Genomic DNA, 60948 nt, shown 5'->3' on the forward strand with positions numbered 1-60948 from the left:
GATAGGAAGTTAGATTTCAATGTTAGAAAAATAACAATAGTTTCATTTGTTAGGCTTGTTAGAAATTAAACTAGGTTAGTTAGGAAATTGAAATTTTTGTATCAGTTTCAAATTCTTTTTTTGTATATAAATTTTTATGTTAATATTATTTTTAAATTAGTTTTTGATATTATGATTTGTCATTATTAAAGAGACGTAAAAGGAGAAATTTCAAAAAATCTAATTTAAAAAAAATTAAAGTAATATACGGGAGCGCTCATTTGAAAAGCGCTCCTGTAAAGTAACATACAGGAGCGCTCTTCCAGAGAGCGCTCCCGTATGTAGCTCCCTTACAGGAGCGCTTTTCGAAAAGCGCTCCCGTATAGCGTATATACAGGAGCGCTTTTTTAAGCGCTCCTATACATTTCGGAGCGCTTGATACGAGAGCGCTTCAAAAGCGCTCCCTAAAGTAAAAAAAAAGCGCTCCTGTAAACTTATTTTGTAGTAGTGCAACTTTCCTCAGTTACGTTTCACTAAATTACATGTGCTTTCTTTTTCATTTTCAAAATTGATATGCACTTTTGTTGAATTTTGTTAAACTTGTGTTGCTATATGGATATAGGCATAAGTCTAGAACATCCATTTGAAAGTTGTGTTTATCTTGACACTTTTTTGAAGTTGATCTAGCTCAAATTGCCCCATAAACTCTTTCAAGGATTTTCCTTAAAATCACTTGAAAGAGTCTCACAAGTGCTCGATTTGAATTAGTCCAAGTCTCATTAAATTTCTTTAGCTTGAGTCAAGCAAGCCCAGGATATCAAAAGCAACATGAAAAGAAAAAAAAAATTGTCCATGCTTTTGATAGGAATTTTACTTTAAACACATACTATTATCTCAAATGGGGTTTAAAATTATGTTTAACTTTTCCTCATGTAAAAATGTTGAATTGCAGTCATATTTGTTGTAATATTCCCAAAAGAACACAGTTCTTCAATTCAATCCTTCAATTTGGGGAAAATGTGGATGATGTCGAAAGCTTTATATAGTCTGATTGGGGCTTGCCTTTTAATTAAATTACATATAAAAAATAAATTAAGTTAATTTGACAAAGCAGATTTGCCTGGAACTCATATACATTGATTTATCTTCTAATTACTAGACGTGGAACTTAAACATATTCTAATAATGAAAGTATAAGTAAATGAGGAGACTTACGATGCAGTGTAGGCCAGATACTTCAAAAAGGGAAAGAGAGAGAAGAGCTTCTTTTGGAAGAACTCAAAGTTGCAGTGACCCAAGTTGTTCATGAAATCGATATAAAACAAGTAACCATAAACAGACGCAACGGAAGCAGTCTGTGTGAACAACGTTACAAATTGTGGCATTGCGAATAGAGTCAACTCTGCTAAGACCTCAGCAAATGGGTGAGCAACAGCTGTAAAATAAAAACAGTAATAATATCAATATACAAAATGATAAATACGAAAAGGGGAAAGTGATACTTATATCCAAAAAAAAATTAATTTAATCATGGTTTAGTCATCATAAGTAGTATTTATTGAAAGAAAAATTGTAAATATTGATTTATATAATTGTGAATAAAAGAGTCTCGATTGCAAATAATTGAGAGTGATTTATAAAATTTAAACATCCCATTTGCAAACGAGACATCTACATATTTGTATGTATCCAACTATTTAGATATTATCTTTCAACAATAGGTTTTTGGGATTTGACTTACCTTTGAATTAAGCTGTTGGGCTTATCTATCTTTAGTGGATCACGCCCAAATCTAAGCTTCCCTTGTGGAATGGGGGTTTATCTGAACATTCACAATGCTCAGGTCCTTATGTGTAATATTTCTCTTTATTGTTTTTTGGCAAGTATAAATAATAGGCTCTGCTGACAATACAAAAGTCATTTATTTTTAAATTATTCGAGCGGAGTCATTTTCACAAGGAGGGCGTGTGTGTGGAAGTTATATGCAAGAGGGAGGCTGTAGTGAAAACACTCATTAACTTTGAATTCATAAGGACAAAATTTCTTTTTCTCTTCCATTCCATTTTGTCTATTTGCTGTGAACTAGAAACTGAATTCAAGTGACTCTGTTTCTCTAAATAAAAATTTCTATGGTCTTTTGAAACTGCAAGTGTCATTTCCCTGATCAAAAAGAAAGAAAGAAAGTTGTGATGATGATCAATGATAATTAGACACCTGAAGCAAGGCATGTGTAAGGACATGTATAAGAGGCCTCTTGATGAGCTCATCAATATAATCAAGTACAAACGTTTAGAGCTAAGAAATGGGTCAGCCTTTCCCTTATAAGCTTAACTCATTAGAAATTGGAAGCCTAAAAGTCTTATTTCTTTTAAATATATCATTTTGTCAAAACCCAGCCCAAATTACTAAGGCTCAAGGCTTCGCCATGAAACTTGTATTTTTTTTTATTTTTTTTTTACAAAATTCAATTTAATTATGAAATATTCAACAAATTAAATTTTGAGTACAATTTTACATTTAAAGTACAAATAAAAATAAAAGGTTATCATCACCACCACCACCACCATTTATAAATAACATATTTGACTGTTTGACTAGTTTTATGATAATTCAATGCATTAGTAGTTATTGTTTGATTGTTTGAGGCTAAAATTGAGTAAAGAAATTTTAGATGATAAAAAAAGAAAGTAAGGGTTTTTTTTTTAAAAAAAAGATTTTTGGGCTAGCTTGAATTCAGCTTTTTTTTGAAGGCTTTTAGGTGTGAGCCAAAAAAACCCTCTTACTCATTTTTCTAGCAAATTCTCAAGCCCAACCCTCTACAAAAATATGAGAAAATACAAGCTAATCCAAATTCCTAGCTCTAAATTTGCCCCAACAACAAAGCAAATGAGGGGAAGAAAAGAAAATCATAAATGAATGAACAGTATCCTACCAATAATAGGTTGGGTGACAATGGAAGAATGATGGTGAGAATAGATGAAGTGATGTTGAAGAGCTCAGTGAAGTCAATAATAAGGAAACTCAACAAGACCAGCATGCTATAAAGTCGTGAGAATCACACTATCTGTTCTTTATAAGGGTAAGTGATAAGAAATCTCAAGAGGTATTATGTACATTGTGTCCATTATATGTCTGGTCAGCAAAATATTGTCATCCCTACAAACCATATGCATTCCAAATTAAGACTAAATCAGATCAAGTTTTAACTCCATTATTGTTTCAGAGAGTGGATTGAAAAAACAAAAAAAATATGAATATATATATACACTACTACAATCTTTTTACATTGATTCTAGAATTGATGTAGCGTGGTAAGTAAACTTTCTATACCAGTTGCAACTAGAACATGAATGGATAAGATTTAAATAGATGAATGGAGAGGTTTAAAATGGTCCCAATTTCTTTTACCAAACAAACAAAAAATGGTCTCAATTTCGAGTTTGCACTGCATGGAAAAAAAAAAACTATTTTGGAAGAGTTTCACCTTGCTGAAATAGTTGGTAGTATACAATGCTAGATGATTTATCAACAATACAGAGGAAAAAGGTAGTAACTAGTAGATTTTGGATCTAATAATAAGGCAATAAATGAATTAGGTTTGACATACGGTATTATAATTTAGTCATAGATTTGAATCTCATCTCCAATGGAATAATATGTTAAAAGATAAAAGAAAAATATAGTTGTTGGTCTCTATATTTTTAATATATTTTGATATTAGTCCTTATATATATATATATTTTTTTTATTGCTCTTATAGACCATTATGTTTTATTTGCCTGCAACGTTAGTCCTTATATCATCATTGATATAGTTAAATATATGCTAATGTGTACATAACTCTATTACTGTTGCTAAGTTGGTAAAATTATGATGAGTTAGATATTATATGAGTTATAAAATGTTCAATAAAATGTTCATTATCCTTTTGCCTCTTTGCCCTAGTTGGTTTCTTTTTGCTTTCTACTCATTTTTTTATATAACTCGCTCATCATAATATAACAAATTGAGAAGTAATAAAGTTTAACTGCATGTTAGCCACCGTGTTAAGTCTTTATAGTCAAATTTAAAAATAAAAAGACTAATGTCGCAAATGAATAAAACTTAAGAAGCTATGACCAACATAAAAGGAATATAAAGATTAATACCAAAATGTGCTAAAAGTTTAGGGATCAACAATTGTAATTTTTCAAAACTAAAAATCCGTAAATGAGGATGCATGGTATACCGTGGCGGAGCCACATCTATTTCATGGGGGCATATGCACCCCCCTTAATTTAGAAAAATTATTAATAAGTAGTATATATTTTGCTATTTTAATATATGTTAAATTAATTACGAATTCAAAATCATATTTTTTTAAAAATATTCAAACATGCACCTTTGGATATATTTTCACAAAATCATAGTTTTATTTTATCTTCAATTATTGTTAAACCATTCTTATTAATCAATTTTATAAGTAAATTATACCACATAACATAATTAATTATATTTAAAATAAATTATAATAATTAATGTTATATACAATTATTATGAATTTTATTGCTTCTATAATTTAATTTTTTCAATATTTTTTAAAATAATTATTATTCCTCTTGGCTCCTCCAATATAATTTTCTCTGCCGAGGAAAAGGCATACGTGTTGGCATGCAAAAAAATCATAATATATATATATATATATATATATTCCAAAATTTTTTGCATAAAAATAGATATTAAATGATTTAATGGAAATAAAAAATAATCAATTTTTTAGTACTCCCTCTATTAAAAAATTTAAGATATTTTTATTTTTTAAATGTATAATTAATATAGTTTTTTTTAAAATGCCTTTAACACATAAACCACCTAAACTTTCATCTTTAATAAAGTGAGACATCTTATTAAATAAAGACAGACATGAAAAGATGATATTAATTTAAAGATAATCAACTAACTTATTGGAGAGTATAGTTTAATTAAAAATATCTTATATTTTTTAACAGAGGTAATAATTGTTTTAAATTTCCTATTGCTATATTTGTAATAAAAATATTTAATAATTAAAATGGCTAATGTTATAGTCTTTTATGTATGTTTTTTTTTGGGCTAAAAACAATTGCAAGCTGAATCAAGAGTGATTGAAGTTTCCTATAAGTAATATAATTTTTTTATAATAAATTATACTTGAATTTTACGAGATAAAGAAAATAACTTTTAGTTATTGTTCTTCTTAAATTGGCAACCGATAACAACCAGGTGAAAGTTAATGGGTAATATAACGGAAAGTCCTTGTCTCAGCTAAATTTTTAACGCGTTTGGTTTTCTGCCATATTCATTATTTTATCGAGGAATGTATAAGTATTTTGGTACGGAAATCTTTAAGCTGTTTTAAACAAAATTCTCTAGTTCCTCAACTTGGGATACGATGCATTTGACTTAAGAAATTCAAGAGGATCATAAATTCATGATAGAAAGCATATTCGACATGTCCTAGCCCTAATGATATATAACTAAGTATGAACTATAAATGTCTCTGCAATATTACCCAAAAAATTACTATAATATAATTGCTGGAAACTGCTGAAGGAAAATGATCAAAAGTAAGCTGATTTGCAAAATTAAGGAGAGAAGCCTCTTCAAAACTCCTAATATCAAAAACACAGATAAAGAGTTGAAGTTCAAATGTTCAATATGCGATACATGGAGAAAAGATAGGTTAATTGTGCTCAAAGAAAAATGTGTTTGTGTTCTTAAGAGCTTAATTTCAAATGTTCAAAAGCATATCTAGAGATGTCTTTTTCAGTATTGGGATTGTTCTCTTTCTAGGCTGTGAGCTTGGGTACTTAGTTTTAGGTAGCTGCATAAAAACAATGCAAAATCTACATAATTGTATATGAGGGGAGCTCAAGAAACATAAAAAAAAATTTTTTTTTTTGGTAAGCATAAGGAGAGTGTAGGCACTCCATCAATAGTAGATATTATCTCTCTCAAAATACTGAGATCAAATAATAGACCTCTCTCAATTAAATTATTGCATACACAAGAGCTGGTGAACCCCTAATTAAAATAATTAATTGTTTGATGTTAACTTAAAACTTGATCTATGGCTTTAGTTTGGTATTTACTTTTCAACTTATAATCATACTCGTGTTGCTAGCTAATTGGAGAGAGGGCTAGCTCCCATGAGAAATCAATTGCATGTGCACTATTATCCTGATGATGAGCTAGTTGCCATGCCCTATCATTTAGTGAGAGAGAGAGAGAGAGAGAAAGAGAGATCTTCGTTTTGTTTTTAAAAGTGTTGGGTTATTCACCCTTAATAGATCAAAGCCCAATATATATGACCCATAAGATGGGGGCTTTATAATAATATTGGAGAGATCTAGGCCCTTGTGCATAATAATAACGAGGCTTAAATTTTAATATTTCTCATTTTTCAATTTGAGAATTGGTGGGAATAGTTTTTGGTAACTTCCACATCCTACATTACATGTGTGCCTTACTCTAGTATATGAGAGTGCTATAAATGGAAAACTCTCAATGATTCTCACTCCCTACTTTCTTCTACAAAGAGTGAATTTGCCGTGAGCATTACGATCCAAGTCTGACCTTGTGGCTTTGTTCTCATACAAGAACGAATTTATGTTGAAGGGAATTGCAGGCAACTGCCCCCACTAACATCATTAGCACCTCTTAATTATAGGGTGGGGAAATTATCACTTTCCCCCTTCAAAAATTACCACCTGCGCTCTTAAAGTATTACTCAAGCATCATTTAAGTTTTTTTTTAATTCAATCTTTACTCCTAAACATTTTCCTAGTCATTTAATCAATGAAATTAATGTTATTTGTATTGTTAACTTTTAGTTGGTAGATTGATTCATATAAGAAATTGTCTTGTTCATATTATTTATATAGATATATAAGATTAGGCTAAAATCTATAAAATCTTCTGAGTTTTAATGTAGTTATATCTAACTCTTCCCTTGTTTAAACTTTTAATATTAACCTCTTTGATTTTTTTTTCAAAGCCCCATATTATTAATAATTTTATTATCTTATTAACAAAATTTGACACATCAAATTAACGAGATATACATATTGCACCTAACATTGAAAAAATATTTAATTATTTTTAATACAACTCAAGAAAGAATCATGTCAATAAAAATTTATCCTTCCGTTAAAATAAGACAGGTATGCACCCATAATAATAGAAAAATATAGATAAAATTTTATAAAGTTATTATTAGCTTATAGAGGATGTCACATAAGGTGCTATACATCTTTTCTCAATATGAATGACAACTTTTGTTGATAAAATAGTTAGGAAATATTAGTAGGGAGTTTGTGATTAAAAAAATAAAAGGTTATGGTAGTTAATTTTTAAATTTTAAGGGTGAATTCTACTATCTCAAATTTAGGAAAATTTTATATATTTTAACCAAAAAAAAATATTTTTTCAACTTCTTTTTATTTTTAAATAATAATAATGTCAGGTTCTTTTATTATTTATATTGAAAATATTTATTTCAAGTGAGTATGATTATTTCATCAAAAAAGAGTGTTAGCAAATGATATTAATATTTACTACTTATTCTATTATTTTTAACACAAATTTTGTTTATATTAAGATAATTTTATTTTTTAAGTTAGTATAATTTTATAGTTTTTTATTTTTTCTTATGTATTTAATTTTGATTAATTTATTTTTATTATTTAAATAAATATTTATAATTATATTTAAAAAATATTAATATTTGTTTATATACGTTTTGCTCCCAACAAAAAAATTTTCTAGATCCCTCGCTGTTCCCACATACATATCTAGCCGTGCAACACAACCACTACACTACATTTATGCATTCCTTCTCCAAATTATAATAAAAAGTTATTTTGTAATATACTTTTGGAATTGTTTTTCTTAACTGTGTTAATTTAAAAACAGTTTTATAATTAAAAAATTGGCCAATAGTGTTTAATAATAAAGTGTAATATGCTTTGGAGTTTAGGAAAGTGTAACGTGTTTTGAAAATAAGAAAAATAAAAAAAAATAGCTTTAATATGTTCTCATTTTTTTAAAATAAAAAAAGAACAGATTTAGAAATAAGTAAATCCAAAATACTCTCCCAGATCCAAAATATAAGCATTTTTTTAATTAATCTTGGTTTAAATATAAGCAACCTTGTACATATGAAAATTTTCCTCCTCATTTTACCTTTCGTATTTATTAACCTAGATTATTGTGTAAATTTATCCCTTACTCATCATGAAATATATTGATAATTGAAATTAAGGATAAAAAAGAAAAAGAATATATATTTTATGAGAATGAAAACTTTATTGATACAAGAACTTTTCTTAAAAATTACTTATATTTTGAACTTAAGGTAGTAATGATTAAGTTCTCTCCCCCTTTTCTTGTATTTTAAATTGTGCTTTGTAATGCAGGTTTTAGACTTGTTTTTCAAAATAAATGAAAAGGAAGAATATCATGTAGCAAAAAAAAAAAAGGGAGAATATCAATTACGACCCTTCCAAAGTGATTAATCATTTGCAAGGTCCAATAATTTTTGAAACTCTTATACAGATCCAAGGGTCTCAAATTCAATTATATTTTTTTTGTCAATTACTACAATATCCTTAGTCTATATAAAATACAAAAATCCCCACCATCGTCGGTGGACATACCACTACCAAGCCGAAGGCCGAACCTCCATCGCTAGCTGCTGGAGCTCTGCTGCTGACAAGCAGTTAGTGGTTGGTTAATTCAATAAAGGGTCTATTGGGGTTTAAAGTCTTAACCTCTTGATTTTTCAAGAAGTATTGAATCAAGTTTCGTGCATCTACAGTAGGCCCATATATGTGTAAAAAAAATAAATTTGCAAACCTCCTAACAATCTAGCCGAAGCAACTTATAATTTTAATACATCTAGATATCTATAAAATCAGAAAAAAGAATAATTAATATGAAAAATGTAATTAAACATGACGTTCACATCCTTAAAATTAGGAAGCAAATTAAAGAGGACCAACAATGATATATATATATATATATATATATAGACATACAGATAGATACTATAACCAAGTGGCCTTATTCAAACGAGATAGAGGAAGTTGTGGCCCCTATACATATACATGATATCAACCCACAGCAAAAAACCTAAACGAGAAACAGAGATCAAATTAAATAAACAAAAACAGACACACGGATTTATTCGTGCATATTTAAACTAACATGATTTGATCAAAAGGGAATATCCAAAGGTTGGAAACCATGACGAATGCTTGCATGCCATATTTGATTGATGTTGAAAATGGTAGAGCCACACTCGTGAACATTCCATTCTTCTAAGGCATGTACTATTCCTGCTATTCGCCAAGCACTCATTGCTCTCCTTGGTAACCAATTCTGTCATCCCAAAGTGAAAAAGGGAAAAATTTCACATTAAATGAAGGCTTCCGAAGGTAAAATACATTAGACTCCCTTAAATGTTTCTAATAGTTTAGAGACCTTTTATCTGTTTTTAAATTGCATATTTTATTCATATTTGGAACTGGTGAATATAAGTTCACTTACTCAATCAGTGTTTCACTTGGTAAGATAGCAACTGTTCAATTTAAACGAGTAGTTATAAGAGATTTTATTATATAATACTCAAAAAACACTAAATTTTAAATTTTTAGAGAAGACAACATATGAAAGAAGTGCTTTGATCATGAGAATTGTTTTAATTTTTGTAGAAAAATGAAAATAGATAATTTTTGGAGAATAATGACCATTTTATGTGGCATGATAACGACTATTCGATTTAATGAAGTGGTTGTAAGAAATTTTGTTTTACAATACTAAAAAAGCACTAAATCTAAACTTTTTAAGAGGACAACATATAAAAGGAGCGTTTTGATCATGAGGATTGCTTTAATTTTTGGAGAAAAATGTAATTAGATAATTTTTGGAGAACAATGAGTATTTCATGTGGCACGATAATGACCGTTTGATTTAATCAAGTAGTTGTAAGAGATTTTGTTATATAATACTCAAAAGTACATACTAAATCTCAAATTTTTAGAGAAGACAACATATAAAACAACAGTGCTTTGATTAAAAGGAATGTTTTAAATTTTTGGAGAAAAATGTAATTAGATAATTTTCAAATATTGATTAAATCCCATGGCTATAATTAAGAAACTCGTTGAGTGAGTGTGCTTAAAAATAAAAATCTATTTTATTCTAATTTTTAACATTGTTCAAATGATTCTAAATTTTTTTTGTTAATTGAAATTTATGTTAAAAATTAAAATTATTGATCTTCTCCCCATAATCTTTTTGTTTATTGCTTACTCTCTTTAGAAAAAAATAAATTTTTTTAATAATTAATTATAGTAATATTTAACTAAATTTTTATAAAATATTAAATTAAAAAATAATAAAATTTATAATAAAATAAAAATATACCAAATTGAAAATAAAAATGTCAAGAAAATGTGATTACTCATAATTAAATAGGATATCTTTGGTAAAAAGGGTAAAATTTAGTTAATTAGAGATCGACTTATTAGAGGCTGACTGTAGAAAAATAGAACCTTAAAATAAAAAAGAAGTTTATATAGTGTAAATTGTAATTTTAGGAGAGATTTGTGTAAGTTTCCTAATTAAAGTGGAGCCCGTTTAATTTTTTTTTTAAACAAAAACGTAGCTAACTTTTAACTATTACAAAAGACCATTGGAATTATATCCTAATTAAAAATATCAAACTATAGTGGTAACTATATATTCTAACCTCACAAGCATGTGCATTGGTGAATGAGAGAGGAGCCATCATGGCAGGAGTACAGTGGTAGAAGCAATCCTTTCTCATTTTCTTTGGAGGAAATTGAGAATATGGTATGAATAATGTTCCTTTTGATGCTTTCATCTGTTCATCTTCATCCCATCCATCTCCCACCAACCATATCTACAAAAGGCAAAAGTGTATCTTTAATATTTTAATTTTATATTAGGTTTTAGTTTGATCTATTAATTTTATTACATCAAAAGACCTATGGCTACAAAGTCATGCTAAATTAAAGTTCAAATTAGCATATAAGTTTCTGTCAAGTTTAAAACTTTCTCAAATTTTAAAATGGATATAGAGATAGGATGTATGTTTGAAAACACATGAAAAAGCATGAAAACTAGGTTGTTTTTTTTTTTAATAGTTGTGCACATGCATCTTCTTATTAAAGGCAATCCTATTTGATGGAGAGTACTCTATAGCCAACCGTTTGTCCCCTTGTGAGAGACCCCATGGCGAAGGGATTAGTCACTGCTACCGACAGTGGATACTTTGGGCAACCAAAAAAAGGCAATCCTATTTAAGACTTGATCGAATATAAAATGCAAGCACTTCTTTTAATAGAAATTAAAATTTCAGTTCATCAAAATATGAAGAACTATCTCTTTTCACTAAACTCAACAATTACTAGTTCAAAATGAGGTTTTTTTTTGTTGGTGAAGTGGAAAGTGATTTTAAACATGTTTATAGGTTCATTTAATATAAGTGAATACAAGCCGTTATGCTGTGAGCCATATGTTAGGAAGCCTTTCAAATGAAATGATGTTTATAAGCATGAGAGGCTCTCCTCCTAATATGATAACTTTTTGAGGTGAGCTCTTTTTTTAAACTTGTGCTCATGAGAATTGGTATGGTTTATAATGAGTTCTACATTTTGAAGTCTCACCAACAATTTAGGGTTTATAAATTTAAAAGACTCTCCTATTGAATGAGCTTATCTTTTAATATGGGCTTTCCTTTGAGGCTTTAGCCATGACTCATTAACCTATAAGAATATAGATATGGATACGTAAAACAATCATTCATTCTCAACAATAACCATATTTACCTTGGCATCATAGTTTGTCGTGAGAGTAAGGCTTACTTTGGACGTGAGTACTCTTGAATGAAGCTTCGTCAACTTATCCTCGTATAGTATAGCCACCTGCTTGCATGATATCATACGACTTGAAAAAAAGTAAACAAAAACAAAATTTTTTGAAAATTAAGAGAATTGTTAACTTTTACATTATTTTACACACTCTTTATTTAAAGAAATCTTTCCAAAGTTTAACAGGTTGAACAATTTAATTAGGGACAGATTTAAAAAATTATTGCAATTTGGGAAATATTTAAGAAGTTAAACTACTTTTAATTAACAACTTTTTTAACTTTACTAAGGAAGTTAGTTGTGAATTATATTTAAAATAGGAAACAGTAATATTTTATCTCCCTGAAGTTTTCATTATAATATATCACAGACTCAAAATTTGAGTCACAATCCAAAATTTGGTATTATATATACTTTGAAAATATTTAAAAGCCTAAAAGTAGGTATTTAGGTATAAAATATTTAATGATCCATATATCCTTTATAATATGACTTATATTTTAATGCATCATAAGAACTCTCATCTGCGGCAGAATAGGATAGAGGGGGGCCAAATTTAAATAAAAGATTTTACATACTATTGATAAATTTTTAAATATTTAAAATAAAATTTTATTAAATACTTAAATTATATGGAAAATATGATAATAATAATTTGAAATTATTTAATATTTTAATAAATTAAAAATATAGTTAAATGAAATATTTTTTATACATATGATATAAAATATAATAAACTATATACTTGACCTGCTAAGACTAGGATTAACCAATATTATTTACAAATTAAATAGTAAACATATATTATTTAAATTCTTATTCAATTTAATAGGGTAATACTTAGATACTTAACCTTGTATACTTAATATAATTTTATCCAATCAAATTAAAACAATTAAATTTCAATGTGTTAATATAATATTAACAATAAAAATTTGTTAAAGAATAAATAATCCATAAATGATACATATGTTTTGATTTAATTGAAAACAAGTCCCTTAAGTATAAAAGGCTAAGCATAATTTATTCAAAATTTTTTTGAAACAATCTACTAAATTCCACTCTTTTTAATATTCATCATGCATTGATGATATTTTTATTTTTTTGAAAAAAAATGGAAATTATAAAAATATTTTTATAAACCAATATTGTATAATCATGTAATTTATTTCTATTTGTAAAGAGATTGCTCTCAAAATTCTTCAGACCCTTCGCCCCTCTTGCTTGGCAATCTATATAACCCACTTCCTTGTATTGAATCCATATCTCTAAGCCTACTAGATTTTGGCCCAAGAGTTGCTGACTCAAAACCCATTTCATTTCTTTATTAGCCCCATTTGTGACAGGGTACGGCCCTGACTCTCATTAAAGTAACTTACATTGATTTTAATATATATTATGCATTAAAATAATATCTATTGGTTTTTAATTTTGTGTGTGTATCTATCATAAAATCTATTATTGTAGCATTTTTTTTTTCAAGTATGCAATAACATCTGCTACAACAAGATTATCTTTAATTTATTATAAAAATGTAGTTTTACAACAAACGTGGGTCCGTCCCCAAATATGTGTGTATAAATAAGCAAACTGTACTTTTAGTTTTTTAATTTTATATAAAATTTTAATTTAATTTTTTAATTTTAAAAAATATCTTTTCAATCTTTTAACTCTAATATTATTAATTTCAAATTATTATTTTTTATGTTGATCATTGTTATTATTTTTTAAAAAAATTAAACTTGACATATTAACATTTAAAAATGTTTTGTCAATATTAAAAAAGTATAATTTATACATTTTTTTATGATGAAATTAATGGTATTCAGGTTAAAGGATTGAAAAAATCCTTTATAAATTAAGGAATTAAAATAAAATTTTGTATAAAGTTAAAAAAATATTATATACTTTAGCATAGTTGTCTATAAAACTTACCTGAACATTTCTTTTGCTTAGAGCATTGGATATATAGCAAGAGAAACCTTATTAAAGTTGCCTCGCAGAAACACTTGACTTGTGCTTTTGGGAATGCTGTTCACAACAATTGCTGCAGCTAAACTACTTCCATCCACAACTTTCATCTTCAACTCTGGAAACTTGTGGATATAAAGTTGCCCATATTCATTCAGCTCTTCTTCCTGCCAATTTGTGTTGTATTTTTTTTTTGGCCAAACAATTCGTGTTATATATATATATATATATATATATATAAATTACCTGTGCCTTTAGAAAATTATTTTGAAGTCCCATGTGCTTTTACTGACGTTATCACTTATTGCTAACACCTATTGTTAACTGAACAATTTAGTGCTGTTTAGTTGTTAGCTGAACAATTCTACTAACACCTATCTAGCAATAATTGATAATTTCAGTAAAAGAGATGGGGATTCAGAATAATTTTGTAATTTCATGTATCTATATATATATATCTATATTGTAATTAGATTGCTTGAATGGGACCTGATCGTGATTTTTCCTCTTCCTTTTTTCGATGTTTTGCATATAAAAACTCATGAAGGTTTGTGTTGTTGTTGTTGTTTTTTTTTTTAATTTCTAATTACCTGATTAAGAAGCCCAAGACTCAATACTTTAGCTCCAGATGATTCAGCCTCTAATATTGCCTCTTCAATTAATTTGTTCAGTGATGTGCTCTTTCCCTTCAAATACTGCATAATGCACAAGAAAAGTTTCAATTTTGTCTTGTTAAGATCCTAGTCATCCTTTTCATGAAAGTGTAATTGCCTCATTCTTTTAGAGACTATGGACTTTCTTGAACAAGAAAATTTAAAAACCCCTTATCAGAGCTAAATTTATAATTCTTTTAAAACAGAAATACGTTTCTAATTTCGAACCATTTCCAAAATTGAGCTATATTAATGAAGCAAACGGCAAGATAGGAAATTATTCTTACATGTTTTGTGAATCGTGGTATGACCCATGACTGCAAATTGAGTTTTTTGAAAGTGTTCCTTTCTGAAACAAATGTACGACCAAAGATCCAAGCCAATGGAATAAAACCAAAAGTGAAAGGCCACATGAAATGAAGATACCATTTTGATGTTTGAGGTTTGGAGGCCAAGGAAGCAAACCCTAATGGAAGATGATAGATGGAATCCAACGTTGTTAGATGAGTCAAGTGAACCACATTTGGTGAGTCATTTGGTCTCTTCAAAAATGTTTCATAAGTTTCATCTGTGGATTCATCCACAGTACCATAAATGTAATCATAGATTGGCATGAAAAGGCAATAGTTTGTCCTGAATCTGGTGTGATGCAGTGAGTGAAACCTGCATGTGGTTCATAAATCAAGCTTGATTTTTGTTAGTCATGATTTACTATTCAATTATTGATTCACTATATAACAATTTCCTAGCCATCAGACATACCAGCTTTCCTCAATTTTAAATTATACATATACTTTCTTTTTCATTTAATTTTCAAAATCGATATCCACTTTTCTTGAATTTTACTAACTTGTCTTGCTACATAAATGGACACAAGTCTGGAAAATCCATTGGAAAGTTGGGCTTGTCTTAACTATTTTCTTAAAATTGCCCCATACAAATACTTGAAAGGGGTAGTTGTCCTTAAAATTACTTGAAAGAATCCAACAAGTACTGGATTTGGATTAGTTTAAATTTTATTAAGTGCCCATTTAAATTTTAATTTATATTTGACAAAAGTATATTTAAGAGATTTAACTATTTGTTAAATTTGGTAAAAGCACATCTAAAATGTGATTTAGATATACTATTATTGAGGGTTACAAGCCTTAATAAGTCTCTGTAGCTCGAGTCAAACAGGCGTACAGTACTGATGCAATATGCAAAAAAAATATTTCTATACGGACTATTGTCTTAATTTGGTGTTTAAAATTATGTTTAACTTTTCCTCAAATACAAGTGTTGAATTGCATTCCGTATTTGTTGTAATATTCCCAAAAGAGTAGTCCTTCAATCCTTCAAAACGGGGAAATTGTAGTGGACGTTGAAAAGTTTGAAGTCTAATTGAGGCTTGCCTTTAACATCTAACAAATAAATTAAGGTATCGTTTAGATTAATGAATTTGAATTTAAATTTTAAATATAAAATTTTATATTTAAAATTTATGTATTTGGAATCCTTTATTTAGATAGTGCAAAAAATTTTAGAAGACAAAAAAAAAAAAGATGAGTCCAAATTTGAAACAGAAACAAAATATTTAAAGTGACAGACTTATCACTATTGTTTAATACAAGAATGAGATATATATGAAAGTATGTAGTGGAAATAATAATAGAAGCATTGATAGGTGAAAACGTGGAGGAAAAAAAAAAGAGAGGATTGAAGTGGTTGAGATGTCAAATAAATAGGATTTAAAGAGAATTTGAAATTACAAAAAATTATAATACCCAAATCTAAAGTCTTTTATGTATTTATACATATAATTTTGTTCAAATTTAAATCCTTATGCATCGAAACTTACTTACTCTAAATTAATTGGACAAATTCACCTCGGACTTATATACCTTAATTTATTTTTTAATTATCAGGTGTGGAACTTAAGTATAGTCTAATAATGAACGCACACAACTGTAAAGGAGGAGACTTACGATGGAGTGTAGGTGAGATACTTCAAAAAGGGAAAGAGAGAGAACAGCTTCTTTGGGAAGAACTCAAAGTTGCAGTGACCCAAGTTGTTCATGAAATCGATATAAAACAAGTAACCATAAACAGAAGCACCGGAAGCAGTCTTTGTGAACAACGTTACAAATAGTGGTATTGCGAATAGAGTAATATATGCTAAGACCTCAGCAAATGGATGAGCAACAGCTGTAAAACAAAAACAGTAATAATATCAATATACAAAATGACAAATACGAAAAAGGAAAAATGATACTTATATCCCAAAAAAATTAATTTAATCATGGTTTAGGTCATCATAAGTAATATTTATTGAAAGATAAATTGCAAATATTGATTTATATAACTGTAAATAAAAGAGTCTCAATTGCAAATAATTGGGAGTGCTTTATATATTTTTGTGTATCCAACTATTTAGATATCTTTCAACAACATTTTTTAGGGATTTGACTTATCTCTAAATTAATCTGTTGGCCTTATTAATCTTTAGTGGATCAAGCCCAAACCTAAGCTTCCTTTGTGGAATGGGAGCTTATCTAAATATTCATAATGCTCGGGTTCTTACGTGTAATATTTATCTTTTTTTTTGGCAAGTATAAATAATAGGCTTTGCCAACAACACAGAACCCATCTATTTTAAAATTATTGGAGGGGAGACGTTTTCACAAGGAGGGTGTGTGTGGAAGTTATATGCAAGAGGGAGGCTATAGTGAAAACACTCATTAACTTTGAATCCAGAAGGACAAAATTTCATTCTTTTTCTCTTCCAATGTATTTTGTCTATTTTTTGTAAACTAGAAACTGAATTCAAGTGACTCTGTTTGTCTATGTAAAAATTTCTATGGTCTTTTGAAACCGCAAGCGTCATTCCCCTAATCAGAAAGAAAGAAAGAAAGTTGTGATGATGATCAATGATAATTAGATACTTTGAGCAAGGCATGTGTAAGGATATATATAAGAGGCTAGCTACTTGATGAGCTCATCAATGTAATCAAATACAAATGTCTAAAGCTAGGAAATGGACAGGCTTTTACCTTATAGGCTTAGCTCATTTGGACATTTGAGCACAAAAGTGATTTTGTCAAAACCTGGCCCAAATTACTAAGCCTCAAGGCTTGGCCATAAAGCCTGTATTTTTTATTTTTTGTTTTTTCAAAATTAAATTTAATTATGAAATATTAAACAAATCAAATTTTGAGTACAATTTTACATTTAAAGTACAAATAAAAAAAAGGTTATCACTACCACCACCACCACCATTTATAAATAAAATATTTGACTATTTGACTAGTTTTATGATAATTCAATACATTAGTAGTTATTGTTTGATTGTTTGAGGCTAAAATTAAGTAAAGAATTTTTTAGATGATAAAAATAGAGTAAGGTTTTTAAAAAAAAAATTAAAAAAGGCTAGTCTGAACCCAACCTTTTTTCACAAAGCTTTTAGACGTGAACCAGAAAACCTTCTTACCCATTTTTCTAGCAAATTCTCAAGCCCAACCCTCTACAAAAATATGGGAAAACACAAGCTGGCCCAATTTCCTAACTCTAACTTCGCCCCAACAACCAAGCCAATGGGTGAAAAAAGAAAATCATAAATGAATGAAGAGTATCATACCAGTAATAGGCTGGGTGACAATGGAAGAATGATGGTGAGAATGGTAGCGAGAATAAAGGAAGTGATGGTGAAGAGCTTTGTGAAGCCAATAATAAAGAAACTCGACAGGACCAGCATGCAATAAAACCGTGAGAATCACACCTTCTGTTCTCCATAAGGGTAAGTGATGAAAAATCTCAGGAAGTATTATGTACGCTATGTACATTATATGTCCGGTCAGCAAAATATTGTCATCCCTGCAAACCATATGAATTCCAAATCAAGACTAAATTAGATCAAGTTTTAACTTCATTATTGCTTCAAAGAATGGATTTAGAAAACAAAAAATATGAATATATATACACTACTACAATCCTTTTACACTGATTCTAGAATTGATGAGGAAACAAGCAGCGTACACTGATTTTTGAACTAGTTAGTAAGTAAACTTTCTACACCAGTTGCAACTAGAACATGAATGGATAAGATTAAAATACATGAATGGACAAGGTTTAAAATGGTCCCAATTTCTTTCCAAAAAACAAAAAATGGTCCCAATTTCAAGTTTGTACTGCATGAAAAAAGCCATTTTGGAAGAGTTTCACCTTGTTGAAATAGTTGGTAATATACAATGCTAGATGATTTGTCAACAATAAAGAGGAAAAAGGTGGTAGCTAGTCGCTTACTAGCTACTTACTAACAACTTCAGCTTTTTGGATCTAATAATAAGGCAATGAATAAATTAGGTTTGACATCAGATATCAGAATTTGGTCATATATTTGAATCTAATCTCTAATGGAATAATCGGTTAAAAGATCAAAGAAAAATGTAATTGTTGGTCTCTATATTTTTAATATGTTTTAATATCATTCCCTATACATTTTTTTTTATTTCTCTTATAGTCTATTACATTTTATCTGCCCGCAACATTAGTTCTTATATCGTCATTGACAGAGTTAAATATATGCTAATGTGTACAAAACTCTGTTACTGTTGTTAAGTTGGTAAAATTATGATGAGTTAGATATTGTATGAGTTATAAAATGGTTATCAATCCTTATGCTTTTTTGCCCTAGCTAGTTTCTTCTTGCTTTCCACTTATTTCTTTTTTATAGAAGTCGTTCATCATAATATAACAAGTTAGCTATGAGAAGTAATAGAGTTTAACTGCATGTTAGCCACCATGTTAAGTCTTTATGGTCAAATTTAAAATAAAGAGATTAACGTTGCAAATAGATGAAACTTATAAAGCTATGACCAACATAAAAGGAGTATAAGGATTGATACCAAAACGTGCTAAAAGTTACGGATCAACAATTGTATTTTTTCGAAAATAAAAATCCTTAAATGAGGATGAGAAGTAATATAACAAGTTAGCATGAGAAGTAATAGAGTTTAACTGCATGTTAGCCACCATGTTAAGTCTTTATGGTCAAATTTAAAAATAAAGAGATTAACGTTGCAAATAGATGAAACTTATAAAGCTATGACCAACATAAAGGAGTATAAGGATTGATACCAAAACGTGCTAAAAGTTATGGATCAACAATTGTATTTTTCAAAAATAAAAATCCTTAAATGAGGATGCATGATATCCAGTGGTAGAGTCACATATATTTGGAGGGGGCATATGCACCCCCTCAATTTAGAAAAAAAAGTACAAATAAGTAGTATAGATTTTGCTATTTTATCCTCTCTAGCCATAAAATTTTGCACCCTTTGAAATCTAGATCCTTTTTTTTGTAAATGTTTTAACTTAAGCTCAGTTTTGAATCCACTAAATCCCAAACTCTAATTTGATTTTTAGAAAAGAATATACTTATTTATTTAATTTTTTAAGTTTCTGTTTAATTATTATATATTTATAGATTTTTTATGTATAAATAATATCATAAATTAGTGACTTATATGGAAGGAAATATTTTTAATAACTTTTGATAATAAGTATAGGGGACAGTTATAAAATATATGATTTTTTTTAAAAAAATTATTAAATAGTTATTTTGAATCATTATTTTTAAAATTAACTGGCATTCTCTTGCGACATGTGGTCCTCTTTGCCACTGATGATATATGTCTTACGTAGGGATGAAATTTTGATATATTTTTATGGCTCCATAATAGATCGTTTATACATTGATATGATATGTGTTGATGATATTAATTAATTCTTAATGACTACTCTTCTTGCATGTGCTTAACAAATATTAAAAAAAAAAAACAGAGAGAGAGAACAAAAGTGAAATTTCAAAACTTTAAATTAATAAACATTAGGTCTTGGAAAAAAGTAAGTTACAAATATTGATTCAAGCAAATATAAATCCAAAAAATCCAATTATTAATAAGACATTTAAATCTTAAATATAGCTCTTAGATTGTATTATAGATTTCTATTTATAATTATTTGAATCAATGTTACAATTTATTTTTTTAAGGCCTCTATCAACAATCCTGTTTTTGCCTTGAGCTGTTCGATGTCGAGAAACAGATATCCAGATCTGGCTGTGCACTATCCTCGCCATTAACATTGGAAGTATGAGATAGTAAACCAAGTCCCTCTCATACGACGTCGTGAGAGAGTAAATGGTATGGACCACCCATGGGGCTAATGTCATGTGCTTCATTAATTTCCACCATCATCAACATGAAACAAAAAACATTAACTCGAAATGATACAAAGGGAGGTATTGTTGAAACAAAAAACATAATACAAAGGGAGGTATAAGCAAGCTCTACTAAAATCCGAATAAATGATTCAACCAATCAGGAATAGTGATTCAAGGATTGATATATAGTTATGACTGTGGTTGAATCGAAGCCAACTTAGTAATGATTAACTCAAAATGATGTCTTGCTTCATGCTCGATAAATGGAAGAAAAAATATATAAAATCTAGCTAATGCACTCGTCTAAGTTGCATACATCCTTGATAAAATTTTAGAAAAATAAATTGGATATATTGATTTAGAAATAGTTATAAATTTAAAAGTTCTAATTGTAAATAATACATTTAAATTTTAAATATAACTCATAATTTACAATTAGGATTCTATTTGCAATTGTCTAAATCAATATTTACAACTTATTTTTTTATAAAATTTTGCTGAGATCTAGCTATCATAAATTATATATTTTGAGACATTATTATCATTCTCCCTCAAACAAATAAAGATAAAACAGCTAAAAGGACCATGCCAAAAGGAACAAAAAAAAAAAAAACAAGAGACTAAAAAGACTAAAGAGAATGAAAGCAATAAGTGCTTAGAAGAGCAACAAGGTAAAACCTTAAAGCTCCCAAGAGGCTTCCAAGGCCAATCTGTAAGAATGCCTGGATGAGAAGCCATATCTATAAAACTAGCTATCACAATTTCTAATGGCACAAATCATGATACTTGGCTTCCTTACACACACATATATAGTGTGCTTTATTCATCTGTAAACCATATTATTCAATGCTGCATTTAAGAACCAAGGTCCTTCTCTCTTAACTTCTAAACTTGTAAACACTTGATAAGGACTCTTATGCAAACTCGTTCTAAACTTGTAAAAATCACAATTAATAATAGCATTCTTAACTTCTAAACCTGTAATCTCAGTTAAAAAAACTGGAAATTTAGTTATAAAAACCAAAACTTGTAAATATTTAGGCTTTCATGAGTTTACAACTACATTTTTCATGATCTTCAAATATGCCTTTCTAAATTTTAGAAATGAAATACGACATGAATTTGAAAATACATTTAAATAATTCATAACTGAAGTTTTAGCATTTCCAACTAAATTTTGAATGATTAAAGAAAATTTTTATCCTTCATCTATTCACGTAAAAGTGTGTAATATCATAAACTTTTTTGGTGGTGCAATATTCCCTTTCATCATTTAAAAATAGTACAATGTTTCTCTTGCTATTGACAAATGGTAACTTTGACCTTTAGTTGACTAAAAATTATAGGCAACAACCTTAAAATAAAAAAAAAGATTCAAAAAAATTATAAATAAATACCCTATAAAAAATTAACACTGATTAAGTCCTTTAAATTATAAATAAATTCTAAAAGACAAATGTTATTTGTTATTACCGTTTATCAACTACTTTGATAGATTACTAGATGATCATCGAATAATCATCATTGGCAACAACAACAACAGTTAATTAAATAAAAAAATAAACATATTTTAATAATATCTCATAAACACTGACAATTTAATATGTAATCATTTTTACAAGTATCACTAATGATTATTCAATAATCACTCAATATTTGGTCAAAGTAGTTGGTTATAATGTTATTTTGGTCTTTTACTCAAGAAAGAAATAACATTAGTTTCTTGAAATTTATTTTTAATTTAAAGGACTTAATTGATATTAATTTTTTTAAAGGGTCTTTTAATATAATTTCTAATGTTGTTTTTTATAATTTTATAGGTGAATTAATTATGATCAAACTTAACTTTTTTAATAGAAAGGATAAGATTATACTATTTTTAAATGTTGAAGGGAGACATTACACTAGAGCAAAATTATCTTTTCACCCAACTTTTAATTTACTTTGAGTATTTATAATTAAGCTTAAAAGTTTTGAAAGGAAGATTTGCATGTAGATCCCAAATTAAAAAATAATTACCTACAAGTCCCAAGTCCTTGTAAATATTAAAATTTGAGGTGTAAATATTAAAATTTTAATTTTAATTGGAAATGAGGAAATGAATAATTTTCTGAGTCTTTTTTTTTAATCACACTTAACCTGGGCTTTCCTTGTGGGAAAAAAAAAACAAGAAGAATCATATCACCTCCCAAAAAAGTTATTCATAGATAAGGATTAATATAGACTTATTTATTATTAAAATGATAACAGAAACTTTTTTTTTAATGATTACTTGTTGTTAGTCCCTATTGATGAATAATTCTTTTAGAAAGTCCTTAAATACAATTCTCCCAATAACCAAAAAAAAAAAAAAATACACATTCACACGCATACAAATATGTCAATGCCTGACTTGAACCTCTGATTTTCTTTTGGGATGGTATTGTAGCAAGTACACGTAACCACTATAAGTGCTGACACTTCTAAATCTTGTTAAAGAAGTATAGGCAGAGATATAACAATCAATCATAAATACATTTCTTATTTAAGCAAAAAAAAAAACCTCCAAATATATATATATATATGTATATATATATATATATTTTAGTGAATGTAATAATTTTTCTAATATTATAATCAAAGATATAAAAATAACAAAAATGTTTTAGCGAATATTAAAATTTTTCTAATTTTATAAAAATAATATCAAAATTTCATATATATATATATATATATATCAAATAATAATATAATTTAATAACTCAATTTCAATTTTGATTTGGATTCCTTCAAAATATCTTTCATCATGTCAAATGGGACCTTATTGTCTGTGTTGTTCGTGAATGTGAACGTTGGTGGCTAGAATGATTGATAGTTTGTGCCCATCAGGCTCACACTTAATTCTTCCGGCGCATTTGGCATTTGTCATATTCATCATTTATTGAGAATATTTCCTTTTTTTTTTATTGAGGATATTTCTAGTTGGCTGGAAGAGAAGTACGATGCATGTTTAAACCGTACTACTATTAAAAATTTTTATATGAATTACTTTTAACATATTTTATTAAAATTAAGAAAAAATTTTAAATTTTATTAACTCTATATTAAAATTTCATAAGTTTTTACTTTTATCCATAATAAGGATAAAAAATTATTTTTAATAATTTTTTTGACATTCAAGAAATGCATAAAAGAAAAGATAAACATTGAAAATAATAAAATAACTCATAAATATAATCAAAATTAATATTTTTTCTCTATCATGTGGAATCAAGGAATGATGCAATGTATCTTCCTTAATTGGACAAACAATTGGATGGTTGAAGCTGAAAGACAATACTATGAAAAACCTAATTTTTGAGGTAATCTGTGAGTTTCATAATGAAGTTGTGGGGAAGACGTAGCCAAAACATGAAAAATAATTAAAAATCACATGAAAAACATCCTTAATTTTTTTTAAAGAAAAACCATGTTTTGTTGTGGTTTGGTGACTTGGCCACCTTTTAATTGCATATTTGGATTTGCATTTACAAAATTAATGCACTATTATTATAAAATATAGTTTTTATACCTATTTTCAATCCTTATAGGAAGGTGATCAATGACAATTTGACAAAAAAAAAATCTTTGGGTGAGTCGCTTTTCACACTTAAAAAAAAAATTGTCTAGAAAATATTTATTACACCGGTTTCAAAATAGAACCGGTGCAGTATGTTATTTTTTTTCAAGTAAAAAGTATTTTTCTTTCTACACTTGTTGATAGACAAATCAGTTTAGTGAGTTATTTATATTTAGTTTAAGAGTAAAATATTCTAATCACTTTATTATTTTGTTTTAATTATGTTGATCTTCCCTCTATTTTAAAAACATACAATTTAGTCTAATATGTTAACTTCATTAAAAATATTTTAAAAAAATTTAAAAAATTATTTTTAATTTAAATTTATATTAAAATAGTTTTTATTTATTAATTTAGCTCTCGCCCTAATAAATTCTTAAATTATATTATTATTTTTCCCGTTAAATGAATTTCATTTAGTAAAGAAAAAGAAAAGAATTAAAGAGTTTTCTTTTCTTTCTTTTATTTTTTTTTCTTTTTGCTGAATGCTTTTGGAAAATTAGGACAAAATTTTAAGTAGACATAAAAATTTGATTGAAAGTTCAATTAAATTTTTAAATAAATATATTTTTAACTAAATATGTTTGTACATGTGTTTACAAATTTTAAATTATGAATTTAAATCATTTTTATATTCTCTCAAACTTCCATTATTTTATATATACCCCAGAATAGAATTGGGTAAACATGACGACTATTTTTGCCATTATATATTAAGCAATGTTATGAATATAACTGATATATAAAAAGTTGAGAATAACGATGCAAGACAAAAGGTGTGAGAGAAAATAATGAAGGAAAATTTTTTAGTCACTTGGATACATATATTTTGAATATGACTTCTATTTATAAGTCTTCAGTCATTAAAGTCATATCCTATTGTTATAAGAAATAAAGAGGTATACAATGATACATGTAGCCTTTGAAGTTTATAGGATATATCAACTACAATAAGCTCCTTCCAAGCTATTCACTATGACATAACTCTTAAGAAGATTATAGGTTTAAGACATTAAGATTAAAACAATCCTAAGAGGTATGGATATCCACAATATAATATTTATAATACTCTTCTTTGGATGTCCATAACAAATATTGTGGCTCATTAAAATCTTATTAAGAAAAAATAAAACCTAGTGAAGAAAAAAAAAGTTAGTACATAATAATTTTAAACACTCATTTAAGTTGTTTCATTAAAAACCTTTTCAATAAAACCCAGTGAAACCTTAGGAAGGAAAAAAGAGTATTTGTTATTCAATCTCACTGGTAGAGTTGGTAATTTAAACCAAACTTCATAGTTCATCCAAAATAAGACTAAAAAATATAAACAATTGAGCCAAAATATATTAAAATATAAGAAAAATGTACTCAAATAATATGAAATTTTAATAGTTATTGGAAAGTTAGCTTCTTGCGAATTTAATTATATAAAGGAGTAGTGTCGGTGGGTAAAGAGTGAAGAAGAAACATGCAAGAAGGTAATGTGTTTTGAAAATAAAAAATATAAAACAAAAATAGCTTTAAGATCTTCTCCCTCTAGAGAAATCAAAACCAACTATTCCACCACTCCCAGAACTTTTGATTCCAACTCTCTCGCGTACACAAGCTTTGCCTTTTGTGATGATGAGCCTTTATGAGTAAGAATTTCCTCCCCTTAAGCGCAAAACAGATGACAGGACAAAGGCTCTACAAACAAGAACATAAATTGGATACAGAACTCTATAGGTTTATCAAAAAAGGATACTCTAGACCAAAATTTTTCAAAAAAGAAAAAGAAATTCTTGTAGTAAAAAGACAACTGCAGTAAATAGAAGTAGATTTAGCTCAAGACCAATTCAAGATTATCTATGAGTCTTATCCAACATATCCTACTTTGTCTAGGTAATTCCTTACCTACACCACCGTACACCCAACCTATCTAACTAAAACTGATTACTGTAAACTATTTAAGATGCTTTATCCTGTTCTACAAAAAAAACTCAAAAGAAGCCAACTTAAAAACCAAAGCCATTAGTATCTTACTTAGAAAATCTGCCTTTCCACCAAAGCCTCTCTTATACAAAACCCCAAGACTATCAAGCATCTTTCATAAAAATACCAAAAAAACCCTTGACCGTCAAAACATCTCATTCACTACTGAAGTCCAAGGCCACCATCAACAATAGATAAACTCAAAGGGATTGAAGATCCTTCAAATCTTTAAGAATTATTGCTTCTATTCAACAAGCTATTTTAGACTAAGTCTATTCCAATCAAGAGAATATAGACTTGGTTATATCTTTTAAAATTTCTACAGAATATACTTATTTGAAGAAGAACAACACTTGGTTGAATTGTCAAAAATTGTAATGGTCCAACCAGCACCTCAACCACAAGCTCAAAATGAAGCCCATACAGAGACAATTGTAGAAGACCCTCCTGATGATGAATTAGGAATTACGGGAGATATTCTGGCTGAACCAACTAATAACCTTTAGTTTTGTAGGTTTAAATTAACAAAGTTAATACTAGTATAGTTTAGGGTCAATCAAGATCATATCTCTCAAGGAGTTGATATTCTAAAATTCTAATGGTTAAAAATAAAACAATAAATAATGGTTTGTTCAAACTATCTAAAAAAAATCAATAAAAGCTATTTTATTTTTTTTTTTATTTTAATGAACTAAATTGGAATGAATATAGTGAAATGAGTGTGTAAAAATGTGAGTAAAATCAATAATATTGACTTTACTTGGATGACTTAACTATTTAGTTTAATTTCACTTTGATTAATTGCGTTAACAACACCTAGAATTCTCTAAGTTAAACACCAAGTTACTTATTATCACTAGTGGCCAATTACTAATAATAAACAACCCAATGCTATAAAAATTACCCAATTGTTTGATTCATTAATTTGGACAGCTCCTAACTTTTGTCTCAATCATAATACAATTTATGTTCAATAGATATTTTAAATATTAGTTAACAAACATAACAAATATAATTGTGTCTCACTCATATAAATTAACAAGTAGCAATTAAATTTAATAAAGCAATATAACAATTAAATATGTTCAACAAATAAACTGATCCAAAATTAATATCAAACATCTTAAGTATGTCATATTAGCCATATATTCATGAATTCAAAGACATAGCAATAATATCTCAATAAATTCAGTCACAATTCATGAATTAAAGAGGTAAAAAGAGAAGAAAATTCTCATTTAAATGGAGCTCGTAGGTGTGTCTATCTCTAAAGAAGGAAAGAGAAGCCTAGCCACGCATGAATTTAAACTTCAAAACTCTATCAAATAGCTTGAAGAACGCTTCCATGGCAACTCTGAAGAGTGAAATTTTGAACAGCAAAACTCTATCAAATCAGTTATTTTCGAAAATGACGTGCTGAAGGCGAGAGAATGAGTCAAACTTTATTAAGTCTTGTTTGGCGAGGTGACATGTGACAAAAAAATAAGTTATTGTGCAAATGTCATAAAGTGGTGTGAATATATGTGTGGGTATAGATATATATATAAGTATGATAAAATTTTTATACTAATATATTTAAGAAAAAATATAATTTTAAATCTTTATACTCTGCTTACATTTTACTATTAATTTTTATATTTTTTTTATATTTTTAGTTCTTATACTTTTATTTTTCATTATTTTAGATCCTTTCAAAGTCTCTATATTTTGTTCCTAGAGTAAGATGTACAATACCCATCTGAAAAATAAAACAAAGAAAAGAAAGTGTTGGATCTTGTAACAAATTAAAAAAAATAAATCATTTAAATGATTTTTAGACATCATTTATATTTGAATAAGGATATTGTAGTCCAACATATGTGACTTAATAGTTAACTAATGGTTAGGTAGATGAAAGCAAAATCTTAAAAATAAAATGAAAGCTTATATTTTATAACTATCCATACTAAAAAATATTTATATAGGTTTTAAAAAATGGAATAGAGGTATCATTAATTAAGATAAAAATAAAAAAATATTTACTCATTTTTAATTAGGAGTTTCATATTAACAATTTATTTTTTATAGGTCTCACATGTGTCACTTTTACTACAAGACCACATTATTCTTTTCCTTTTTAATTTACTATATCATATTAAAAAAAAGTAACAAATAAAAAGAAAAAAATCAGATGTATAGTAATCATCCAAAAGAAAAAAATTTCATGGTTTCTGATTGTATTTTAATGCGCGTTGATCTATTTGTCTTATTCAGGACAAAAAAAAAATCTGTTGGTTCTAATTTGAGTTTACACTTTTTTTTCTTTTTAAATCATTTTTATTTTGATTTTTGTAAAAATACTTCTTGTTGATTTCGAAATATGTTGCCCGTTCCTTTTTTTTTTTTTTGTTTCTTGGTTGTATTTTGATTTGGTTGATCTATTTTTTTTTTATCTGACTTCGATTTGACATTGATTCTGATTTATCTAAGTTAATACCTTGACTATGATTTGTTTTTATTCGTTTCTTGTACTTTTTCTTAAGTTTCAATTTTTTTTTTAAAATTATTTATATGGTTGTCAAGGACAAAAAAGAGAAAATACTGTTCAAACAACTTTTCATCTACAGTACTGCCATGCGCTTTGCAATATAAGGAGACTTCTTTTAAAAGAAGGTGGTGTGGAAGGCAGCTTGAAATTGGCTTCAAATCAACGTCACGCTCTCCAATGAAAATTGCATTCAACAATACACTTTCTCACGCTCATAACTTTTTTATTTATATTTTATATGACTGCAAAGATGTTAAAGAAGTTTGAGAAAAATTAATAAATTTATTCAGACATGATATTTTTTATTTTTCTTTTGTAAAGGATTGAATAATTTAGAATGTTAAAAATAAAGTAGAAAGTTTGTCTATAAGAAGATTGTCCTAACAGAAACTTTTTGTCCATACTTGCTAGAACATCTGGAAAGTAAAATGCAAAAAAATTTACTAATGCGAAAAATGACTTCGCTTTCTCTAGTACCAACCAAATTATCAACAATATGAAGCTCCAATTTAAAGTTGATTTTCTAAACAAAACTAACTCCAAACATGAGGCTAGATGGGATCCACCAAAACTTGGATGGGCCAAACTTGATATTGATGGTTCGGTTAAGCATAATAGAGTAGCTGCTTGTGAATGACTTATTAGATATAACGAGAGAAGCTGGACCAAGGAGTTTACTAAAAATCTTGATTATCAATTTAACACTACAGTTGAACTTGTAAGGATTTTGGAAGGGCTTAACATATGCTGAGATGATAAGATTACTAAAGTGAATGTTTGTTTCAATTCTATAGACCAGGCTCTTTCCTCATTGAAAGTAATTTTGATCAAGGTCATCCTCCTGCACCAATTTTAAGGAACATTCAAAACCTTACAATGAAAAAATGAGAGATCACTTTTGGTTATGTCCCCAGAGAAACTAACTGTTGTGCCAATTTTCTAGCCCATAAGGCTTCGAGGAATCATTTTAATATTATTTTATTTGGACATGCTGACTATTGATTATAGAAGCTTTATGGCTTTCGATGTGAACTGATTTCGATTTTCTTACATGATTTTTTACCGTGGCCATGTATTCCAAAAAAAGAAGGTGGTGGTGTTGTGCCAATTACAAGTATTTCCTCTGATTCTATTTAGAAGTCATCCCTATTAATCTTTTCAATATTAATATAACAAAAGTACGAGGAATAAAAGTAAATGAAATTTTAAATATAACCCTCTAATAAAAAATATATATAATAATATGTTTATGTTTTTCTCTCTCTTACCCTATAAGGGTAGTTTGGAGATTTCAATTCGAAACAAAACAATTCCCCCAATTAGTGACCTGTAAAGTGAACAATAAAATATTTTAAAAAAATGACTAATATACAGAATTGAAGGAGTAACCATTAAGTGCTGACACTTCTAAGAGCATGTTTGGATTAATTTCTAACCTCAGTTAGAAGGAACCAAATTGAAGTTAGGAACTAAAAGCTCAAAAAGGATTGTTTGGATTAACAAAAATTTTCAACTTAAGTCATGTTTAAACGAGCGTTTTTTTAGAAGCCAACAGACCTGGCTTTTTTACCCCGAGTGTTAACGTTTGGTCGCTTCCAGCATTTGCCTTTCATATTTTTATGCTTTCTCTCTCCTCATTCATCTGGCACCAGCTTCGCTTTCTTCCTGTGCATCATCTCATCAGGCTCCTCCTTACTAGCATCGTCTTCATCTTCCAATTCCTCAACCTCGTCGTCACCAACGACGGCCGCTGCGGCACCATTCTCAACAAGTACCTTGCCGACGCTCTCCTCATCATCTGTGCCTTCAAATGTGTCTTCTCCAGTTTCACTGATAGCTACACCAGCAGCGATGGCGCCCTCCGCTATGGCGTTGTCACGATCAAAGGGATATGGCCATCTCCAGCGTCGGACGACGTCGACTTGAAGGCGTACAGGTTGAGGTTTGGGGACTTCGTGCATGCTCTGCTTTTGCTGTTAGTGTTCGCCATTTTAGGACCGTCCAGTGTTTCTACCCCAAGTTTGAGACGCAACAAAAGGTTCTGTTATAGATGTTGCCGCCAACAATCGGAACGCTTTCCGGTGTGGTGTTCATGACAACCTCACACTTTCTGGTCTGTTACAGGTTGACGGGAGGACCCACGTTGGATGCCCAGATGTCCCTTCCTTGACAACCAATATTGTTTAAGACTCATGAACATTTTTTTGGTTCTGTATGAGGAGGAAGAACGTTATGAACCCTTCTTCCAAACCTTTTTCCTGATGAACTTTCAAAGTAAGAACCTTTTTTCTGTTCATCAATGGAGTTTTGGGTTTGTTCCAGAGGCTTTTCTTTACACTCCTTGTCTACTACTAGTTGAAACATTGGCTGAGACTGTGACTCTATCTTAGTTAGAATCTGGGAAGCACATTCATAAGAAAAAAGTGGTCACTACCATGAGGGAGGGAGCGATGGAGAGTCGTGAGGCTGAGGGAGGGAGAAGATGAAGGTGATGTTGTGTGAGAGAGAAAAGAGAGTCACGATGGTGAGATTAGAGATGGTGAGGATGGCGAGTGAGGATTCGTGGATGTGAGTGGGAAATGAGTTTTGAAATCAAAATTTTATTATTTTATATATATAAAAATATAAAAAAAATTCATGTTTATTTTGATAATTAAAAATTTCAACTGAACTTTTACCTTAAATCATCCAAATAAATTTTAATTTATCTAACTGACTTTTAAAAAAAAGATATCCAAATATAAATCATATTATATTTATTAACTTTTTTTTCTAACCTCAGTTTGCTAACCTCAGTTGAATCCTAACTTCAGTTGTAAATTTTTTAATCCAAACACACACTAAATCTTGTTAAAAAATACAGTACAGGTAGAGATACAACAATCAATCATAAATTCATTTCTTATTTAAACAAAAATAAAAAACCTCCAATATATCTAAATACATACACACCGACATACATATATATAATAAAAATTAACTAAAATTTTTTAGTGAATGTAATAATTTTTTCTAATATCATAATAAAAAATATAAAAAATCCAAATCCTTTCTATGATAGTCCCAGATTCTCGCACCTTGTGTCAGATTTTGTTTTGGTATCGTGCTGTATCATCTCGGCTGCTTTATGCAAGTGGGTGCTCCTTTTGCTTTTCGAATTCTTTCATCAGGCACGCCCTTTCGTTTCTATCTGAGGTGTCAACTTCTAAGAGATTGTTCTTTGTCTATCTCTTTCCTGTAATAAATTACTCTTTCATTAAAAAATATAAAATATTTTTAATTTTTTAAAATATAATTATTATTTTTTTAAATATTTCTATTGATAAATATTTTTATATTTATTGTTGGTATTTAATAATAGTAAATATAAAAAAATAAAATTAATTTAAAAGTAAGTAACTATTTTATTGAGGGTTGAGAGTTAATTAAAAATATTTTATATTCTTTAATCGAAAAAGTATGTTAATTTTTTAAAGGTGTTTTTGATTTTTTATTCCTATTTTAAATACATATACATTAACTCGCTGGGATGTTGATCCAACTTAATCAAAAATTTTGAGTTTGAGCCCTGACTATGAAACAGCGAATGAATTATTGGTAGGATATATGCCCTCCAAAAAGATGCTTGTACGTAGGTGATCGTATTAGTCTGAGTTAAAGATTTCGGATACTTGATTGAAAGCAATATATATATATATATATATATATATATTATATCAAATAATAATATACTTTAATAACTCAATTCCAATTTTGATTTGAATTCCTTCAAAATATCGTTCATCATGCCAAATGTTATTGACGTTGTTCCTAAATGTGAACGTTGGTGGCTTGTGCCCATCAGGCTCACACAATTCTTTCGGTGCCTTTGGTATGTGTCATATTCATTATTTATTGAGGATATTATGGTTGGCTGCCAGAGAAGTATGAAGCATGTTTAAACCGTACTTTGATTTTATTCAGGGCCGTGAGAGCCTCAAGGCAATTACCTAAGGCCCAAAAAAAAAAAAAGTCATTAGTGTTCCTAATATGAAGGAATATGTATTTATATAATTTTATAATAAATGCTAAATAAAAAATTAAAGCCCAGTTCTTCTCCCCATTGAAAAATGAAAACATTTCTACATTTTCCAAAATAATATTTAATTATTAGGTTAGCCTTAATCTAGTCATTAATCATTATTTATTCTCTTTATATATATATTTTGTAAGATCCTTCAGTCCACAGATATGCACATAGATGTTGCTATAACTCATTTAAAAGGCTTTATTACTTATTTAAAGAATTATAGAGAAAATGGGTTTTGCATCTACTTTGGAATTTACAAAAAAATATAGCTACTGAAATGAACATAAATCATAATTTTTGTGAAAAATATATAATCATAGGAAAAAAACATTTTAATGAAAATATTAGTGATGAGATTATGATTCTTTTCATATTGGATATTTTTTATATATGTTAGATCAATCAATTTTTTCTATTCGATTTGAATAATTTTTAGAATATGAAATCATATTTGGTTTTTTATTGGAATCCAAAAAATTTAAAACTTTGGATGATGATGAATTGAAAAAAATTTGTATTAATATTGTTCTTAAGTTTTAATGATAATAATGATATTGATGATTTTGATTTATTTTCATAATTAAAATTTTTGGGAGAAATATTAACTGAAGAAATTAACACACCAGTTGAAATATTAAACTATGTCAAAAGATTAGATAATTTTTCAAATGTATGCTACAGAAAGAAGTTTTTCAAAATTAAAGTTGCTCAAATCTTATTTGAAATCAAATATGTTACAAGATCAATTGAAATAAATAAACCTTTTGGATGAGTCACTTTTTATACTCAAAAAACAAATCAGTCTAAAAAGTATCTATTACACCAATTTTAAAAAGAGAACTAGTGTAGTATATTATTTTTTTAAATAAAAATTATTTTTTCTACACTTGTTGACAGACAAATCAGTGTAATGAGTTATTTATATTTGGTTTAAGAGTAAAATATTCTAATCACCCTATTAGTTTGTTTTAATTATGCAGACCTTCCCTCGATTTTGAAAACATACTGTTTAGTCCAATATGTTAACTTCATTAAGAATATTAAAAAGATTTTATAACTCATTTTTAATTTAAATTAATATTAAAATAGATTTTATTTATTACTTTACCTTCCATTCTAGTAAATTACTCCCTCTATTTAAAAATATAAGGCATTTTTTAAGGAGTTGAATGTTTAAAAATGTAAAGCATTCTTAGTCTTTTGAAGCGTAATCATTATATTTTTTTTTCAAAAGTGCCCCTATTGATAATGACTTTATTTTATTATAGGATATTTAATAGCGATAAGTACGAAAAGATAAGGTTAGTTAAAAAGTAAGTAACTACTTTGTTGGAGTGAGATTTAGTTAAAAATACCTTACATTTTTAAACGAAGGAAGTATTAAATTATGTTATCATTTTCCTGTTAAAACTTAAACGAATTTCATTTAGAAAAGCAAAATAAAAGACTTAAAGAGTTTTCTTTTCTTTCTTTTATTTTTTTTCCTTTTTTCTTAATGCTTTTGGCAAATTAGGACAAATGTTAAGTGTCTTTTAGTTGAAGTAGACATAAAAATTTGATTGAAAATTAAATTAAATTTTTAAATAAATATATTTTTAACTAATTATGTTTGTAAATTTTAAATTATAAATTTAAATGATTTATATAATCTCTCAAACTTCCATTATTTTATACCTTAGAACAAAATTAGGAAAAAATGATAGTTATTTTTGCCTGTATATATTGGTTAGAAACCGTTATATATTAAGCAATGTTATAAATATAACCAACATTTAAAAAGTAGAGAAGAACAATGCAAGACAAAAGGAGGGAAAGAAAACAATGGAGGGAAATTTCTTATTCACTTAAGTACATATATTTTAGACATGGTCTCTATTTATAAGTCTTCAACTATTAAAGTCCTATTCTAGTATTATAAAGAAATAAATAGGCATCTAATGGTGTATTATATAACCTTTGAAGTTATAGGGTATTAACTACAAGAAACTCAGTCCAAGCTATTCATTATAACATGAATATTAGGAAAATTATTGGTTTAAGACAATAAGGATAAAATAATCCAAAAGGTATGATTTATGAGTATCTACAATATAATATTTATAATACTCTCCCTTAGATGTGTAATAACACCTTAGATGTATAATGCTCCCCCTTAGATGTTTAATAATGCCGTTATTTCCCCGGTTACATAACCAAAACCACTAAGATAATAATGGAATTAATCCAAATGGATTACCAAAACTTTCTATTATAACATCATTATCTATAAATAAAAGTAAGCCTCAAAAGATATGAAAATGGGATCCCAATATTTTCAATCCTTAAAACAAGGTTAAGACAAAAAGAACAAGTACAAATTAGAGTCTAAATGTCTAGCGAAAGCATGGGATACTAATTTACACTTAAATAATTGAAAGTGGGTTAAAAATATCAAGAATGGCAAAATAGAGGAGTAGTCACGACATGTTGAAATGCACCGCTGGTTGTCCTTGTTGTGTCTTACACCATAATGCATTGCACAAAATTTAATAGCAAGACCTATCATTTAACAACATAAAGGCTAACTTTTGACATGCCCTAATTCCCCATCCAAAATCTGATTAAGGTGATTTAAATGTTTACAAAAAGCTCATTCAAAGCTTTAGCTAAAGGTATTGGTTTCAATCCAAAATTATGTCTCAATCAACAATTAGACACTCAAAATGCAATTTCACACATTCTTGCACTTTCAACAGCAACTTCGGTGCTCAAAACCTTAATCAAATGCCAAAAGCTTACAACCACCTATAGATCACATTCAATAGACTCTATAACATGTGCAATAAACTGCAACATCAAAGATATAAAGATATCACATTTTCAACCATCAAACCCTTAATTTTAAAACTAAAAGGGAGAGGCCAATTGCAATTCAATACTCAAGATAATCAAATATTTTCATTGCACAAGTACTCATATAACTATTATCATACTTGTACTAGTATTTTGGCTCTATCTAAGTCAACCCAATCATAACACATGCAACTCAAGGCCCAAAAGACTATCAAATCTCACTTAATGCAATGGTGCAAGTATAATAAAAAACAATACTTCTAGTTGGCAATATCAATACTTAATTGTAAATATCAAAATAATATGACTAAAGGCCTATAACCAATAACACTGTCTTATGCCTTTGGAGCCTTTTCCTTATCTTGTCCTGAGCTATTGCATATAAAATGTTAAGAGAGGGGTGAGTACAACCATTTAATAACCAAAGTATATCTATTCTATGCAAATGTATATCAATTAATATTAAAATTTGTAAGAGATATGGATAAGTATACCATCCATAATACAGCTAAGTGTAATTCATAAAACAATTATTACAAAATATCTTAGACTATCCTCTATCGTCTTAGTCATTAGTCACCAAACTATCAACTAGGTGACATTTGCATTTGATAGGAGTACATGAATGTTAGTATTGTAACCCTATATGTGTTTTGATGCTTATAATGATGTGAATTTTGTTATATGTTGGTGTTAAGCCACATGGTTGTTAATATTATGGTCATAGAAACCTTTAAAAAGCTAATAAACTTGTGAAAATAGTGAAATTGCTATTTGCATATATAATTAATTGTCATGCATTTGTATAGGTTAAATTGATCTTGATTACTGAGTGGTTATACTTATTCCTCTTTTTTCAATATTATAGGGACTAGCTCATTAGAACAGGATCAGGGGAAATGACCAAGGCATAGGATTTAGCTGTGATCCTAATAGTAGGCCTTGTAGTTGTACTCATGCATATTTTGTTGATAATTTTTCAACTAGGTTATCATATGATTTATTTTGTCTACTTGCACTAATTGTGAAATGATTTGAATGTGTATTTTGTGCCCTATATGTGATAAGGTTGTAAAGCGTGAATAGGGCTAAAATACTAATGTAAGTAGGGAGATGTATAAATAAATAGGCATTATGTATTATATGATAGCTAACAAGGATTTGGCTCCCCCTTATGTTTTTGTGATCAAGGGATTTAGCATTGAAAATATGATGTGTGTGTGTGTGTGAATGATTAGCTGTGGTATGTTGTACGAGTCTGTTATAGTCCATTGAATATAATCTAAGGGTTAGTGTGAGCTCTTGGCACTTGAATTGTGTAATGGACACCCAAATTGTGTATTATTGTGAAAAGAAGTGAGTTTGAAAATGGGTGCCCAACCTTTGATTGAAAAATAATTTAATTGTAAAACTAGTGCCATTAGCTAGATCTCAAAGAAAGCTTTTTATAGACACTTAAATCATCTCAATTAGATATTGGATAGAGAAATAGGGTAGGTCAAAAGTTCACCCCAAGAGCTATCATTTGACAACAAGTTGCTGTCAAATTTGTGCAATGTATCACGGCACATGACACAGAGGTAGATGAGCCATGGTGTGTCTACAACATGTCGCGGCACACCTGTGCTGTTTTGCTAAAATAATGTTTTCCAACTTTCTTTGGAAATGCTACAATATAAATTGGATTCTCATGCTTCAGTAAAGGTGTATGACTCTAATTTTTTTTTATAAAAAATATAAGTATATGAGAGTATTTTAAATTGTAAAAATTTGAGATCCCATTCTTATAAAATTTATAAACTTAGTAATTCTTTTAAATTATTCTCATGATTACCTTAAATTTTGGAGCTAAATGTAGTTTAGAAAGAGTGACCTTACGCAAGCCTTATGGCCTTAAGTGGAAATATGTTTTAATAAAAAAAGACATACTTGTCCTTGGACATTGTGTTGTGCATTTGCAGACATTTATTTTTCTTTCATTCTGCGCAACTTGTACATTTCAAGTTAAACCATTTCCATTTAACCTTACAAGACATTGTCTTGATAATTTATGGATATTGTGTTATGAATTCATGGACGTTTGTTGTTCTTTCATCACACACAACTTGTACATTTCTAGTTAAACCATTTCCATTAGACCAATTGTACATTACAGGATATGTTGAGAATTTATAGACATTGTGTAGTGCATTCATGTAGAGGGAGGAAAAATGTAACATTATCAATTTTGATTTGTGAATTTTAAGTGTTAAAAAGGGTAAATTGATAAAAATTTAAGTGATTAATAAATTAATGATGTTTTCCAAATTTCTAATGAGGATATTAGACCTTTAGACGGCTTTGGAAATGAGCTAGGATGGATTTTCAGTCAATCGAGCTTGAGAGGGTGGGCCAAATGGCATATAGGCTTGTTATGCTATCGGCTGGAGTGCACAACCAATTTTTGTGTTAAATCAGACATGAGTTGCATCTAATCTTAAAGAGGAAGGCAAGAGAAAATGAGAGAGTCGACAAGGGAGAGCTTTTGAGTAGCTAGGACTTTACTTTTGGGCCATATTAGAGGCAATCTACATGAGCTTAACACTTGGGTAAGCTTCCTATTTGTCCACCCTCCTCCCTATGCGAATTTCTATTAATTTGGGTAGAATGCGTGTTGATTTTGATTTTCTCTTAGGTTTGGCTGAACCCATTAGCTTAGTTAAGGCCTTGGAAAATTAAATCAAGTTTCTAAACCTAGTTTTAAGAGTTTTGTAGTGATTTGAGATTTTTGGTTAGGGTTTGGACAAACATTAAGTGAAAATTGGAGGATTGAGAGTAACGCGGGTAAAGACTTAATATTATCTAAGTGTTTGAGTGTTAAATGAAATTATTAGAATGTGTTGGTAGTGTTAATTTTACTAATGAGAGAATTTGAGTATAGTAGGTACCCAAAATTAGGTAAAAAGGAAATTGAATTAGAGTTATAATTGATTATTAGTGTTTAATCTTATAGATTAAATATTGATCAGGCCCTGTTAAGCTAGTAAACTATTGTGGAGTAACCAAATTTCCATACTAACCCCTTTTTTGTGACAAAAGGGTTAAAGTAACTGGATAATTTAATCTTTTTACTTCTGCATTTGAGTAGTCATGGATTTATGAAAATATATTTATATTCTATTATGAAAAGTTTGAATTATGCATAACTTGATGTTTTAGAAAACTTGTGTGAAGTAGTATTAAACTAAAGTATTATCCTATGCATAAAACCTTTTTTACTGTAATTGTACAATTGTGAAATTGAATAAGAATATGAAATGCTAATATGTATTGTATGATCATTTTCTGTGAATAATATGTATCATTGACATTATATGACCATGATCATTATAAGAGTGTGAGAGTTTACCCTAGAATTGTTAGGAGATATTATATGAAATTCACATGGTACATTGGCATCGTGGAAGCCTTGGTGCTCAATCTTTATTGTTTGGAAGTCCCAGTATTATCTTAGAGATAAGTTATGCATATGACACCCCAAATATTTGAGAAAGAGGGTCAAAATCTGTGGTCCAAAATATGTAAAAGTGCCTTTGATCGAGTTTGCCTTCCATGATTGGTGAGCTTGGGCCGGTCCAGTCACATGGACTTGGTCATATTGTGTTATTAGACCACAAATTCAGTCGGAAGAAATAAGAAGGATATAAGGTGGAGAATGGTTGATCATGCATTGAATGGATTGATATATCATAATCATGTATTTGTATGCATCTAATAAATGTTTTTACTTTCCACTTCACACGCTTATATGTTATTCCAATATATTTGTGAATAAATTAGATTATTTGGTTACTAAGTCATTGACTCACCCTTATGGTTATATTTTACAAGTGAAGGCTCCAATAGGGATAAGGGAAAAGAAGAAACTTTCGAGAATTGAGGAGCTTGGATTAGTATATCACTTTCCCTTTTGGCATGTGGTGTAATGAATTATTTATAAATTATGTCAACTTAGAATTATGCATTGTTTTGGGTGCATTTGTATGAGAATTTGGTGTGTTAACTATATTTTGGGCTAGGATAATGTATTATGTTAGGAATTGTGGTGAGAGGCCAAAATACCAGTACAAGTGTCATTATTGTAGTATTTGTATGTGTTTGGATGACTATAGGATGTTTAAGATAGATTTTGTGAACACTCCTTCATTTATGTGAAATTGACATTTTAAAAGTCATATTGTGTTTGGAATGTGTGTGATGTGGTATAACTATTCAATCAGGTATTGTAATCCATTTGAGTTGATTTAAGTGGTTCTAGAGTTATTGGCACTTGGTTAGTGACTTTGGATACTCTTAGCTTTATTTTGAAATGATGTGCGAATACTGTATCTTGTTTGGATATTTTTTTAAATAATAATAAATTTAACAAAAAAATAAAATTTTAATAATATAGATAAAATAAAAAAATATTTAATTAATAGGGTTTAATTTTATTTTAACTTAGATAATCTTCTATTGGCTAGGACTTTATTTCTTTTAGTTCATTAAAACAACCAAAAAAATAAAAAAATATAAAAATAAAATTTAATCCTTTTTTAAGATTATATTTTCAAATAATAATAATAATAACATAAAGGAGATAAATAAATTTAATTAGTCCCTAGAATCAATTTTGAAAATGAAAAAAAAAAAAGATCTTGCTTAAATCTTGCAAAATTTCTCCCAAATTATCTCAACAATTCAAAAATATTGAGAATCAACTTTTGAGAGTTAACTATTTTTAAATTTCTTTCCTTAAATCTTGTTGTTTTCTTTTTTTAAAAATATTTTGATTTAATTCAAAATCAAGTTTTTTTTCTTCATCTTAATCTAATTCCTGAAATTAATAAACATAATTTAAAAAAAAAGTTATAGTTTTTTTAAAAATAATAATAACCGAAGGGTTAAATGCTAGGTTTAACCCATTGGTTCTTAATACTCCACCCATTTCATCAGACACACGAGCGAAGGAAGCAAAAAACTCAGTCATGCACATAGAGAAAGGAAGAAAAGAAAAGAGAGAGAGACATAGACCAAGCAACCCACAGCCCTAAACTCATTCGGCCAGACGAAAAGCACAGAGAAAAGAAACCAAAAGCATAGAGCAGACACACACACAAACATGGCAGACGCACATACACGGCAGAGATGAAAACACAGCGGAAGGAAAAGGAAAAATCAAAAGATAGAGACGGCGATGTAGAGAAAGATCTGAGACTGAAGCGTGTGAGATTGGAGGAGCAGATAGTAGTGAGTAATCATCCATCCCTTATACTCTCTATATAAGGCCTGGGACCGAGTTATGGAAGGGGGGATTGAGTGTGGAATAAAGACAGAGTCTGAGAAGAGAGAGTCGAAGAGGGACCAAGAGTCTGAGAGGAGATAGATTGCTGGAAAGACAGAGAATCGGGAGAGCCAGAGGGTAAAAAAAGAACAGAAGAGACCGAAGATTTGAGAAAGATTTCTAGAGATTTTTTTAAAAGAGAGACAGAGAAGGGCGAACCGAGAGATCTAGAGGGAGGTTTAGGGAAATTTTAGGAGATATGGGTTTTGAGAAAAGGAGTGGGCAGAGTTGAAGAGTTAGAAGAGGTGATCGGGGCAGGGTCAAAGAGTACCGAATATTCAAGGGAAGAGAGCCGATTGAAGATACCCATATTTCTTTGCTGTAATAGGTTTAGAATCAATCTTTTATGCTTCATGATCTATTTCATATTCTACTTTATAAAAATTGAATTAGTTTTGAGGGAAGTTTCTGAATTCATCAGTTCTGTATCCCTTGAGGAGATTTTCTACATGTGTTTTGTTCAGATTTTATGGGATGTCTAGATTGAATATGTGGATTAAATGCTTTGAGAAAGATATTAGATCTACTCATATATATCATTTGAGTTTACTGTCTAGTGGATGAAATTCTGTTTTAGAAGTTTGATTATATTGAGGCTCTTAAAATATTTATCTCACTGTTTAATAGCTATCAGTTGTGTGAAAGGTCTCAATGTTTTGATTATATAACCTTCTTCATTTGCACCCTATTTTATTTAAAATTTGACTTGTAATTGTCTTGAGCATGATGTTTGTTAAACATATGTATGTAAATGCGCACGCGCGTGCGTGTTATGGGGAAGTTTTTTTTTCTTTGATAGGCATATGTTTGATTTTAGATTGCGGAATGTTCCCTTTTACTAAATTTTAGTCTCTTTAACTGTTTATGATTAAACTTAACAAATGAAATTTTATTAATGCTTTCACCTTGTGTTATTTTAAATTATGAAAAATGTCTTCCCTAGCGAATGAATTTAATGATCAACAAAATGAAATTTCTAGCACTGTACGCACATGTATATGTACCAAAATTTTGACCCTTGTTTGTCATTGTGATCCCATTTATCTTGAGTTTAAGTTAATATTAATTCAATTTTGGTTTTTGAATCAACACAAGTAACAGATATTTTATTTAAAACATTGCCCCATAATAATCCCTTGTAAGTATAATCTTGTCATTGAACAGTTTTGTGAATAACAATTAGGTAAAAGATAGAAGAAGTAACCAACAATTGGCAAAGGATTTTATTTGTTGAATAGCTAATTAAATCTAAGATATATAATAATCATAAAGATGATAACAATGACAGAGAACATATTCATGTTTATTTATTTACCATGTGATATTTTCAAAATTTTTGTAGAAATTTAAATGATCCCTCTACCGTACAAATCAATAAATTTTTGCAAGTATGAAAATTCAATTCACATATTAAAAAGGGGTTTGGATGACTTGTTATTAATGATTTATTTTATCTTTTCATAAATATAATTTAATTAAGAAATAGTCTCATGTGAGATTTCAAAAGATTTTCATAAAGATTTAAATTAATCGCATTGTGGTGTAGGATAATAAATTTTCATAGATGTCGCAATTATTAATTTATATAGTAAATATAAATGAATTTTGTAAATAAAATAATAACATTTTTTAATGTAATTAATTAATTAAATTAACGTATTTACATAATAACCATTAAATTTTTTGGTCATATGAGATTCTTAAATATCTATAGACCTCTAGGATAATTATCTTATTATGTAAGTCAATAAGGATTCACAAGTATAACAATTGAGGTTTCTATATTTAAAAATATATGTTATATAGTTATGCATTAAAATATACTTAAAATATATATTATTTAATTTTTTCCTTATGTGAGAATTTGAATCTCCATAGATATTTAGAATAATTATATTACCATATAAGTCAATAAGGCTTTGGGAGTATAATGATTAAGAGTCTTTAAAAATATAAATATACACACGCTTAAAAATATTATTAATATTTAAAAATTTAAGTAAAATAAATTAAGTTGTTAAACTCTTTTATCATGTAAGATTTTGAAATATTCACAGACATTTAGAATAATTAAATTACTATATGCATTAATAAGGCTCTGTAGGTGTAACAGTTAAATTTTTAATAATAAAATATAAAAAATTAAACTCTTTTCTTTTCCTTATTTCAAAATTTTAAAAATTGAAAAAATAATTAAAATTAAATTATTTTTTACAATTTAAAGTATACATATCAAAATTTCATAAAATTATTTTATTTGCAAAATGGAGAATTATTTTCAATTAATTTATTTTCAAAAAAAATTCACCAATAACTTATAATCTTGAATTACGTGGGCTTTGATCCCCATCATAGAGTATTAGGCCTTAGAGTTTGATTTTGAGTTAAGTCCTTCCTTATAAATAAACAAATATTCCGTATTTTATTATTATTTTTATACTAAACACGTGAATAAGAAAGGGATAATTCAAATAATTTTAAAATTATATTAATTTAACACAATTAACTTCAGGTAATCGTTCTCATGAATAGGTGTTGTGGAGTGCCTAACACTTTCTCCATATATTTTTTGATTTCGTAAGACCATCCTTATTACTTTTGTGAACACTATATTTTATTTAGACATTTTTTAAATTTAATAATAATAATAATAAATTCAATCAAAAAATATAAAAAATAAAAAAATAAAATTTAATTCTTTTTAAGATTATATTTTTAAAATAAAAAAATCTTTAATTAATAGGTTTAATTTTACTTTAATCTAAATAATCTTTTGTTAGTTAGGATTTTATTTCTTTTAGTTCATTAAAAAAATAACCAAAAAATATAAAAATATAAAAATAAAATTTAATCTTTTTTAAGATTATATTTTAAAAACGTGATAATCTAACAAAATAAAAAAAAATCATGCTTAAGTCTTGAAAAATACCTCCCAATTATTTTAACTATTTAAAAATATTGAGAATTAACTTTTAAGAGTTAACTTTTTAAATATTATTGTTTTTCATAAGAAATAATAATTATATATTTTAAAATCAGATTTCTCTCTCTCTTAATTTGATTAAAAAATGATAAAAAAATAATAAAAACAAGGGGCGCGTGAAATGATGAATTACCCACCCCTAAGTTGCCTTTCACAGCAAAAGAATCAGAAGCGTGCACAGGGATTGGGCAAAGAAATAGAGGCGCATACATGCACAGACTTTCGGTGGGCAGAGAGAAAATGCCAGTGAAGGAAAAGCTGAACACAGCCAAACACAAAAAAGACCGGACGAGAGGAAGGAAACACACACAGAAAAGAGCAAAGGTCATTATAATAGGCTGCTTACTGGGTTTATTTTGTATATGGCTGTCTTAGCAAAGGTCTAAATGATATGTTCTGCTAGTAGGATTTGTTAATGCTATGATGGATTTTTGTATATGCCAATATGTCATTATAATAGGCTGCTTACTGGGTTTATTTTGTACGTGAAGAATTTTTTTTTTTTTGCCTTGGCAATTTATACATGTTTAAAGCTTTTTATGTGCTTAGAGATGTATTGGCAATATATTTCCTTTCTCAAAATTTTGATTATTGTTTTTGCTATGAGGGTGTCTAAAATAACGCCTTCAAAAATGAGAACATATTCTCTATTTTGAGACTTTTAGATAAAGGTTATGGTTCCAATCATATTTTTCCTTTTTCTTTCTAAGCTTCTATGCCGGTGACATAAGTTGGCTCGGATCACTAACTTTTTACCAATAAAATTCTGAGTGATCTTGTGCCTTTTAATGGCCAAAGGGATAGTTATATCAAATTTTAGCTTCTAAGTACTTGAGAATCAAACAATAGGGTTGCATCTTAAGATTGCATCTTTGGTTTACTTGTGAAAAGTATTTGTATAAATATACTTGACATCTCTTGTTGATTGAGACACCACACATACATGGCTATATATCAAATTTTGATTCCTTGTTCTCCTTGTAATCCTATTGGTCTTGAATTCAATTGGATGCTAACTTAATTTTGGTCCTTGTATTAACACAAGTAGCGCAAGATTAGTTAGAATAAGATATTGAATTAAATATTGTGGTTGAGTGGTTTTGGTTATTAGCAATTGTGTAAGCATGAAGGAAGATAATGAGAGACAAAAGATTACATTTAGGAATAATGTTGCTTTTTAAATACACTCCAAATCATTGGTTAATTCCAAAATATATGATGATGACGATGATAATCTCATACCGTGTGGGATTTTAATAATAATGACAAAAAAGAACATATTTATGTTTATTTATTTTTCATGTGATATTTTAATAATCTCCATAGGAATTTAAATGATTTCATATCGTGTAAATCAATAAGATTTTATAGATATAAGAATAAGACTTGTATGTATTTATATGAGTTTTAAAGGCCTATTATTAAAATTAATTCTATTTTTATAATAAATATTTAAGTCTCATGTGAGATTTTAAGAATCTTCGTAGAGATTTAAATTAATCACATCATCTTGTAGAATAATATATCCTCACAAATATTGTGATTCTCAATTTGTATATATTACATAAATAAATTATTTTTGTAAATAAAATAATAAATTTTTTATTTATTAATTAAATTAATAAATTTAAATTATAATTATGTTGTCTAATTAGATCTTTTCGTCATGTGAAATTTTTAAAACTCCATGACCTTTAGGATAATCATACTACCGTGTGAGTCAATAAGGCTTCACAGGTATAATGATTAAGATTTCTATATTTAAAAATATACGTTATATAATTATGCATTAAAATATATTTAAAATGAATATTATTTAATCCTTTTATTGTGTGAAACTTTAAATCTCTACAAATATTTAGGATAATCTTATATCGTGTAAATCAATAAAGTTTTACAGATATGGGAGTAAAACTTATATGGGTTCCAAAGGCCCATCATTAAAATTAACTCTCTTTTTATAATCTAAATTAATGATTTATTTAAGTCTCACGTGAGATTTTAAAAATATTTATAGAGACTTAAATTAGTCACATCATCGTGTGGGATAATAAGTCTTCACAGATATAGTGATTCTCAATTTCTATAATAAATAAATAATTTTTATAAATAACTAGCATTTACTACCCCGTGCGATGCACGGGAAGCAAATAATAAGCCAAACATTATTGTAAAAATACTTTCATAAAAGATAATGTCTTCAACGACAAGAAACAATGAAAATTCAAATGGCAAAATGATAAACAATTGTATAATACATACATTATAAATCCATAGCTTTTGGAAACATGATAAGGTCTAATCTCCCAAGTTTTTAAAGATTTCTGTATACACCACATTTTTTGTTGTTGTTGATCCAACCTTTTCTTCATCATGTAATAAAATCTTGAGTCCATCAATGCTTTTTACCCTTGACAATGCCACATATAATTGTCCATGAGTGAAAACTGGTTTAGTTAGGTATAACCCAACATGACGCAATGATTGACCTTGGGATTTATTTATAGTCATTGCAAATGATAGAATCACTGGGAATTGTCTTCGTCGCATGCGAAATGGCCATCTACTTTTTGATGGATTCATGTCCATCCTATGAATTAAAACTTTTTGATGTTGCCTTAAACCATTCAATGTTATGCCCTCAATAACATTTTTCCCTAGCCGAGTAATGCACAACCGTGTACCATTGCATAGACCAGACGCTTGGTCAATATTCCTCAATAGCATTATAGGTGCTCCAACCTTCAAAGAAAGAATATGTGGTGGTAATCCAGAGCAATTAATTGTGTTGAGAAACTCAGTTGTATACAAATCATCAAATGAATCGTTGTCTTCTGTAGACTTGCATACAGAGTCAGAACTAAAATATTCCATTGCTTCACCAGGTAGCAACGAACACATATAGTTATTAACTTCACTCACACTTTCAATAGTTGGAGCTAGAATTGCTCTATCGTTAAAGTATGCTATGTCTTCAAAATTGATAAGTAAATTTGGATAAGTGGAAGACACGATGGCATTCATAGGATCTTTTGAATTACAGATAAGCAAATTGTGAGGAATATCAATATTTGTTGTACCATCATGTGGTTGTCCCAGTTTCCCATCACCTACGTCTAACAACCAGTTGCTAAATTTTTCCAAAGCATTGCTATCGGTATTCATAGAAGATGATGATAACCGCATATTCTTTGTTAGTTTATATATTTTGCAATGATCCCATAAAGGTGAAGAACTAATACATGCATTAACAATGGTTGCTCTTGTTCCTTTAGGTATGACAGGAAGTATTTGACGGAAATCGCCACCCATAAGAATACACTTTCCACCAAAAGTATCATTTGAATGCATAATATCCTTTAATGTCCTATCAAAAGCTTCTATGCAATACCGTTGAACCATTGGTGCCTCATCCCAAATAATCAATCTAGTGCATTGAATTAAACGTGCCAAGGGAGAGTTTTGTTTAATACAACAAACAGAATCCTCTGTTATTTGGATAGGAATGGCAAACCTGGAATGCGCTGTCCTTCCAGAAGGCAATAAAGTAGCAGCAATGCCACTTGATGCAATAGTTAGGACAATCTCTCCTTTCGCACGAAGTGATGAAGACAAAGCATTCCATAAGAAAGTCTTTCCAGTTCCCCCGTAACCATAGACAAAGAAAAAACCACCATAGGGGGAGTAAACTGATGACATGACATTGTCAAAGACATGTTTTTGCTCAGAGTTAAGAGATTTTACCAACTTTGTAGCTTCTATACCCAAGGCTTGACGATCATAGTTTAATTCCTGTAGCATTAGATGATTTGTGACATCAAAGTTTGATGTTGCTACTGGCAATGGAAGTGACGAAAAATCTTGCAATGACTTGCCATTACTATGAAGAAGTGAATCAATCTCACGAAGTGCAGCTTCTTCCTTTGCAACCAGTGGCACATTAATATCTACAATAATTAATAAGGTCAATTATAAGCATTAACTTATGTTGACAATGCAAATAATAAAAGATTATTTAGATTTGCAATTTACCTGACAAGGTTGGATCATTTCGTGGGATGTATAATAAATCTTCAGACAATATCTCAGAAGTATTACTCCATACAAAATCCGGCCGACTCAAGCATGAGCAAAGTAGCATAGTGACAAACATCCTTCTCAACTAACTCCCGAAGCCCAAACTGAAGCCTCCCTAATTGCATTGATGTACTCCCTATCATCATCCAATAAACCTAGTGCAAAGCAAGCATCTTTGAAGGTTGGATATATAACACCATTAACCGTCTTAATATCATCAAATGAAGTAGGGCCCTTGACTTTTGTCAATAGTATTCTAAGGAAGTAAAGTTCTCCTGATGATGGTGACACGTGAGTTATTCTACCTACTGCAAAATCTCTTTTTCTTTCTTTCCAAGCTCTTTTATTCCTTTCATAGACATAATGATGTGGGAATTCAGAATATGTAAGAGTTTTGGCAAGATCTTGGTTACCATTCATTTCCATCCAAGCTAAAAATTGTGATTCACATACTCTTGGCTTATCTAACAACTCTGCCACGTCGTCTGTATTTGAGTAAACTATAGGTTGCTGATTTGGTAAATGAAAACTTAGTCTTTCAACAGAAGGATGTCTGTGGTGGATGTCAAATCCAAATATACGCCAGGATCCCTCACAAGCAGAAATATATCTACAGTTATAATACTGCTGAATCTCGTCACTGTTGTCATATATTGTTGCCACCACTCTATCATTTCCTTTGCTGATGTACTTAAATAAGTACTTGATAGAAGTGGAATGATTGCATTTCTCAACATTGATATGAGCTTGAAACATGGTAAGAAGGACAGAGTTATATGGGACAACAAATCTATTGTCTAAATGAATACCCTTTACTTCAATATCTCTCCCATCATTTCTTCTTTTATATGTAGGGTATCCATCTTCATCAATCACTGTTTGGTTGTTGAATTTTTTAGGGAAATATTTACTGCATTTCTTATCCTTCATGCACGGTGACTTGGGATTGCTTGTACCACATGGACCATGCATCATAAATCTCTTGACCAAATCATACAATTTTGGCGAGGTATGCTTATCTGGGATTTCTGCAAAGATTACCCTGTCGACACCATCCGAGTCATTGATTTTATCATGCTTGTCAAGGAACAAAAGTATATGGGCATGAGGTAAACCCCTCTTCTGAAATTCAATAGTATATACCTCTGTATATAAAGAAGATATAATAAGAAGAAGTCCAAACATAGAGAGATTAAAAGCTAGAAAAAATGGAGGTAATAATTTAAAAATGAAAGTAATAAATTATAAGAAAAAATATACATTTGAATAGTCATGGAATTTTACCTGCACGTATAGTTCCAAAAATTTTCTTTTCTTTAATTGTCTTCATCATCGATTTCAACTTCAATTTGAATACCCTAGATAATATATCTGGCCGATCTGATGGAGATATAAAATTTCGATCACAAAACCTAGTAATTTCTGGCCATGCTGGATTGCAAGTGAAAGTAAGAAATATATCTGGATATCTGCCCAACGACAAATAGCCATAGCATCTTGATAATTTTGAAGCATGTATCTTGCTCCTCCTGTAAAAGAAGATGGCAAAATAATTCGCCTTCCAGTTGCACTTGCATTTCTTTCTCCATTGATCAATGCATCTGACAACCCTTGATACAAATCAACTCTAAGCTCCTTTTGATGAGTCCTGACCCATAATAGTCTTTGTGATTCAATCATTGTATATCCATCTACAATGAACTGCTGTAATAATCTACGGGCATGAAGTAATATTGATACCTCATTTTGATGGGACATAAGTCTGTAAGAGAAGTATTCTCGCATGCTGACTTTCTTTTTCTTCTTTGTTCTAGTCAATGTTTCCTCTCGATGATCAATATCATCCCTATATCCATCCTCACCAAATGGGAATAGAATAGGATATTGAAGAGGAAGATAAGATGCATGCAATTCACTAATACGTTGAGGAGATCCTGATAATTCTTCTATGATAATATCTCTCCTACCGAATGACATGTCTATATCGCCGACGACTAATGCTGCAACTTCAGAGGCAGACGGAAGATTGTAGTTACGACCATCATGCTGCCTTGTACCAATCAAGCATAACTTCAATTCATTATAGGCATGGTTTTTGATTAGTGACGAGGCCATTCGGTATTGCTTCACAAAAGGATTGAACTCATTAAGACATCTTTAAGAAGATGAACTATAACATGATCAATCTTCAAACCTGTATGATGGTTGCTGATATAATTGAAATGCCAATGTTAGTATTCATCAAACTTTTATTATTAAATATGATAAAAATTTGAAAAAGGAAATTACCTTACTGCAGCTATTCTATTTGTAACTTCATTTTCAGTATCATAAATGTATAGTTGTGAGTACACAGGTCTAGCTCCTTCCAAGGGTAGTAAACTTCCAATCATGTGGTAATTCATTCCAGACAATATAAAAGAATAAGGACCACCACCAGAGTTAATTGAATGGTTGATCTTTCCACCCATAGATGTAAATGAAAACATGTTGTTGTATTGTCTTATATTTGCTAAGAAATCCTTTGAATGCATAGACTTCTTGTCAAAGAATAGTCTCTCTAACATTGGTGGCGGTGGATGTATGGTTGGTAATACAACCTTGCCCTTAAGGCAACAAATTGAGAATTCCATGGTTCTTCTAAATGTGTCTTTTTTGACACGCTCATTCAACCATAGTTCAGCTCCACAAAATATGCATATCTCAGTAGGATCTCCTTCATCTATATATTCTATATATTATTGTTAATAAGTTAGTACTTATTACTCAAAGTGATGCAAGATTAGAATAAATATTGTTCTGATAAAGATTTAAAAAAATGATATAATATATTGATAACTTATATGTTGACATAAAGGGAAACCAATTAAGATGAGTGATAAATAGAAATCATATTAAATCAAAAAAAGAAGAGGTATAAAAATACAGTGTTACAAAATGCTCATAAATAATAGTTTCTTTAAAAAATACAATTGTAGGTACCAATTAAAAATAAATATATTCATGAATATATTTGACATTATAAATATAATTGATTTTATCTATGAAAGGTTTGTGAAAGACCTTTAAATAGTGGTTGAAACATCATGTAATGAGGTGGCTACTTTTTTAATGATAGGCTAATGTATTTTGACATATTAAAAAGTTTTTATGCATATAATGGAAAGTTTATGGAGATACGCAATTTACACAATTCAAAAATACCAAAGTGTAAAATATAATGTTTATAACACATAAGCAATTAATTATAAAATTATAAGTAACAGTTCATAATATTATGATGAAGATGATAAGCATTATACCTGGTGCAATGCCTTCCTTTTGATTATCCTCAGTGTTATGATTTTGTATGGTGTCTAATTCATCTAGAAAAAATGTAAAAAAAAAAAGGTACAAAAAAAATAGAACTTATTCATAAAATAATATTTATATATTTATAAATTGAGATAATATATTTTTAACATATAAATCATAAAGTAATTACTTATCTAAAAATAACTTAAATAAATGGAAACATATATTACCTCCAGATTGTCCATTGGAGTGTTCGCTATCATCATGAATTTCGTCATTATTAAAATCATAATTGAATTGAAAATCTTTATATTTGATTTCAAGACCTGTAAGAAAACAATTCATGCATCATGGAAACTAATATGAAATGTTCTTGCAATAACAATGACAATAGTCTTACCTGTTGAGCGAGAAGGTTGGTCATTGATCCTAATATTATTTGGATTCATGATAACTGCAAATAATTAGGTTGACCTTGTTCATTCAATTCATTCAATGTATAAAATAATCAAGTGATGTAATAAAATATTTATTTAAACATTGAATTTACAGTGGGGATGTGACTATACCTTTTTCTGTTTTGTGCTTTCTATTACTGGATTTTCCAATTGATATTTGTGTAGTGGTTTCATTGCTAATGTTTTGGTTACCAATCTCAATAGCTTTGAACCTAGCACTCTTTCGCTGATAAACATTCTCTTCCAAATATGAACATGAAACCCAACCAAATGATGTTTCCAATTAGTTATGCAATGTAAAAGATGATGAGGAAACAGTATGTGGAGATATTGTAATAGGAAAACAAAGATATTAACTTAAACCATATGTTCACCTGCCTCGGTATGGTCTGAAATCTTTGACATAAATTTTTTGCTACATTTGTCAAGTCCTTCAAAGCTTTTCTTTTCTGTCTAGTTTTTAACCCTTTTTTCATATCTTGTGAGAATATTGTATTTGACTGTGTACATCGAAAACTGCATTCTGGGCTGGTTAGACAAGTTGAGATATTTTGAATGGATTGAGGACTATTGCCAGGTTGCAAGTTATCTATCATCAGCAAAGACAAGATATACTTGAGACAAGCTTGAGGTATATGTGAATGCATTTTAGTGGTTACAAAATAAACATACCTGCGACAGTTTCAGAAATGATGCTTGTGCATCTATCTTCTTGTGTCTGTGTTGCTTCATTTTCTGAGAAAATGATTCTTCTCTTCCTCGGCATTATGGAAAAGTGAAACTGTTTGGGGCGTTAATCTGAAACAGGAGGAGAAATAAGCCTTGTCTGAAGCGTATGAGCATCTGTCATGTGTGAATAAAAAACAACTTGCTTCAAGAGATGCATGTAATATGTTTGTTTCCCATTTTTTTAGTTCACAGAACCCATGACGTGTGAAAGTGACAGCACTTGGTAGCATTCTGAAATTTCATGTAAAGATATATATATATATATATATTATAAAGCATGTAGTTTGCAAACTTAAAGGTGGGTCAATAGAAAAAGTGTTTTTTCCGTTTTTATGTAATTGGCTCAATAAGGTTGTCAAGTTCATAGGTCAAAGCAAGTATCCTTTCTCATTTGTCCCTTCAGTGTTTTCAATTGGGCCATCAATCCATAAAGTTTGTCCTAACTATCTACTTGTTATAATAAAAAGTTAACTTGAGTGCATGTTCCCATAAAGGATAAAGCGATTTAGAGTATCCCATAAGATATGTTAAAAACCATTAAAAATATTTATAGAGACTTAAATTAGTCACATCATCGTGTGGGATAATAAGTCTTCACAGATATAGTGATTCTCAATTTCTATAATAAATAAATAATTTTTATAAATAATGATATAATACACAATTTTAAAAAATTAATTAATCAAATTAATATATTTAAATTGTAATCATATTTATTGATTATATCTTTAGTCATGTGAGATTTTTGAATCTTCATAGATTTCTAAGATAATCGTATTATCGTATAAGTCAATAAGACTCTACAGATATAACGATTAAGTTTTTAAAATATATATAAATTATATATTAAACCAATTAAATTAAACATGTACTTAAGCGTATATTATTTGATCTTTTATTATGTGAGATTTTGGAAGATTCTTAGATATTTAAAATGTAACACCCTCAAATTTACAAACTGATTTTTCGCAAATCATTAATTCAATAAATTATTTTTTTTCATTAAACCCTCATCATACCCTTATCATGGTAGAAAAATTTCTACCATGGTACATCCAAGACAATATACCACAGGTCTTAAAATATCTCAAAAAAAACAATTAGAACCATGAGGGACAGACAGGATCCTCATGGCATGATATTTAAATCAGGTCATGAATCAAGAGGGACAGATATAATCCTCTTGATCATATAAATACTTTTAATAAAAAGAATTAGAGTTTACATGCTTCACAAAGAAGATATGTCCTAAGTTGGCACATGATACATTGTATAATCCAAATAAGAGGCAACGTAAAAGATGGTGTCTCATACACCATAGTTACACCTCTGGTGCTTTCTCGGCCGGACTCGCTCCTGTAAAAATATTAACCACGGGGAATGAGACTTAAAAGTCTCAGTAACCAAAAATTAATATGTAATGATGCATGCGATTGTAACTAATCATGCAATTGCTAAGTGGGCACACAAAATATTTAACCGAATAATATTTTCAAACAAACCGAACAAGTATTTAATTTGCATGACTACACCTTATATCCTCCTTTCGCCATGCTCGGACGCCAAATCACCCGGCCAAAGGTGAGTTGGACCAAGCGACACACCACTCATTGGGTCCAATGAGGGCTTACCACGTGGTAATAATTAACCGAACAGAAATTCCCATTAACACCATACATTAAAATACCCTGACAAGTCATGCATCATTCAAATATCCAAACAGGAATATATCCGAACAATAATATCTCATCATGATAAATAAAAATAAATTTTTGACCCACTTGGCAATAATTTCAAACAAGTATATAACAGTATTTATTTTTAATAATTCATAGTTTTTCCAGACAACAAGTCAACACATAACCATTCACAAACACACTCATCACAACACATTAATAATGGTTACCTTGTGTCTTGAATAACAAGTTCCCCTTCACAACTCCTTTTTCACCACTATCTTTGTCAATATAATCTACATAATTATTTCACAATACTATATATTAATTTTACATTAAAATAAATAACTCTAATTTAAAGAATTAGAAAGTCTTAGATCTATAATCCATATTAATACTAATTTAAGATTTATGCCTCATTTAACTTTCCAAATTCTTTTTCTAAAATTCTCGTACCCTAATAAACTATTTTTTTATCCTTAAATCACTTATCGTATCACAATTTCATCCTTCTATATTCTAAAAATTCGTCCAAAAATAAATTAAAAATTTTAAAATTATCCTGAAGCCTCAAATCACCTTTCTATAACCTCAAAAATACCTATTCATACTTAAATAAATATTTAATAATCATAGGTTTATCCCTACATCTCAGATTCCACATAAATTCAACCATATAGATCTAGATTTTAACTCAAAAATTCTTAAACATGAGTTTCAACCTCAAGAAAGTATTCTATAATATTTATTATATCCCTAAGAGTTTTAACCTATATTTTTAATCCATCATATCATTAGATTAACTATCTTATAGAAAAATCTTAATCAGAATATTTACTCTATCCTACAAAATAATCATATCACTAGAAAGCTAATATTATTTAAAAAAATAACTATAAAAATTAATTTTGTAATTAAATAAATTTTTAAATGCTAATCTAAACAGGAAAGTTAGAACATACCTAAAAAAAAAGAAAATAATCCCCCCTTACGAGAAAACACCGAGCAACGTGAGAGGAAGAGAGAAAAATAATATAAAAATGAAATTTTGGGTCCCAAAATTATATTAAAAAAAACTATAGGTCTGAATTTAATTATTCAAACCTTTGGGCCACAAGTTGTAATTTTTTCTAAATTATATCTTAGCCTCTCATGCTTCCTAATGCACACACCCCCTCCTTTTTATAGATGAAGGCACCTCATCTCTTCCCTCATCTAACCAATGTGGGACTTAGAAACAACAACCTTCCACCCCCCTTTTTTTGTTCCTTCTACCTTCTCTCTCTGTTTTTTTTAACACACACATAAAAAAAACTATTTATGTATTATATTTTAACTAAATATTGCTTATGTGGTTTTAAATTTAAATTTTTAAATTCATAATTAAATACCTAATCATAATATTATTTCTAAATAACCTCAAATAATATAAATTCCTATTATTATTATTTTTTTTCTCAAAACCTAAATTCCACAATTTCTTTATTATATAAAAATTAGGATGTTACATAAAGCAATTGTATTACCATATGAACTAATAAGGTTCTGCAGGTATAGGAATTAAATTCTCAGTTATAAAACATAAAAAAGAATATATATTTCTAAACTCTTTTCTTTTCTTTATTTCAAAAATAATTAAATTAAATTACTTTTTACAATTTAAAACACATATATCAAAATTTTAGAAATTATTTTATTTACAAAATAGTGAATTATTTTTAATTAATTTCTCTTAAAAATATTTTCACCAACAATTTATAAGCCCAAACTATGTGGACTTTGATCTCTATCAAAGGATACGTAGGCCTCAGAGTCTAATTTTGAGTCAAGTCCTTCCTCGTAAATAAATAAATTTTTCCCATTTTATTATTATCATTTTTTAAAACATGTGAATAAGAAAGGGATGATCAAAATAATTTTAAAATCATATTAATTTAGCACAACAAACTTCAGGTAACCGTTCTCACAAATAGGTGTTGTGGGGTGCCTAACATTTTTTCCACACTCAATCGATTTCTGAACCTATTTTCTGCTTTCGCAGACCATCCTTATTCTCTTTTAATTGGTTTCCCAAGATTTCTCTCAAAATTTTAATGGTGACTCTCGTTTCATTCTGTTCCCACCTCGAAGGTCGGAACTTTCGCTCGTATGCCGTCCACGTCGCATTTTCAGGTGTGACAACTTTTAAATGATTTCCTAATGTTTTTCTCAAAAATTTGGTGGCAACTCTTATGTTGCCAGTTTTCGCTCCAAAGGCCAAAATCTCCGCTCACGTGCTGCCCACGTCACACTTTCAGGTGCGACATGATGCATTATTTTGTGCTCGGATGTCCAAAATTAAAATGGTAAAGAGTTTTGTTGTGAAACCAGTGTCAATAACTAAATGGCTTAAAAAGTTATGTGTGAACATTTGAATTGTTCAAATCAGACATTGGATGGTGAAATGATGTGCTTCTAAAGTTGGTTGAAGGTGCTATCATAGTGCACTGCAGAACGGGAGGGCTTCCCTCTCTGTGCCATCCACACGCAGATGACACATGCGCTATGGCGGATAATGTATTTTGAGTAATGTCCAAATTGTCCACTTTGATGCCTGAATGTGATGATAATGATTTTCATGCTTCCGTTAATCTATTTTGTATATTTTAAACTATGGTTTAAGCTTAAACATCATTTCAAAAAAGGGTTTCTTGTGCTTCCAATTTGAAACTTAATTTTCTTAAACCTTTGTATTATGATTACTTTATATATGGAATTAAGTAATCCTAGTTATCATAATAATATTGTGTGCTGTATTCTAGTAATGTCAAGACGGACATTACAGCAAATGTGTCTTTTCTTGTTAAAACATATTTTCACTTAAGACATTTAGGCCTGTAAAGAGTTTTAATATTATATTGAGTCCTAAATGCAAATTTATATGCTCTGGGTCCTCAGTAAGATTCTCTCTTTCCTTTTTGCTCTTTTGTCTTTATCGATTCATCACAAAAGCCCTGATATACACCTGATGACCTGATTGAAGAATAGATATATTGTATATACATGATTATTACTCCAAGATTTAAAGTATATAAAAATTGTTTCAAATACATAAATAGTTATCTTTTACATAAACAACAAAATAAAAATACTTATTTTTCCCCATTTTTTGTCAATTTAATTTCTCCATTTTCCATTTGTTCCAAAACAAAACATCCTTATATACAATAGAAGTTCCTATATTATCTCTATCAACTGTTCCTTTTTCCAGCTTCAATCCGTCATTGTTAAAATAAAGATCACATCATCCAAGAAGTCAAATTGCATTGAGAATTTAATGGACAGCAGGCACTACTTGCCAATAACATCATTTTAAGTATTCACTGACACTGTAACTTGTCTTTACATAAAAGGTCTATGGTTCTTGTAGTATATTATCTCTATATGATGTGTCCTTTTTCAGCTTCAACTCAGAATTATTAGAAACAATAATGTTGATTTTATTGAGTAAAATCGATAGGTCAAACTTTATTAAGGTGTAGACTTCATTTTCCAAATTTGGTAACTAGGTCTAAACCAAATAATTTGTTTCAGTTCATTAGAGAAAGTGAATTAATTTTCTATCCAATAAATGATTATGCAAATTACCTTTGCAAAACATCAAAATGGTGGCTCCCCATTAAAAATACTCCCCCTGATTCCATCTATAAGTCACATTTTAAAAAGTTTATTTGATCCCATTTATAAGTCACAATATAGCTTTTTAGGTAATATTTGAAAGATAATTTCAAAATTATCATTTATGAGAAAAAAAAGTAATATAACATTACTTTTTGAATTTTTTATCTTGAGGTATATTTGAAATTCTATACATTTTTATTCCTTATACTTTTTTTATATTAGTATTGATAGAAATGATAGAAATGACTTATAAAAAGGATTGGAGGAATACATGCTATGCCCCATTTATCTATGGCAAGGGAGCTGCACAAGAAACTATTTTTTGAAAATCGCAAAAACATAAAAAAAAAAAAAAGCAGACAAAAGGAACAGAAAAATCCATATGTCTGTTTTTATGGAACCAAAACTGCAATACATGCCACAACACATTCGGGGAACATCAAAATGGTGAGTCCCATGTTGACTTAAAAAAGGTATTGCAAATATTATTGTTAATTTCTCAATATATATATATATATATATATATATATTTGTTAAGTCAGGCATGGCGAAGAAGCACAAACTCTCAATCCTTAACAGAAGTTAATGCTATTCTCAAATTAAAAAAGAAACATGAGTACAATTTTGTAAAGTTCACGAAGCCAATAACATCTGCCACACCATAAAATTTTTACACAATTGATGTAACATCTCAATTTAAATTTTAATAGTTAATTTGGGTTAATAGAAATTTAAAAAAAATATTTAGAGGTAAATAAATTAGTAGAAAATGATCATTAAATCTAACTTAGGATATAATTCTAAATTAAATTTTTTTTTTAAAAAAATTATTATTAATTAATTAAAAAAATATATTATTAAATTATTATTAAAAAAAAGGTATGCAAAAAAAAAGAGAGAGAGAAGAAGAAAAAGAGAAGTTTGCTTCGTCCGCCGCCTCAATAGTAAAATAAAATAATAATAATAAAAAAAAGAAGAAGAAGAGAGAGGAAATAATTAAAAAAAATGTGGGACCCACTGAATTTTTATAAAAACTCACCTGTTCCTTCATTTCTTCATTCCTTCTTTCGTGCGTGAGCTGAGGCAGAGAGAGAGCATCTGTGAGCCAAATTCACCGGTGCTGGGTTTTAAGGTAAGAGTTTTTAATAGGATATTTAGGGTGTGATTTTAAGCTTTTTAAGACTAAGTAAGTGTTCTAAAATTTTTTCTTAGTCATCCTTCTTCTTTGGTTTCTGATTTTGTAGTGGTAGAAAATTTAAGATCTGGAAGAGGGATGAATTTCTGTTGAATAAATATGGTTTTTGAGGTTGTTAGTAATATAATAAATATTCTAGAATATAAATTTATTGGTGATCTTTGAATTTGTGGCTTATGGATCAAATTCTAGACTAGATCTGAAAATATATGTTGATTTATTGAGGTTTAGATGATTATTTGGAATGAGAAATGAATTATTATGGTTATAGGATTATGATTCTAAACTAGAGACTCAATTTTTAATTTTTGGGTATTTTAGGTACGAATTTATGAAATAAAAAGAAAATTTTGATAATAGAAATTAGTTTAGAAGTTGATTTTTAGATTATTAATGTTTATTGATAATTAAAAGAGGAGTTAAAAATTTTACTTAATAGTATTAAATATAGATTTGTATTAAGATTGAAATTAGGAATTATGTTATATTTTTAATTCTATTATTAGAATTATTTTATTAGTTTCAAAAATTGAAACTAATATTTATAAATAATATGTTATTTTGTAGATTGTATTACTGGTAAAGATTGTGGTGAGAGAGAAATTTTAAGGAATAATTTATTGAAAAAGCCACAAGGTAACCATGCTTTTAATTTGTGATTAGTGTTACTTCATGTTAATTGGGTGATTATTGAGAAAATTATGAATTTTGTAATATTGTATAATTGTGCAATATTATTATGAATTTGTTTAATTATTGTGGGAGGTGTCGGGAGACTTGCCATTATTGTTGTATTTATGTGCCACGTGGTACGCCCCTATTGGAGCTCAATAGGTGGCTTGTAAGGGCTCGGGCTAATCTACCTTTGGCCAGGTAATTTAGCACCGAGTGAGGGCTACGGCTCGAGGTTAATGGAGAGATATAAGGATGGTTGTTTGTGTGTATTGTAATATTTCTTATATTTGTTGGAATTATATTATTTTTAATTTTCACTTAATAAGTACACACTTAACTGTTTGTATACACTATCATAAATTGGCTTTGGTTACTGGGACTTTTGAGTCTCATTATGTGGTTAACAATTTTCAGGAGAAGAGCCACGAGTGACACGTGGAGGAGTCCCAGAGGCTTAGTGGTATAGATCCACTGTCTCTTTTGGGTATTTAATTTATGATTTATAATGTGTTATATTGTCAATATTAGGGCTTTTTTTGTTTATTGTCAATTATATGAATATATAAATGTAATCATGCCTTTCAAACTATTTCTATTTTTGGTACAATTTGGATGACTGTAATTTTAATATTTGGTTTACTTTAGATTTGTTAAAAAGGCCAAATAACTGGCTTGTGTTGAAAATTGACTAAATTGCTTATTTTATTTGTTGGGAGTATAAGGATGGACAAATGTGATTTAGTTTACTTGTTGGGAGTATAAGGATGGACAAATGTGATTTAGCCTAATGGCATGTGGGAGGTAAAAATTTATCTGAAATGTTATAGTGTGTGAGTTGAAGCCAATTATAAAATATTTTATATCGAAATTATTGATATAAAAATATGTTGGGTGTTTGTAACCCAACTATGGTTGAGTTAAATTATTTAAAAAAAAATTTTGGTGTGTTACAAATTTTGGTATCAGAGCTACATGTTTCAAATTCTTATAAATTATGAAATTGTTATACATTAACCTAGTTTATTGACAATATACATTATTAAATCATAATACTTCTTCATTATTTTCTTGTCTTGAGATTAGTGTTAACTTAATTATGTGACTTCCATCCTTTAGAAGGGG

At 28.8% G+C, this 60948-nt stretch overlaps 2 protein-coding genes and 3 pseudogenes across 2 annotated transcripts; 1 reads left to right on the forward strand and 4 right to left on the reverse strand.

Moving 5' to 3' along the window:
* LOC129289054 (very-long-chain aldehyde decarbonylase CER1-like) overlaps positions 1-3095 on the reverse strand; it is a 12474-nt pseudogene extending 9379 nt beyond the window's left edge.
* A 5896-nt stretch (positions 3096-8991) lies between these two features.
* On the reverse strand, positions 8992-21487 carry LOC129288925 (very-long-chain aldehyde decarbonylase CER1-like; annotated as a pseudogene).
* An 8948-nt stretch (positions 21488-30435) lies between these two features.
* Positions 30436-31115, forward strand: LOC129289056 (protein DMP2-like; annotated as a pseudogene).
* A 15245-nt stretch (positions 31116-46360) lies between these two features.
* On the reverse strand, positions 46361-47863 carry LOC129289057 (uncharacterized). Its single transcript, XM_054925879.1, has one exon. It carries the CDS (start codon positions 47861-47863, stop codon positions 46361-46363), a length of 1503 nt encoding a protein of 500 aa, XP_054781854.1.
* Positions 47864-48220: 357 nt separating this feature from the next.
* Positions 48221-52657, reverse strand: LOC129289058 (uncharacterized). The gene is made up of 8 exons (XM_054925880.1): positions 52564-52657; positions 52003-52131; positions 51834-51887; positions 51664-51759; positions 51442-51504; positions 50429-50870; positions 49552-50294; positions 48221-49284 (listed from the first exon to the last, which is right to left on the reverse strand). Exons 1-8 carry the CDS (start codon positions 52655-52657, stop codon positions 48221-48223), a joined length of 2685 nt encoding a protein of 894 aa, XP_054781855.1.
* Between the last annotated feature and the right edge of the window lie 8291 nt (positions 52658-60948).

This window comes from Prosopis cineraria, unplaced genomic scaffold (assembly GCF_029017545.1).
Source record: "Prosopis cineraria cultivar Desert tree isolate PC_DT_omini unplaced genomic scaffold, ASM2901754v1 PC12, whole genome shotgun sequence".
NCBI lineage: Eukaryota > Viridiplantae > Streptophyta > Magnoliopsida > Fabales > Fabaceae > Prosopis > Prosopis cineraria.

What these genes read in the sequence shown, in the direction of transcription:
- LOC129289057 (XM_054925879.1), bottom strand. Translation starts at nt 47,863, where the DNA reads ATGCTACAGGAATTAAACTATGATCGTCAAGCCTTGGGTATAGAAGCT.
- LOC129289058 (XM_054925880.1), bottom strand. Translation starts at nt 52,657, where the DNA reads ATGCCGAGGAAGAGAAGAATCATTTTCTCAGAAAATGAAGCAACACAG. An exon ending in CATTTCTGAAACTGTCGCAG is followed by an intron (nt 52,132 to 52,563) that starts GTATGTTTATTT and finishes CATATTTGGAAG; the next exon opens with AGAATGTTTATCAGCGAAAG. An exon ending in GCATGGCCAGAAATTACTAG is followed by an intron (nt 49,285 to 49,551) that starts GTTTTGTGATCG and finishes CTTTATATACAG; the next exon opens with AGGTATATACTATTGAATTT.